At 40.7% G+C, this 72,089-nt stretch overlaps 1 long non-coding RNA gene and 2 pseudogenes across 1 annotated transcript; 2 read left to right on the top strand and 1 right to left on the bottom strand.

The window, feature by feature from the left end:
• Positions 1-19,494: 19,494 nt before the first annotated feature.
• Positions 19,495-20,477, top strand: LOC102921146 (olfactory receptor 6C6-like; annotated as a pseudogene).
• Positions 20,478-49,076: 28,599 nt separating this feature from the next.
• Positions 49,077-51,401, bottom strand: LOC102916822 (olfactory receptor 6C4-like; annotated as a pseudogene).
• A 10,493-nt stretch (positions 51,402-61,894) lies between these two features.
• LOC143268943 (uncharacterized) lies at positions 61,895-62,464 on the top strand. The gene is made up of 2 exons (XR_013045194.1): positions 61,895-61,955; positions 62,256-62,464. It is a non-coding gene; the product is annotated as an uncharacterized LOC143268943 (long non-coding RNA).
• The last annotated feature ends 9,625 nt before the right edge of the window (positions 62,465-72,089 follow it).

The raw sequence follows: 72,089 nt of genomic DNA, 5'->3' as shown, positions 1-72,089 counted from the left end.
ACCTGGGGATGGGAAGGAGAGAGATCCATATCAATAAAGCGAATATTTTAGTGGGAGGTACAAAGTGGCTCAAGACTGCTGTGTGACCTTGGGCAGACCATCTGGCCTTCTGTGCCTCTTTTTCCCCCCAACCACTAAAATGGGCACAATAAAAGCGCTTGTTGCCAGGCGGTGGTGGCACACGCCTTTAATCCCAGCACTCGGGAAGGCAGAGCCAGGAGGATCGCTGTGAGTTCGAGGCCAGCCTGGGCTAAAGTGAGTTCCAGGAAAGGCGTAAAATTACGCAGAGAAACCCTGTCTCGAAAAACAAAACAAGCAAACAAACAAACAAACAAACAAAAAAAGCCCTTGCTCCTCGGGTAGAAAAGCACTCTTCTCTGTAGGGTTCTTAACCCAGTTCTTAGCCCACAGTGCGAGCTGATGGTACGTGCCATGGCAGCTGCTATTTCCACTGTACAGTCTGAGAGTGGTTGGAGAAGGCTGGCATTTGGCCATCTGGGCACGGGGCACAGAGTGAGTGGGAGGTAGCAATAGCAATCAGGTTGGAGGGGACGGGTACTGCAGGAGGCCAGAGGGTACCGAGGATGAATGGCGTGCTCACAGAATGGCATGCTCACATGCTCATGCATGCTCTGTGTCCCTGGCAGCCATACCTCAGCTGGTTTCTCAGCTGCTTTGAAGGAAGGGAGCAGGGCATGCCCTGGGCACTCTTGTGACCAAGAAGCTGGTTCTGGAATGAGGTGACTCACTCAGGACACAGTACCCTCTCTGCTTCCCTCCTCCCCTGGGAGAAAGGCCAACTGAGCCAAGAGAGAGAACTGATATGACCCCAAGACATCAGGCCTGGGGAACTGGGCGGGGCAAGAGGTTGGGTTGGGCTGCAGGCATGCTGGACTACTGGCACTTCAGGTGCTAGGCATGGCCTTCTGGGATGCCCGCCCTGAGCTCTGTTGTCCCAACAGTCCGATTCATCAGTTCTAAGATGTGAAAGGACTTCTCTCTCCCTTCCAGGCTGGCAGGACAAAGCTACCTACAGACCCACCAATGTGTTCTTCTTCAGGGCTTTGTGGTCAGGTTCTGTCCCCATTCTTTTCTCTCCATTGCCAGTGTCTATTCCTTATGCTGGGCTTGAAACAAGACAACAACAACAACAACAACAACAACAACAACAAAAAGGGGGTGGGGGCTGGGGATTTTGCTCAGTGGTAGAGCACTTGCCTAGCAAGCACAAGGCCCTGGGTTTGATCCTCTGCTTCCAAAAAAAAAAATCGGTACGGTCCTTTCTCTAGCCTGATAAGACTCCTGTGGCATGCTCCTCAGCCCATGCCTTAGTCACATTTCCCTCATGTGTCCTGAGTGTTCCAGCCTCAAACATGAGGTGTCAGCCTGCCACACGAGCCAGCTTCACATGGCTCCCAGCCAAAAACAAGTATAGAGATGGTGGAATCGAGAAACTCCCCACACTCATTATTACAGAGTCTGTTGGGCCATGGTCTGTGGAGGGGACCATGGTCTAGAGAGGGGACCATTGTCTGGGGAGGTGGCCATCGTCTGTGGAGGGGGCCATCTTGGAGGTTTTGAAGCTAGAATGTGCAGTCTTCCTTGAAGCCACAGAGATGCAGGATGGAATGAAGGAGGTAGGGAGCAAGCAGAGGCCAGCCATGCCCTCACTCTCTCTGATCTGTGCTTGCAGCTGGCCGTTCTACTATGTGCAGACATGCCCAGCCAGTCTGGGTTTCAGTTGGTTCCAGATGTCGTCATCACTGGGGTGGAAAGAGGGTGGGGTGGCCAGTCAGGTACTGACTAGGATGGATTTGTTATGTGCTGGAATGGTGCTGGCACGGAAGAGGAAGTGTTAAATGTGGTGGGAGCTTGCTCGGATGGGAGGTCAGCACCGAAGAAGACAATCGGCCTATTCAACAGACACTTAGTGCTCAGGGGCCAGTCATGGCCAAGGAGGTGCCACAATGATCCCTCTTGTCATGAGTGTGTGCTCCGCTGTGGAAATGGACACGGGAGGCTGATGGCAACATGGAATGCAGCCTGCAGGGATGTACTCCCTGAAGGGGTCGAGCCTAAAGTCTTACCCCAAGACTAGACTTGGTGAGGGATGATCCTGGAACTGGGCTCCTCCATTCTGATCAAAATTCCAAGCAATTCCACACTCAGTCCTTCACTGAACCACCTCCGAAGTCCCCTAGGGTAAGCATTTTTGAAGCCAATTCCACAGCTCAGAGTGGCTGGGAGGGTGTGCTGGTGACTTTTCTGGTTGCTGTGACCAAATATTTTCAAAAAGCAACTTGGGGGATGATGTGTTTGTTCAACTGGCAAAGGGTTCAAGAGGATGCGGTCCATCATGGTGGGGGAGGCATGGCAGCTGGAAGGTGCAGAGGGGATGAATGTTGGTAGTTAGCGGTTCTCTGCTTTTTATGCAATCTACTTCAGTCGGTGGGATGGAACTGCCCATATTTGAGGTGGGTGGGTCTCCCCACTTCAATTAAATAGATAATCTCTCACAGATATACCCAGAGTCATATCTCTGGTGATTCTAGGACCTGTCAAATGGACAACCTACTGTCAATCACCACAGAGGGTCAATGCCAAATCTCTTCTGACAGAACTCCCTCCACATCTGGCCCACTGTCCCTCGATATGTGCTGATTCTTAGAATTTTGGCAGAAGGAATGTCACCACAACGGGTCTCCCCAGTGGGTACAGACAGATGACAAGGAGACAGACTGCTTTTCTGATCCCCGGCGGCAACTGTGAGTGCAGTTTGTCAGGGGCCTCAGAGTGGAGAAGAAGGTCAAGTCATTTGGGTCTAGGGAGAAATCATCAGCCAGCACTGTGACTCAGCGTGGAGACGGATGGCCCCTTCAAGTCTCAGGGTGAGCAGAAGTGGCCACCAGAAGACAGAAGGAGGAAGGAAAATTCCACCATGCACCGGGTTTTGTGGGAGGGAGAAAATGCAGGACAGAAAGCCACACTCCAAAGATGCAATTTCACCACACAAATACTCAGAACCGACTGTTCCCTGTGTTTGTCTCCAGCCATGAAAGGCAGCTCTGTTACTGGTGTTCATGTTCAAGATGTGGTTAATCCATTATCCATGCACTAGCTGTCAGAGCACAGCGGCTAAGGCCTGTCACTGTTCGGGGCTTAGATTCAGCTGATGCCTGCATCCAGGGATGTTACACAGAGAAACGCTGTCTCAAAAAACTAAAAAGAAGAAGGAGGAGGAAGAAGAGAAGGAGGAGGAGGAGGAAGGCAGCAGACATGTAAGGCACCTTCCTCAGGGGTCCCCAGGAATCCTGACCTAAGAGTTGGTGAGAAAACAGCCCTGACTTGGTCTCTATCAGCCTTGTCCCTGCTCACCCTGAGGGATGCCACCCACCTGTGTGAGTGGCCCTACAGAGAGGCCCAGGTAACAACAGCTTCCAGGGACCTGGGGCAGCCGGCCAGGCAGTGGCCACCTGAGAACACACAGAGAGGGAGCTGCCCTGGCTGCCACCCAGCACCTGGGCCAGCTGAGCTACAGCATTCCTGAGCCACGGAAAATGCCTCCCAGAGAGCAAAAGCTAACTCAGTTTATGGGAATAGAGCAGGAGAAAGGGTGCTCTCTGCAGGCAGGCCTGGAACCTAGGGGGATCTGTGGAGTGCTTCCAGAGGGATGTCCAGGCTAGTGACAGTCACTAGGAACTCACAGAGGGGGATGCTCTAGCACAGATACCACACATCACTGTTCAACAGAGTCATCAAGGTCATTTAAAACAGGAACACAGGCAGGAGGGAGGGATGGAGGCATGGCTCCGTGATTCAAAGCACTGGCTGCCCTTGCGGAGAACCCAGTTCGGTTCCCAGCCGCTCACAACTGCCCATTCCTCCAGTTTCAAGTGAGCTAACGCCCTGTTCCGGCCTCCAAGGGCACCTGCACTCATCTGGTATATATACATTTGAAGAACAGCACTGACACACATAAAATAAAATGAATAAATCTTTTTAAAAAACAAAGCAGAAGCCGGGCGTGGTGGCACACACCTTCGATCCCAGCACTGGCAGGGGCAGGTGGATCTCTGTGAGTTCAAGGCCAGCCTGGTCTACATATCAAGTTCTAGGACAGCCAGAGCTACATTATAGAGAGACTCTGTCTCCATTAAAAAAAAAGCACTGGGCATTTTCTATATGGAGTTGTTGAAGTAGGGAAAAGGGGACAGGCACGCCTAGTCCGTCCCATCCAGTTCCACACCACATCCCATGCTGATCTCCAGCACACACTGACCAGCAGCTAGTAGAGGGAGAACAGCCCAAAGAGTTGCTCTCAGCTCACACCACACAGGCCACACACCCTGTTCACACTGCACCCATGACACCACACACACACACACACACACACACACACACACACACACACACACACCTCAGAGCTCACCTCTCCAACTCTTCTGCCCACTTACCTATTCCAGGGCTGTCAGCAAAGGGGGCCCCCACCCTTCTGAGAGCTGGGATCAGTGGAGGTATTCACAGCCATCCCCTGTCCACCTGTTTTGTATGAGAAAAGCCTAACTTTTAGTCTCAGAAAGGATGGAGTGGCTGGGAGTACTCGGGGGTTTTCCATCCTGGCAGGGACTATGGGGAAGTCACCTCCCCAAGGGCCCCCTCCCCCGGGCTGGGAGAGGACCCTTAGGAAGCCTGGAACTTTATTTCCCCTGGACTTTGTCCCTGAGGCCCATTTGGATCCTAGGGAAGTCTATCTCAGAGTTCTCCTGCTTTAAAGGCTTTCTGATTTGTATGGGATCTCCTTTCTCATGGCATAGTATAGACCCCAATACATCACTATGAATTTGTCTTCTCTTCTCCAGGGAAGGGAAACTCTGAGGCCTTACAGACCTCACCGAGGGGAGGAGGCCTGTTCTGCTAGTCTGTGCTGTAGCAGGAATCTTAAAATTTCTTATTAATAAAATCAAACCCGAGGCCAGTTATTGGGGTCCATGCTGGTAGATCAGAGAGACAGAACAAGCCACAGCTATCTCACCTTGCCGGATCCTCTCATGGTCTTGTCTCCTCAGACTGGAGGCCTCTGAGTGCTCATCCGGAATAGGTCTCAGCTGAATTACTGCTCAAAAGCCTGAATGCTTAACCAGCCAAAATCTCCTTTTTGCTTTCTACCACCCCTCCCTGGGATTAAAGGCTGGCTTTCTGGGATTAAAAGCGTGTGTCACCATGCTTGCTATTTCCAATGTGGCCTTGAACTCACAGAGATCCAGAGGGATTTCTATCTCTGGAATGCTAGGATTAAAGGTGGGAGTGCCACCATTTTTTAGCCTTTGTATCTAGTGGCTGTCTGTTCTCTGACCCCAGATAAATTTATTAGAGTACACAATATTTTGGGGAACACAATACCACCACACTGTGCCATCCCAGACACCCCCAGCTCCGTCTTAGTCCTCAGAAGCAAACCTTTACTGAGTGCCATGTTGAAGGCTCTGTAGCAGTGACATTACATAAGACCACCCTATGGTGGTATTTTATTCGTACTGAAATGTGATTTTAATTGTATGTTAATAAATAAAGTTGCCCGGGGGTCAGAGCTATTAGAGCCATAAACAGAGCATGGTGGTGGTGGCGGCGGCGGCGGTGCACGCATTTAATCCCAGCGCTTGGTAGACAGAGCTAGGTAGATGTCTGTGTTCAGGGATACAGCCAGCATTGGAGACATATGCCTTTAAGACCTGGAGGGCTGTACTTACAGGCAGTGACGAGGCAGTCATGTGTTTGGGTTTACAACCAATGAGAAGGCAGAACAGAAAGACTATATTAAAGATACACACAGGAAGTAGCTCTCTTTCTGAGAGGTAGGAGCACCGCAGGAGGAAGGGTATGGTTTTAGCTCTGAGCTCTGACCTCTTGCCTTTCTCTTTTACATTGGTTCTGTGTTTCTTATTTAATAAGACAGTTGGCTACATCTACACCACCCTGTCAGGACAATTGCTATCTCCTTGTGTAGACGAGGACCCAGGAGCTTTAAATAGACTGGGACTCTCACGACAGACTCTCCCTGCCACCAAGACTGTGCTGTCCTCTGTCTGAGGAAGGCAGCAGGGTGGAGTCACACAGGAGCATGAGGACTATCTCCTGGGACAGCAGCATCTCCATGCATCCTCCTGGGACAGCAGCATCTCCATGCATCCTCCTGGGACAGCAGCATCTCCATGCATCCTCCTGGGACAGCAGCATATCCATGTATCCTCCTGGGACAGCAGCATCTCCATGTATCCTCCTGGCCCCTGCAGCTTTATGGCTTCATCATTGTTAAGAGTGTGTTTTAATGAATGGACTTCCTGCAGCGATTCATCAATTAGTTTAAAGTTGCACCCAATCCATTTTCCTGTGAGCTTGGGCTGAGGCCACTTCTAGGGAAAGAGCATTGGCCGTCTTCCACTGTCTGTCTCTACCTGCCTGTCAAAGACTAAAGAGGAACATAGCATCAACAGCCAGGGAGAAGAAATGCCTTCCATGTCACCAGTCTCGGTTCCTTCCATATTCCTTTTTATAGCGACAAATAAAATGTGTGTGTGTGTGTGTGTGTGTGTGTGTGTGTGTGTGTGTGTGTGTGTTTTAAATAGAATTAAAGTGAAACAATTTCATTCACCTCCCTCCCCCGGTACAACCAAAGCCAAGGCCTTTCATCTTTGGAGGCTTCTGTGGCTATAGTTTTTCTGTTTGAGCCACTCTTTTGTGGCTGAGAAAGAACCTTTCTTCCATGGTAACAAGACCCAGAAGTCGACAATCCAAGGCAGTAAGCTGTCTTTGTTGAGATCTTCTGGAAACAGCCAGGCCCTCTCCCACGGAACAAAGTGACACAGACCTAGGAAACCCCCAGCTCCTGCTTTCCCCACAAAGCGAGCTCAATGACATCTCCTGCATGGGAAGACAGAAGAGGAAGCGCCGTGAGTCTAGGCCAGAGGATGAAGCTGTTTCCTCGGCACACCCACGCAGCCTGGTGGGTACTGACACAGGGGCTGCTCCTTGGCCTGGGCCCAGGAGACCCAAGCCCCACAGGGGCTCCTCTGGCAGGCTGTGTGCAGATTGATACAGTTCAGTCCTGGGCAGGACGAAAGTGCCCATGGGAATTCAGAAGGGAACACTGTTATCACAGAGGTGGGTCCCATCCTTTCAAGGGAGCTGGGGACCATATTCAGGCAGGGCTGCCTCCGAAGAACAAACATATCATGCAGATTCATCAAGGAGAGATCTGACCCTGATAGTGTGAAAGAGGATGTTTGGGACAAGAAGAGGGGGCAGAGAAGGTTGTGGAGAGACAGGTAGATGGGACAGTACAGGAACACCAACAGCTGATGTGTCCTCCAGCAGCCAGGGCGTTCAGAGAGAGACAGGCTAGAAGAACAGGGGTGTGTGCCTGTGGGTCATGAAATACAAGCATGCTTGGGGCCTCTGAGGCTGCAGGGGTCACTCAGAAACCACTGATATGAACCCAGGTAGAGATGGAGGCTAGGTGGAAATCTAGAAGTCCTCATTTACAATAGATATTTCTGTGTTCTCCTCCCCCAGCAGCCCAAGAAAAGAACAAGCTCTTCAGACTCCAGCCTAGCATAAGCTATTGCTACAAATATGAAATGGTTTTTTGTTTGTTTGTTTGTTTGTTTGTTTGTTTTCTGAGACAGGGGTTCTCTGTGCAGTTGTGGTGCCTGTCCTGGATCTCCCTCTGTAGACCAGGCTGGCCTCCAACTCACAGAGATCCACCTGGCTCTGCCTTCCGAGTGCTGGGATTAAAGGCCTGGGCCACCACTGCCCGGTGAAATGGTTTATTTTTAAAGCAAAATCTCACTTTTAGTTAGGAAAATAAAGCCTATTTGGGCTGGGAATGCAACAAAGTTGGTCAAGGGCTTGCCTAACACTCATGAAGCCCTGGGTCAGGTCAGCAGTACTACCTAAGATTGGGTGTGGTGGCACATGTCTACAATCCCAGCACTCTCAGAACATGGAGGCAGGAGGATCATGAACTCAAGGTCATCCTCATCTATATAACAAGTACAAGGCCAGCTTGGGATATATGAGAGAGACTTTGTCCTGAAAATAAATAAACAAATAAATAGATCGTGTTTGTGAAAATTCCAGTAACATGAGTATGAAATTAAGAATTCACCTTAGATGGAATACATGCAAAGGAACGAGCAGGCAGACAAGATGGTTGAGAGGGCAAATGCACTTGCCAAACAAACCTAATGACCTGGGTTTGGTCCCCACAGCCCACACGGTGGAAGGAGAGACCAGACTCGTGAAGGCTGTCCTCAGAGCTAGCTCCATTTGCCCCCTGGGGCACAGAAGCAGGAGCGTGCAAATGTGTGCATATGCATGCACACACAGAAATATTAATAAACTATATGAAAAAAGAAATTCAAAGTAATGAGCAACCACTGGGCTTTTGCCCTTTCAAACACTTGCTATGCATACCAGGATGTTAGCGCACTCTGTGGAGGGTAACTTTGTGTGTGTGTGTTGGGGGGGGCTAGCTTACACTTTCAGAGGTTCATTCCATTATGATCATGAAGGGGAGCATGGCAGCATGTGGGCAGACGTGGTGCTGGAGCTGAGAGTGCTACATCTTACAGGCAACAGGAAGTTGACTGACTGTCACACTGAAGGAAGCTTGGGCAAAAGAGATCTCAAAGCCCGCCCCCAAAGTGACGCACTTCCTCCAACAAGGCCATACCTCCTAATAGGGCCAATCTGTTTGGGCAACATTTTCTTTCAAACTACCACCCATGAGTATACGACCACTGGTATAGTATAAAGTGACCATAGGAAAATGGTTAAATAAATTACACATGCCTTTAATCCCAACACTCAGGAGGCAGAGGCAGGTGGATCACTGTGAGTTCCAGTCCAATCTGGTCTTCATGGGGAGATCCAGGCTAGCCAGAACTACAAAGTGAGACCCTATCAAAAAAGATACATTTATTTTAAAAATGTGATTCCGCTAGAACAGTAATACCAATCAACAGGACCACTGTCTGTGCTCTCCTTGTTATGGTTTTAATTTAACTATTGTGATCTTCTGTTTATGAGTGTTTGCCTACATACATGTGTGCTCACCTGTGTGTGCAGAGCCTGCAAAGGGTGGCTGTGGGTGTCTGTCCTTATCTACTTCATTGTCCTCTGCTGTATGTACCAGGCTGCCTGGCTCAGGGAGCTTGCCGGGAGTGCCCGAACTCCACTGATCATCCCACGGCAGGAACATTGGGATTACAGGTATGTGTTACAATGACCAGCTTTATGTGGGTTCTCGAGGTCCAACTCAGATCCCTATGCTCAGTGCAGCAAGTACTTTAGCTGCTGACCCCTCACCCTAGCTCTAAAAAAATGTGATCCTGAGACATCTACAACAACGATAATCCGACTATTATTATCTATGAACCATATAGGCAACATTTCCATGTCAAAACCACAGTAGTCTAAGACTGTTGTGATAGATCATCAGTGAGATGCTCAAATTCCTCTGAATTCTATCCATAAACCTCCAAAAAGCCATATTCCGAGTCAAGAATGTGAGCAGGTTAAGAATTCGAAGCTTCCTCTTAGTTAGCTTTGCCTCCTAAGGAAGATGAAAGCAAGACACATCCTGTGTTGTGCTTGTGTTTGTGGTAACCCAAGAAAGGCTCCTGCACGTGGACAGTGTGGCCGAACCAGAGGGGAAGGCTTGTTCGTTGTGTAGATTTGTTTATTTTTTTTTAAGATTTATTTATTTATTATATATACAGTGTTCTGTCTGCATGTATGTCTGCAGGCCAGAAGAGGGCACCAGATCTCATTACAGATGGTTGTGAGCCACCATGTGGTTGCTGGGAATTGAACTCCGGACCTCTGGAAGAGCAGCCAGTGCTCTTAACCTCTGAGCCATCTCTCCGGCCCCAGATTTGTTTATTTTAATTTCTGTGTATGAGTGGGTTTGCCTGTACGTATCTGTATGCAGTTCACATATGTCTGGTGCCCATGGAGGTCAGAAGAGGGCACCAAACCCACAGAACCTGAGTTACCCATGATTGTGAGCCACTGCGTAGGTGCTAGGAATCAAACCTGGGTCCAGAAGTCAGCCCTTGGGTATTGTTCCTCAGGCACCATCATATCAACTTAACATGGCATAACAAGATGCAGTAAGATGAGGCATAACACTCAAATAAAGGCTGGACAATGAAAACAAATAGGAGGAAAGGGGTCTTGAGATCAGGCAAAAGAGTCAAAGACACCTGCCACTCCCACTATTAAGAGTCAAACAAAAATCCAAAGCTAAACAACCACAGCATGTGTGCAGAGGACCTAACACAAACCCATACAGGCTCTGTGATTGCCTATGTGCTCTGCCTACTTGATTCTGTGGGCTGTTTCTGCCTACTTGATTTCTGTGTTCTCCTGGTGTCATTGACAGTCCAGGCTACAAAAATCCATCCTCCCTCTCTTCCTGGTGTTCCATAAGCTCTGTCTCATGGTTGTGGGTCTCTGCACCTGCTCACATCAGTTGATGGAGGAAGCCTTTCTGAAGATGATTGGGCTAAGCACCGATCTATACCATCACATGGACAAAAAATGTACAACAAAAATTTTGATCTAACAAAAATGAGAATGTGCTAAATGTCACTAGCTGATTCTCCTGAACAAAAAAAGAGATTGAGTCATTAGAATACTGTGGGTATTTGTTATCTCCAAATCTATACTTCTGTGTCTACTGAGAGGCATTCACCACAATTTGGATGTTTTCTTTCTACTTTGCCAAACTGTATCTTCAATGTCCCAAGTAATCCCACATTTATTCTGGTATAAAATGGACAGGAATAAGAGCAGAAAATATAGTGTAGGGCAAGATAGAAGAATGAAAGCTTGCACCTCTGAGTAGAATGTGCTTTTATGTTGTTTACCTTAAGTAGTCTTTATAAACCCTCGTAAGTCACTGCAATTCATAGAGCAGAGAACTAAGATGGGGAAGTAGAAGAGAAGTAGGCATTCTATGTCCTTAAGTATCTCATGATTGTTCTATGGTTAATAATAATTGTCAACTTAACACCTAAGACAAAATCCTATAGGTACACTTGTGAGGAACTTTGGAGATAAGGTTAATTGATGCTGGAAAAACCCATCTTATTTGTGGGTGGGAACATTCCCTGAGCACTGGATCATGGACTATATAAATGAGTAGGGTAAGCTGAGCACTAGTAAGCATGCACCAATTCATAGCAATTCTTGACTGTAGATGTAGTGTGACTAGTTGTTTCAGTTACTTGCTGAGGTATTTTTCCCTACAATAAGGAGATGAAACTTAGAATTGTGAGCCAGACAATCTCTTTCTCCCTTAGTTTGCTTATGTTATGGTATTTTATCCACCAATGGTGAAAGGAACAAAGACAGTTTGTATACATGTATATGCTTTGGTAGGTTTTTAACTCTTGGGTCACTGTCTTTTGTTCAGTACCACAATTTCAAGGAAAAAATTTCATGATGTTAAGCAGGAAAAAATAAATAATTATTCTACCTATCACTTTAGTATGACTTAAGTTGAATCCTTTCTTCCTGAGAAGTGGTTCATTGCTAGGTGATTGACTTTCCCAACTGAATAATATCAGCTTCAGATAGAATCATGATCTCTTTATAATGTCTTTTCTTTCTCCTTCATAAATCAGTTCCTTATCATCTTTTCAAAAATTAGTTTATTGGACAGTCTCACACAATTATATAATATACACTGGTCATTTTCACCTCTATTACCTTCTCTTATCCTCCCAGTCCTTCTAGTGGAATCCCTTAAACTTGAGTGGGGAGTCATTTACCAGAGCATGAGAAGCATACCACTGGCAATAACACTGAAGAAAATATCTTGCTGTCCATCCATCAGCAGCCATTCACTGTTTTCATGGGAGAGAAGAAATGACTCAGGCTGGAATGTTGAGGGACTTACCCATGTGCAAGTGATTATAGGTGTTGTTAGATCATAAGTGCAACAACTATGTCATACACAGAAGATAGGGGTTCATAGCATGCCTCCTCTTCCTCTGACTCTTAAATTCTTTTACTCAACTCTTAGGCATTGTGCTGTTCCCTGAGTCCAAGAGGGGAAGACACATATACATACATTCATATATACATACATAAAATTATGTATTAGCATACATATCAATAGTCACTTATTTTTAAGCTGTTGACTAATTACAAGTCTTCACAGTTACATACATCTACTCTAATCAACACTAATCTACTCTTACCAATACTCATGATGACAAGTGCTAATCTATTGCCATAAACAAATACATTGAAGACATAAGGATAATCATAACATGCCCCAAAAATAGCTTATTCCCCAAGACCTAGAGCCTCACTAGTCATGAGCTTTTGATGAGGTTTACAATAAGCATGGACTTCCTTCTTTGAAGCAGCATTAAGTTAAATCAAAAAGTGATTAGTGACTGCCATAAGAATCATGCCACTTTTGGACCAGGGATGCAACAATTTGCCAGACCATTGAACTATTTCGTCTTCAGAGTCCACAGCTGGGTAAAATACAGCTTTTTCTCTTTCAAAAACCTGCATGGCAATTTCCTCCAATATGAAATCTAGCCATCAGGGCTTAAGCTTCTACCGTAGTTCCATCTTTATATCTGTGTGTATTACAGCTAAACAATGAGATATCTTCAACAATATAGTCATCACTTATCTACAGTGTGAAACCATAAGAAATGCCAATAGCATGTTTTGTTTGGGAGGCCCTAGGAGGCTCTCTCGCCAAATTCTAGAGAGGTATTATACTTTTGGCACTGATGTTTTCCTTTGGTAACATTTGGGACCAGTATTATTCATGCTGGCACTATACCCTAATTCAAATTCATTGACAAAAGTTAGATACAATATTAAATTAGCTTACACAGTAATTTGGTTTCCATGTGGCTTTTTCAAATGTCTTTAGTTTTGATCAACACCTCCTACTATTTTCACTGCTCTATAATTCTTACCTCCCACCCTCTCTTAACCCTTTTCACTCTCAGTATCCTCCAACTTTCATATCACACTTGTTCTCATACCCTCCATATCCTGCCCTCTTTCTCCTCCTCTTGTGGTTCTTTTCTAATTCTCTCACATGTACAAACATTAACTTCAACTTGAGCAGAGAAATCTAAAATTTTGAAGGTAGAATCCACATATGAGAGAAAAGAAGTGACATTTGACTTTCTGGGTTACCTCTTTTAGGTAAACTATTTAGAGTTACCTCTACATTTCAACCATTTCCAAACAAATTTCATAATTTTTGTCTTTTATTTCTTTTTTTTTTACTCCTGAATAAAATTCTATTGTGTGTATATTTCACAATTCCATTTTCATTCCATCAGTTGATGAGCAAATAGGATGACTCTAATTCCTAGCTATTATAAGTAGAGAAACTATGAATATTGATGTGCAAGAGTTTTTACGGTGGCCTATGGTAGCTCAAGAAGTGGGGTAGATGAGTCACACCATAGTTCTGTTTTAGCTGTTTAAGAAACTAAAACACTGAAGAGTTTTTAGTATTTAATATGACTTAAATTATGGTTATAGTTGTTATGATCTCCCCAGATTTCACCACACTCTTTCTATTTGTTTCTTTGATAATAGGCACTCTGACTGTGGTATGCTACATAGAATGCTCAACGTAATTTGATTTTCATGTCTGTGTTGTCTAAGAATATTTAACACCTTTAAAAATGTTAATAGATTTATATTCTTACTTTCAGGGCCTTATTTTATTTCCAGGGCCCATTTTTATTGAATAGTTGTTTTTCTTGATGTTTGCAGTTTGAGGGGTTATTTTATATTCTACATGAGACCTCTGTTAAATATGTACTTGACAAATATTGTTCCGTTTTGTGGACTCCCCTTTCATTCATATAGCATTTTTTATTGCTATACACAAGCTTTTAAATTTCATAGGATTCCATCTGTACACCTTACTTCCTAAGTAACATATTCAGAAAGGCCTTACCTATGCCAGTATTTTGCAATTTTTTCCCATTTTTTCCTCTTGCTGTTTCAGTTGTTCCATGTGATTATTTTGTCCTTTTCTTTTTCTCCTCACTCTATCATAAAATTATTATATCAACATGAAATAGAATCTAGTTTCTAAAAATAATGAATGCTAGTAAGGATGCAGGGCAAAAGAATCATGATATATTGCCAGTATGATTGCAGATTACTACACTCACTATATAGTATAAAGATGTCACAAAATAACTATAAATAAAATCCCAATGTTTAACAGATAAAACACTTCAAAGTATACACTCCTTGGTGTCAGTCACTATACAAGATATGAGTGAACAGCCATATCTATTGCAACACTTTTCACAATATCTATATCATGGAGTCAGCCTAAGTGACTGTCAATGGGGAGATATATTAAGAAACTAAAGTAGATAAACATAATTAGTAATTTTCAGCCCTCCAAAAGAACAAAATGATGTGAGTTTCAGGAAAAGGGATAGAACTGGAGCTCAACATATAAAACAATATGTCAGAATCCCAAAGATAAATGTCACATACTTTTTGTCATATGTGGAATAGAAAAAATGGTTTTATGAAAGTAGAGTGAAGGAGTTGCACAATTATTCTGAAAAATATGTACAACCTATAAAAATGCACTTTGAGTACATATATGTGTATGTCTCTGTGTGGGGTTGTGCATGTAAGTGCAGTGTCTATGGAGGCCATAAGAAGGTGTCAGATCGGAAGAGCTGTAGTTACTGGTGGTTGTGAGCTCTGCAACGTGGGTGCTGGGAGCAGAGTTCAAGTCCTCTGCAAGGGATGAACCAGCTTGTACCTGGTCTTAACCTCTCTTAACTATTGAACTCCCTCCAGCCCCCATGAATGCACCTTGAATGGAAATATAAAACCAAAACCCCACTCTGTGGTTGAGGATGTAAGAAACAAGGGTCCTGATACATTGCTGTTGGGAATTGCTTAATTCTCACAGAGAAATTTAGTTTAAATTCACTTATGGTTTACTTCTTATTCAATAAATTCCAATTTGAGGACTTCATCTGAATGCTAGAGACCATTGTTAAACATTATGGAATTTTGAAACATTCTGTCTATTCTTTGAAAATTTCATACATGTATAAAATGCATTTTGAGCATATTCACTGTCCAGCTTCTCCTGAATATCCCTCTAACCAAGTAGCTCCCAAGCTCATGTCCCTTTCTTTCTTTCTTTCTTTTTTATAATCCTCTGAGTCTAATTAGTGCTGCACATATGAGCATGGACTTAAGTCTTTAAAGTTCACTTTATAATGTGCACATGCACAATTTTAGACATTAGTGTACTGTTCTAATTGTTGAAATTGAAATTTTTCTCCTAGAAACTGACCTCTAAGAGAAGGATAATATTTTCTTAAAAAAACTATGCAGCTGTAGGCAAGATTGAAATCCCTCCAAGCACATTTATGTGATGAATTGTTAAAGAAATAAGGCAGATGAAGTGGGGTATTTGTAGAATAACATACTCAGATTAGAGTTAATTTGTCTATGACAGGTTATCTTTTCACATCTAAAATTATCAATTTTTATTGCCACTTGAAATATTCTTTATTTTCTCTGATTTTAAATCCAGGACTGTGTAACTATAATTTCAAAAGATAGACATGTGATATAAATCAAGCACAATTCTGGAACTAATTTTCTAGAGTCATAGCTTTAAAAAGTAAAAGTTTGTGCATATATTTTATTTCCATAAAAAGTACTTCTGTACCTAAATCTGTCAGTCCCTTAGGAAATGATGGTCTTGGTTTGCAGTCACCCTGAGAATTCATTGTTCTTAGATGATTTCCAATAGGACACAGAGGCACAGCTCTTCTATTACGTCAGAAACAGTGAATTTTCATATTGTTCTGTATGTCACACTTTGCCAGTTTATAATACTCCTGATAAGTGAGTTGTAGTAAGCAATATAAATGGTGATTTCATGTACCTTTCCACCAAGCAATAAATTAGTCAAAACTATTATCTCTAAGACAACGTGAAAATTGGTCATGTATTTTAAGTTAGGATGAAGTGAGCCAGAATGGTCCAACCATACTCTTTGTTTACAAGGATAATGGCTGAAAAATGCAAGGGCACATTTACCAGGAATCTACATATACAACTGAGGAAAGCCATTGAATCAATAAAAGGCTAGTACTTTAATATCTATTTATAGAGAAGTAATTGTAAATTATTACAAGTGAGATGTAGTAATGATGTAACAGCAGGAAATATTTTAATTTTTATGTAATATTTATAATATCCAACACAATTCAATGCAATTATATTTACTAGACTGTGATCACATCATCTCATAGTGCAATTGGTGTTGTTATCCCTTTCAGTATGTAGTGTGAGAATGTGTGGTTATGTAATTGTTGAGGCAGAACAAACCAATAATTTCAAGTGAGGAAATTCCACGGTAAGTGTTACAGTATTAATAATGTGATTTTATTATAGATGAATAAATTTGAGGATGCTGACTATTTTTTTCAAGCTGAAAATGGTTTGCTATATACTTTCTTTATCTAAGGCTGCTTCACATGCCTAGAGAACTCTGTCTCAAGTCTTCAATCCTTTAGAAACCATTCACAAGTCCAAATGCTCAAAAATCTCCTTCTGTAAATTCCTGTAACTGACAAAGGAAAGTACATTTATTTTCAATTATCATTTACTGCTTCATATGTTTATTTCATATTTGTACTGTTTTCAAATGAACAATTTATGCTTTACAGGTTGCAAATGATTCTATTATCATCATCAGTGCAAAACACATGGTATACCTAAAATACATTTTCTACTTGAAATGTCTTAAATCATTTTATTGTGATAATTTAAAAAGCACCTAGTAGGAAATTTTTCCCTAGAGATGTCACTAATTCTACATAGTAGCCATGCTCTACAGACTGACTTATAATTAGAATTTGAGTAGAGTGTTGCATAAAATCTTTTATAAAACAGAGTAATTTTTAAACTATGACATCTGAAAACAGCCTCTCTTAGTTTGTCCCCTAAAGTAAATTCAAATCTCAAATCTCAGTAGGTTTTTTTAATGTTTCATCTAACTCATTTAACTTCAAGTATATAAAATTGTAAAATAGTGATAGATATGTATGTGTACATATATCTACATATATACATATATATTTCTCAGTAGACAAAAGATTGTTGATATGTTTCAATATTCTAATGGTACTATGAATACTAACTAAAATGTGTGTTCATTTCATTCTTACTATGTACTTTGCATTAAATTACTAAGGACTTTCATTGTGTTTTTGTTTCCTTCTGATCATGCTCACTTGAAACATGCTCATGCCTTTGTTTGTACACTAGGAAATATGCAAGATGCACATTAGTAACATAACCATTCCCTGTTTAAAAAAGTCATCAATTGTACACTTATAATAAGAAATTATCTTCCACACTATTAAATTTATTTTCCTTCAGTTAGTTCACATGAGTAAAACAATATGAACTTTTAGGCTTTCATAACTCTTTATCATTCTCTTCATTCTATGATTTTCTTAACATGTGAAGATAGGTATATATTTCTCTATGTGTGCAGTAATATTCTGTGTATCTCACATCAGTAGATTCTGCCTATTTTAAAACCTCAGAAATATGAAAAACATAATATGTTGCTCTCCCTAGGAGCATCATCAAACTATTCCAAATGAAATTACATTGGAAAGCAACTTGCATCTGGAATAACACTAGAGATGCATACTTTGGATCCTTATAAGAAAAACAACTGAACTCACCTGTGTTTGTTATATGAAAAATCTAAAAAAAAGAAAAAGAAAAAAGGTATCTCTAGCCATAAAACAAAACCACTAAGAATGAATTAGTTTAAGTTTTATTGGATTGAATGAAGTAAACATAACACACCAATTCTAGCTACCAAACAGTAGATGGGTTCATGACATACAGACATACAGACGGCTGTTCATGTGTCATTTTAATCTACTAACAATTTAAAAGTTTAACTGGGAACTAATATGCCATCTTAATTCCTGTGTAGTATACAGAGCATATACACCTTAGAAATCTTAAGGATATTGTAATTACTAACATACAAATTTTACTTTTGACACTTATAGGACTATAAACATGATGGAATATACGAAGGATCATTATTGAATCAGATACTCTAGAAATACAAAGTATTTGTCTTATGTAACTAATAGATGAATGAACCTTGCATATGCACATGAAACACCAGTTTGCAATGTATAGGTTTGTAATTTTTTCATAAAGATCTTTTTTCCCCTTTGACACCCATCATGAGACCGAGGACAGTATTGGGAAAGCATACTATAAAGGATTTTATGGTAGCAGGTTTAAATGACAATTCTACTTAAAACTTTTAACATATTAGAATACATTTTACAATCACATTGTTTTACTCTTTGAAGTTTTTCCTTCTTAGGAATTTCCTATCTGTGTACGTAGCACTAATTTTTAAAGTTCTTGTAATAAAAACATGGGAACCTGATATTGGGGTAAATGCTGAAAGATCAGAGAGACAAAGGAATAAGCCACTGCCATGTCTCACCTCACTAACTCCAGGAATCCTCTGATTGAATGTCCCTGAGTCTTCCATCAAAGGGGGTCCAGCTGACAAAGCCTTTAGTTCCTGTCTTTTGATGCCTTACATACCTTTCTCTGCCCAGCCATGACTTCCTTCCTAGTGCTGGGATTAATGGCCTGTGTGCTTCCCAAAACTGGGATTAAAGGTTCGAGATCTCAAGTGCTGGGATTAAAGGAATGTGACTCCCAATTATTGGGATTAAAGGTATGTGCCAACTGCCTGACATCTATGTTTAATCTTGTGGCTTGTTTTGTTCTTCGATCCTCAAGCGAATTTGATTATGGTACACAATATATCACCACTTTGGCTTTTCAGGCTGAGGAGTCCTAGAGGTAAGACTGGACTGCTTGTTCCGTTATTTTCTGATCTTTCAGCATTTACCCCAATATCTGGCTCTAGGTGTTTTGTTATAAGGCCTTTTAAAATTTGTGTTACATATGTATTCTTAAATCATTAGTTTTATGACTCCTGGGAAAGCAAGAATCTCCTATAAACATTATATTACTCTTTAGGCATTTCATTTTTAAAAAGTATCACACCCTTGAACAATCCACTGGGGTAAAGTTTATAAAAGGACAGGCACCAATGGACATTAATGAATTTGAGGAGCTATATGTTGAATGACTGACATGCCTCCTGTACGGTTGTACAGACAGAAAATAAGAGTTCTAATAAACATGCTGAAAAGGCAAAGGACCTGCACAGGGGATGAACTCTAAGATGATATTTAAAAATATCACTGTTTAAACTTCTCAAACTAGAATATTCTAGGATGGAAAAGGAACAACTTTTAAATCTAGGGTTTTTTTGTTTTGTTTTGTTTTCCCCTGTAGACTTACTAGAAAAAGAGAGAAATGAAGAACCAATCTGTGGAGATAGTGTTCATTTTGCTTGGACTGACAGATGACCCTCAGCTACAAATTCCGATTTTCCTGTTTCTGTTTTTCAATTACATCTTGAGCCTGATGGGGAACTTAGTGATCATCCTCCTCACCCTGCTGGATCTCTGCCTCAAGACTCCAATGTATTTCTTCCTTCGGAATTTCTCCTTCCTGGAGAAATTGCATTCACATCTGCCTGTATTCCACGGTTCTTGATGAGTATTCTCACTGGAGACAAAACAATTTCCTACAGTGCTTGTGTAGCTCAATTCTTCTTCTTCTTTCTATTATTAATCACAGAGTTCTACCTCCTGGCTGCCATGTCCTATGATCGCTATGTTGCCATCTGCAGAACACTGCACTACCCCATCATCATGAACAGCAAAGTGTGTCACCTGCTGGTCATCAGCTCCTGGGTGACTGGGTTCTTATCCATCTTCCCCCCTTTGATGTTGGGACTCAAACTGGAATTCTGTGGTTCCAAAACCATAGACCACTTCCTATGTGACACTTCTCCTGTCCTCCAGCTGTCTTGCACTGACACACGTTTCATAGAATGGATGGCTTTCATCATAGCTGTGATGACACTGGTCATCACCTTGATCTTAGTGATCCTCTCCTACACACTCATCTTCAAAACCATCCTCAAGTTCCCTTCAGCTCAACAATGGAGAAAGGCCTTTTCCACCTGCTCCTCACACATGGTTGTTGTCTCCATTACTTATGGGAGTTGTATCTTCATGTACATGAAAACATCAGCCAAGGAAAGGGTGACTTTAAATAAAGGTGTAGCTGTGCTCAACACTTCTGTGGCCCCTTTGCTAAACCCTTTCATTTACACCTTAAGGAACCAGCAGGTGAAGGAAGCTTTCAAACAGGTATTTCATAGATTTTTTTCTGCTCAAAACAGTGACTTAAGATTTAGGCATAAACAGCATGCTGTTGTAATATGACTGAAAAAATGAAAATGATTGTCAAATATATCCACTGTGGCCTATGCTGTTTCTCTCCTTTACTACTTAGATCATAGTAAGCATTCTTACTGCTCTATGCTCATCTTTCAGAATAGATCTTCTGAATCATTGGGAGGAACCTGCTTCTTCAATCCATAATGTGTAATTCTATCTTTACTCAAAAAATCTCTCTTCTCATTAATGATAGATTTATTTACTAAATGAATTGTGTAACTGAATGGTGTTAGATATAATGGAATAATTATATATGTATGTTAATTGCTAAGCATTTCATTAGCACTTTAATATTTGATTAGCATTGCTAAACATAGAGGCAAGTATAGATTATGAAATTATAGTGGCGGAGGTTGTTATGGAAAATAACTAGAAAGTCTGAGTCAATTTAAAGATAAAATTACTCTTCTAGAAGGAAGCATCCACATAATGAACCTGATGAGATAAATGAAGGAAATAAAGCTTCAAGGGGACTGTAATGAGAAGTATAAAGCATGTAATAGAATGAATTGTTTCTCCTGTAGAATTATAATTAACAATTAGTTGATGTATTTCAATGGCTTCATAGGAAGAAATAATGTGACTTCATGCTTTGATGCTATTTTTCATATTTCTTCATGGTTCTGAATCTAGAAATGATACTAGTTGTGAAAAAAGTCAACATGTTTACATATTGTTTGAAGAAATTTCTATTTGTAAATTAAAATTTTCTAATGAATGTTCTTCAGTCATTTTTTACATAATCAATGATGTATCTCTTATACACTACAGTGTAAACTTATTTTAATCTAAATACATTGGAAAATTTGCATAACCATGGAACTATGCTGTGGCATGTCTTTCCACACCCTGTGAATATGTGTTGCTCTCATTGATTGATAAACAACAATGTTTGGCCAATGGTGAGGTAGAATAAATTTAGGCAGTAAAAAATCAAACTGAAGATGGACTTGAAGAAGGGTGGAGTTGGGGTAGACGCTGCAACCCGCCCAAGAAGCAAGATGTGAAAGAACTGGTAAACCATGGGCCATGTTGCAATACATAGATTAATAGAAATGTATTAATTTAAATGTAAGAGCAAGGCAGTAATAAGCCTGAGCCATTGGATAAGCATTTGTAATTATTATAAGGCTCTGAGTGATTATTTGGAAATGACTGTGGACGGGGCAGGACAGAGAAAAGCCTCCATTTACAGAACTACATAAAATGTGATATTGATGTTTTTTCTTCACCTTTTCTCTTATTTTTTCCTGGATATAAATAAAAATGAAAACAACACAACCTCTGAGACACATTTTTTATTATTATTTTTTAAAATCACCATACAAATCCACCGCATTCATTATGACATGCTCATACACAGGTCACGATTCTTTTCTCTAAATTTCTCCCCACTGCTCTCCTACAACCTCCCCCAGTTCCCTTCCTTCCTACAGTCTCCCCTCTGCTTTCAAGGCTCAAGTTCTCAACTATGCTTTCTTTCTCCACTCCTTCAGTGTCTCTACCTATCAGTCACTCTCCTGAAACCCCCCACATCTGTTTGCAATTAAATCTAGTGTCCACTTCATGGATTTCCTTGAGAAGGGAAAATAGAAGAGATCTCCTGGACAGTGGGTGATAGAAACTTGAGAGAGCAGGTTGGGAAGGCAGGTCATGGGGAGCAGGTTGGGGTGGGATGGAGTCGGGAGTAAAGACAGAGGCTGATGGGGGATGGGGCATTTCTGGATTTGGGGGAAACCTGGTGCCAGAGAAACTCCCAGGAATCCACAAGGATGACCCACCTGAAACTCCTAGCAATAGTGGAGAGGGTGCCTGAAGTGCCCATCTACTATAATCAGATTTGTAACTACCCTAATTGTCATCAGAGAGTCTTTATTCAGCAACTGATGGAAGTAGAGGCAGAGATCCACAGGCAAGTACTGGGCCAAGCTCCAGGAGTCCTCCTAAAGAAAGGGAGGAGGGAATGTACAAGCCAGGAGAATCAAGATTATGACAAAGGAATCCACAGAGACAGCCGACCTGAGCTCTTGGGAGCACATGGACTCTGAACCAATAGTTACAAAGCCTGTATGGGTCTGACCTAGGCCCTATGCGTGTGTGTGACAGTTGTGTAGCTTAGTCTCCAGGTAAGGCTCCTAGCAGTGAGATCAGGACCTGTCCTTGTCCCTGGAACTTAGCTGACTTTTGGTAGCCTGTTCTCCATGTTGGATTACCTAGCCTAGTCTTGATGCAGAGAAAAGAGCTCAACTTAATGTTCCATGCTTTGTTCAAGCCCAAGGGAGCCCTGCACCATTCTCAATAGAGCAGATAGAGAGGGGGTAGATGGGAGTCGGGAGGGGACAGGAGGAGAGGGAGGAGGGGAAACTGTGGTGGGCATGTGAAATAAATGAAAAATATTAATTAAAAAGATTAAATATAAAAAAGAATCTAGTAATCGTTCTGGCAACTTAGAGAATGATGTTCTCCTATCCACACAAAAGGGACTTTATGCTTTGTGTGTTTTCCTTTTTGTTTTGTTATTGTTTTATTTGTTATCTTTCCTTCTTCCTTTTTTTTTTAGTGAGAACATAAAGTTTGGTATTTAGGGAGGTGTTACATGAAAACAGGAGCACACCACTGTTGGGGAAAACCCTGGTTATTTCATTTGTAAGGAAAATAAAACAGTGGAATGAAGAATGGAACATCCTGTATTCTGATTAAAGAGTGGGGAATGTAATTATTTTAAAAATTAGCTGGATTTTAAGTCAGGTGGTGGTGGCACACACCTTTAATCTCAGCACTCGTGAGGCAGAGCCAGGTCTATGTGAGTTTGAGTCCAGCCTGGTCTGCAGAGTGAGTTCCAGCACAGGAACCAAAACTCCACAGAGAACCCTGTCTCAAAAACAAAACAAAACAAAACAAAACAAAAAACAAAAACAAAACAAAACAAAAACTGTTAACCATGAAGATGAAATATGTATAATAAAAATATACACTGGAGATAGGTAATGCAAGATACTAAAACATGCAAAATATCCCATGTTCATTATCTTGAACAAGCTATATTGTATCAGTGGCCATATTATCTGAAGCAATCCACAGATTCAGTACAGTCACAGTCACAACACACATGAGTTCTTCATAAGAGCAGAGAACAATGCCAAAATTTATACAAAATCACCATAGTTTCAACATACCCCCCCAAAAAAATCTTGACAAAAACAGAATAGGGCTGAGATTTCTCAATAGACAATTTAAATGTATGCTTCAAAACCATAGGGACAAATCATAGTGAATGGTATTGGAATGAAAACAAGAGAATGACTAATAGAACATAAATACATACAGCTACAGGCACATGACACTTGACAGGTGTCAAAAACAAATGGTAGAGAAGAGACAGACTCCTTAACAATTGATGGTGGTGCATCTAATTTAAATGATAAAATCTAGATTCATTTCTCTACTTCAGTGTAATATCAGCTTCAGAGAGAATCATGATCTCTTTAAATGTCTTTCCTTTCTCCTTCATAAATCAGTTCCTTATCATCTTTTCAAAAATTAGTTTATTGGACAATTTCACACAATTATATAATATACATTGGTTATTTTCACCTCTATTACCTTCTCTTATCCTGCCAGTCCTTCTAGTGGAATCCCTTAAACTTGAGTGGGGAGTCATTTACCAGAGCATGAGAAGCATACCACTGGCTATGACACTGAAGAAAATATCTTGCTATCCATCCATCAGCAGCCATTCACTGTTCTCATGGGAGAGGAGAGATGACTCAGGCTGGAATGTTGAGGGACTTACCCATGTGCAAGTGATTATAGGTGTTGTTAGATCATAAGTGCAACAACTATGTCATACACAGAAGATAGGGGTTCATAGCATGCCTCCTCTTCCTCTGACTCTTAAATTCTTTTACTCAACTCTTAGGCATTGTGCTGTTCCCTGAACCCAAGAGGGGAAGACATATATACATACATACATACATACATACATACATACATACATACATACATACAATTATGTATTAGAATACATATCAATAGTCACTTATTTTTTTTTTGAGTTTACAGGATCGTGTTTTCTTTATTTTTTTTATTTTTTTATTTTTTTTTATTTATTTATTTTTTTTTGATATATATTTTTTATTTTACAATACCATTCAGTTCTACATATCAGCCATGGGTTCCCCTATTCTCCCCTCTCCCACGCCCTCCCCTTACCCCCAGCCCACCCTCCATTCCCACCTCCTCCAGGACAAGTCCTCCCCCGAGGACTGTGATCGACTTGGTAGACTCAGTCCAGGGAGGTCCAGTCCCTTCCTCCCAGACTGAGCCAAGTGTCCCTGCATAAGTTCCTGGTTTCAAACAGCCAACTCATGGAATGAGCACAGGACTTGGTCCCACTGCCTAGATGCCTCCCAAACTGATCAAGCCAATCAACTGTCTCACCTATTCAGAGGGCTTGATCCAGCTGGGAGCCCCTCAGTCTTTGGTTCATAGTTCATGTGTTTCCATTCATTTGGCTATTTTTTTTTCAATAATTGAGTAAAACTGAAATTTATTATATGCCACAGTCGTCCTAGGGACCTCCATGCTATATATATAGCCTCTATGGTTCTATGGGTTGTGGTCTGATTGTTCATTTTATATCTAGAATCCACCAATGAGTGAGTACATACCATAACTGTCTTTCTGGGTTTGGGTTACCTCACTCAGGATGATTTTTTCTAGTTCCATCCATTTGCCTGCAAATTTCATGCTTTCATTGTTTTTCTCTGCTGAGTAGTACTCCATTGTGTATATGTACCACATTTTTTTCATCCATTCTTCCGTTGATGGGCATCTAGGTTGTTTCCAGGTTCTGGCTATTACAAATAATGCTGCTATGAACATAGCTGAGCATGTATCTTTATGGTATGTATCAGCATTCTTTGGGTATATGCCCAAGAGTGGGATGGCTGGGTCTTGAGGTAGTTTGATTCCTAATTTTCTGAGAAACCGCCATACTGATTTCCATAGTGGTTGTACAAGTTTACATTCCCACCAACAGTGGAGGAGTGTTCCCTTTGCTCCACATCCTCTCCAACATTGGTTGTCATTGGTGTTTTTGATCTTAGCCATTCTAACAGGTGTAAGGTGGTATCTCAGAGTCGTTTTGATTTGCATTTCTCTGATGATTAAGGATGTTGAGCATTTCTTTAAATGTCTTTCAGCCATTTGTAGTTCTTGTTTTGTGAATTCTCTGTTTAGCTCTTTAGCCCATTTTTTAATTGGACTGTTCAGTGCTTTGATGTCTAGTTTCTTGAGTTCTTTATATATTGTGGAGATCAATCCTCTGTCAGATGTGGGGTTGGTGAAGATCTTTTCCCAATCTGTTGGCTGTCTTTTTGTCTTATTGACTGTGTCTTTTGCCCTGCAAAAGCTTCTCAGTTTTGAGAGGTCCCATTTATTAATGGTTGTGCTCAGGGTCTGTGCTGTCGGTGTTTTATTTAGGAAATGGTCTCCAGTGCCAATGCGTTCAAGAGTGCTTCCTATCTTCTTTTCTATTAAGTTTAGTGTAACTGGATTTATGTTTAGGTCTTTGATCCACTTGGACTTGAGTTTTGTGCATGGTGACAGATATGGATCTATTTGTAATCTTTTACATATTGACATCCAGTTATGCCAGCACCATTTGTTGAAGATACTTTCTTTGTTCCATTGTATAGTTTTGGCTCCTTTGTCAAAAACCAGGTGTTCATATGTGCATGGATTAATGTCAGGGTCTTCAATTCGATTCCATTGGTCCGTATGTCGGTTTTTATACCAGTACCAAGCTGTTTTTATTACTATAGCTCTATAGTAGAGTTTGAGGTCCGGGATGGTGATGCCTCCAAGGGTTGCTTTATCGTATAGGATTCTTTTAGCTATCCTGGGTCTTTTGTTTTTCCATATAAAGTTGAGTATTTTTCTTTCCAAGTCTGTGAAGAATTGTGTTGGGATTTTGATGGGGATTGCATTGAATCTGTAGATTGCTTTTGGTAAGATTGCCATTTTTACTATGTTAATCCTACCTATCCATGAGCATGGGAGATCCTTCCATTTTCTGATATCTTCTTCAATTTCTTTCTTTAGAGATTTAAAGTTCTTATCAAAAAGGTCTTTCACTTGTTTAGTTAGTGTTATCCCAAGGTATTTTATATTATTTGTGGCTATTGTAAAGGGTGATGTTTCTCTGACTTCTTTCTCAGCCCTTTTATCATTTGTGTATAGGAGGGCTACTGATTTTTTTGAGTTGATCTTGTATCCTGCCACTTTACTGAAGGAGTTTATCAGCTGTAGAAGTTCCCTGGTAGAGTTTTTGGGGTCACTTATGTATACTATCATATCATCTGCAAATAGTGAAAGTTTGACTTCTTCCTTGCCAATTTGTATCCCTTTGATCTCCTTTTGTTGTCTTATTGCTCTAGCTAGAACTTCTAGTACTATATTGAATAAATATGGGGAGAGTGGACAGCCTTGTCTTGTTCCTGAATTTAGTGGTATCGCTTTGAGTTTCTCTCCATTTAATTTGATGTTTGCTGTTGGCTTGCTATAAATTGCTTTTATTATGTTTAGAAATGTTCCTTGTATTCCTATTCTTTCTAAGACCTTTATCATGAAGGGGTGTTGGATTTTGTCAAAGGCTTTTTCAGCATCTAGGGAGATGATCATGTGGTTTTTTTCTTTCAGTTTGTTTATATGGTGTATTACATTGACTGATTTCCGTATGTTGAACCATCCTTGCATCCCTGGGATGAATCCTACTTGGTCATGATGGATGATTGTTTTGATGTATTCTTGGATTCGGTTTGCCAATATTTTGTTGAGTATTTTGCATCGATGTTCATGAGGGAGATTGGTCTGTAGTTCTCTTTCTTTGTTGCATCTTTGTGTGGTTTGGGTATCAGGGTAATTGTAGCCTCATAAAAAGAGTTTGGTAGTGTTCCTTCTGTTTCTATTGTGTGGAACACTTTGAAGAGGATTGGTATTAGTTCTTCTTTGAAAGTCAGGTAGAATTCTGCACTGAAACCATCTGGTCCTGGGCTTTTTTTAGTTGGGAGACTTTTAATGACTGTTTCTATTTCTTTAGGGGTTATTGGTCTATTTAAATGGTTTATCTGGTCTTGATTTAATTTTGGTATTTGGTATTTATCCAGAAAATTGTCCATTTCTTCCTGGTTTTCCATTTTTGTGGAGTACAGGTTTTTGAAGTATGATCTGATGATTCTCTGGATTTCCTCATTGTCTGTTGTTATGTCTCCCTTTTCATTTCTGATTTTGTGAATTTGGGTGTTCTCTCTTTGCCTTTTGGTTAATTTGGCTAGTGGTTTGTCTATCTTGTTGATTTTTTCAAAGAACCAACTCTTTGTTTCATTGATTTTTTGTATTGTTCTCTTGTTTTCTATTTCGTTGATTTCAGCCCTCAATTTGATTATTTCCTGGCGTCTATTTCTCCTGGGTGAGTTTGTTTCTTTTCGTTCTAGAGCTTTCAGTTGTGCTGTTAATTCATTGGTATGGGATTGCTCCATCTTCTTTATGTGTGCATTTAGAGCTATGAATTTTCCTCTTAGCACTGCTTTCATAGTGTCCCATAAGTTTGGGTATGTTGTACTTTCATTTTCATTGAATTCTAGGAACTCTTTAATTTCTGTCTTTATTTCTTCCTTGACCCATTGATGTTTCAGGTGGGTATTATTCAGTTTCCATGAGTTTGTGGGTTTTCTATAATTTTTGTTGTTATTGAGTTCTAACTTTAAGGCTTGGTGGTCTGATAAAATACAGGGGGTTATTCCAATTTTTTTGTATCTGTTGAGATTTGTTTTGTGTCCAAGCATGTGGTCAATTTTTGAGAAGGTTCCATGGGGTGCTGAGAAGAAGGTATATTCTTTTGTGTTAGGATGGAATATTCTGTAGATATCTATTAGGTCCATTTGAGTCATAACATCTGTTAGGTCCTTTATTTCTTTGTTAAGTTTCAGTCTGGTAGATCTATCTTTTGGTGAGAGTGGTGTGTTAAAATCTCCCACTACTAATGTGTGGGGTTTGATGTGCGTTTTAAACTTTAGTAGTGTTTCTTTTATGAATGTGGGTGCTTTTGTATTTGGAGCATAAATGTTTAGAATCGAGACTTCATCTTGGTGGATTTTTCCTGTGATGAATATGTAATGTCCATCCTGGTCTCTTTTGATTGATTTTAGTTTGAATTTATTAGATATTAGGATAGCTACACCAGCTTGTTTCTTAGGTCCATTTGCTTGGAAAACCTTTTCCCAGCCCTTTACTCGGAGGTAGTGTCTGTCTTTGGAGTTAAGGTGTGTTTCTTGTATGCAGCATATGGATGGGTCCTGTTTTCTGATCCATTCTGTTAGCCTGTGTCTTTTTATAGGTGAGTTTAGACCATTGATATTGATGGATATTAATGACCAGTGATTGTTAATTCCTGTTATTTTTTTGGTTGTGTTGTGTTGTCCTTCTGTGGTGTATGTTGGTGTAGGATTATCTATTGCTTGATTTTTCATGGATGTGTTTAGCTTCTTTGGGTTGAATTTTCCCTTCTAGTGCTTTCTGTAGGGCTGGGTTTGTGGACAGGTATTGATTAAATCTGGTTTTATCCTGGAATATTTTGTTTACTCTGCCTATGGTGATTAAGAGTTTTGCTGGGTATAATAGTCTGGGTTGGCATCCATGGTCTCTTAGTGTCTGCATGAGGTTTGTCCATGATCTTCTATCTTTCATAGTCTCTATTGAGTAGTCTGGTGTTATTCTGATGGGTTTGCCTTTATATGTTACTTGGTCCTTTTCCTTTGCAGCTCTTAATATTTTTTCTTTATTCTGTGTGTTTAGTGTTTTGATTATTATGTGGCGAGGGGACTTTTTTTTTGGATCCAGCCTATTCGGTGTTCTGTAAGCTTCTTGTATCTTCATAGGTATTTCTTTCTTTAGGTTAGGAAAGTTTTCTTCTATGATTTTGTTGAATATATTTTCTGTGCCTTTGAGTTGGTATTCTTCTCCTTCTTCTATCCCTATTATTCTTAGGTTTGGTCTTTTCATGGTGTCCCAAATTTCCTGGACGTTTTGTGTTAGGACTTTTTTGTCTTTATTGTTTTCTTTGACTGACGAATCTATTTTCTCTATCGTGTCTTCAGTGTCAGAGATTCTCTGTTCCATCTCTTGCAATCGGTTGGTTATGCTTGTTTCTGTAGTTCCTGTTCGTTTTGTCAGGATTTCTATTTCCAGCATTCCCTCAGCATGTGTTTTCTTTATTGTCTCAAATTCATTTTTCAGATCTTGGAATGTTTCTTTCATCTGTTTAATTGCTTTTTCTTGGCTTTCTTTGATTTCTTCCCATTTTTTGTTCGTTTTTTCTTCCATTTCTTTAAGGGAGTTTTTTATTTCCTCTTTAATGGAGTTTTTCATTTCCTCTTTAAGGGAAGTTTTTATTTCCTCTTTAAGGGAGTTTTTTATTTCCTCTTTAAGGAAAGTTTTTATTTCCTCTTTAAGGTAGTTTTTCAATTCCTCTTTAAGGAAAGTTTTTATTTCCTCGTTGAGGGAATGTTTTATTTCTTCTTTAAGGGCCTCTATCATCTTCTTAATGTCATTTTTAGGGTTGATTTCTTCTGTTTCTTCTGTCATGGTATGTTTAGGTCTTGCAGGTGTAGAATCACTAGGTTCTGATGTTGCCATATAGGTCTTTATGTTGTTGCCTGTATTTTTGCACTGGCGCCTACTCATCTCTTCCTCTGTGAGGTGCAGGTGGTGTCTGTGTCTGAGAGTGCCTCTCTTGTTCTAATTTTTAGTCTTGGTTTAGTAGGGGTTCTTGGTTAAATTGGTGCTTTTGGGCTATTTCTTCAGGGGCAGCTGATTTCGATCGGTGAATTATATACTTATGATTCTGGTGATCTGGTTTGGTGTCTGGGTAGCGCCTTCTTCTGTGTTCTCAGGTCACTTTTTGTTCATTTGTCAACTCCTCAGCTGATCTTGTTTCTTCAGACTTTAAACTGTAGGCATCTGAATCCTCTCCCAGATGGGTTTCAGCTGAGCAGGGTAGTCTCACCAACACCTCCAAGTTGTTGGGTTTCACAGGATCAGCAGCTGGGCCCTGGGTTGTCCTCAGACGGAGTGTTCAGATTCGTTCTGGTTCTGACCCACGGAGATAGCTTCTTCCCCAGATGTTGGGGTTAGGTGCGTCCCTATTCCAAGCTGTGTCTGCTTGTCTCCGTCCCTGGGCCTGTTTACCTCTGCGGTCCGCCGCCGGGCCTGTATGTCCCTGTCAGCTGCCGCTGGGTCTGTCTGCCTCTGGGGGCCGCCACCGGGCCTGAATGTCCCTGTCGGCCGCTGCGCGTCTACCTCAGCGGGCTGCCGCTGGGCCCGTCTTCCTCCACAGGCCGCCGCCACAGGCCTACCTGTGTCTGCTTGTCTCCGCCGCCGGGCCTGTCTACCTCTGTGGACCGCCGCTGGGCCTGAATGTCTCTGCCGGCTGCCGCCGGGCCTGAATATCTCTGTCGGCTGCCGCCGCTGGGCCCGTCTACCTCAGCGGGCTGCTGCTGGGCCCGTCTACCTCCGCAGGCTGCCGCCGCAGGCCTACCTGCGTCTGCTTGTCTCTGCCGCCGGGCCTGTCTACCTCTGTGGGCCGCCGCTGGGCCTGAATGTCTCTGCCGGCTGCTGCTGGGCCTGAATGTCCCTGTCGGCCACTGCCGCCGGGCCCGTTTACCTCAGCGGGCCGCCGCTGGGCCCGTCTACTTCTGTGGGCTGCCGCTGGGCCTGAATGTCTCTGCCGGCTGCCGCTGGGTCTGAATATCCCTGTCGGCTGCCGCCGCTGGGCCCGTCTACCTCCACCGGCCCCCGCCGCAGACCTACCTGCGTCTGCTTGTCTCTGCCGCCGGGCCTGTCTCTAGTCACTTATTTTTAACCTGTTGACCAATTACAAGTCTTCACAGTAACATACATCTACTGTTGCTGCAGGGCTTCTCTCCAGGTTACACCGAGCCCCGCAGTCCCACAATCCACGTATAAAATAATCACTCAGACGCTTATATTACTTATAAACTGAATGGCCATGGCAGGCTTCTTGCTATCTGTTCTTATATCTTAAATTAACCCATTTCTATAAATCTATACCTTGCCATGTGGCTGGTGGCTTACTGGTGTCTTTACATGTTGCTTGTCCTGGCGGTGGCTGCAGTGTCTCTCCCAGGTTCTTCCTGTTTCCCCAATTCTCCCCTCTCTTTGTCCCGCCTATACTTCCTGTCTGGTCACTGGCCGTCTGTGTTTTATTTATATAGAGTGATATCCACAGCACTTCCCCTTTTTCTTCTTTTTTTTTTAAAAAGGACGGTTTTAACTTTACCATGGTAAAATTACATATAACAAAACAATTATCGAGCAATTATTTTATATGTGGAGTTTGGAACTGCAGGGCTTGGTGGAATCTGGAGAGAAGCTCTCCAGCAACAACCTACTCTAATCAACACTAATCTACTTTACCAATACTAATGTTGATAAGTGCTAATCTAATGCCATAAACAAATACATTGAAGACATAAGGATAACCATAACATGCCCCAATAATAGCTTATTCCCCAAGACCTAGAGCCTCACTAGTCATGAGCTTTTGATGAGGTTTACAATAAGCATGGACTTCCTTCTTTGAAGCAGCATTAAGTTAAATCAAAAAGTGATTAGTGACTGCCATAAAAATCATGCCACTTTTGTACCAGGGATGCAACAATTTGCCAGACCATTGAACTATTTGGTCTTCAGAGTCCACAGCTGGGTAAATTACAGCCTTTTCTCTCTCAAAAATCTCCATGGCAATTTCTTCCAATAGTAAATCTAGCCCTCAGGGCTTAAGCTTCTACCTTAGTTCCATCTTTATATCTGTGTGTATTACAGCAAAACAATGAGATATCTTCAACAATATAGTCATCATTTATCTACGGTGTGAAACCACAAAAATTGACATAGCCTCTTTTGTTTGGGAGGCCCTAGGAGGCTCTTTCACCAAATTCTAGAGAGGTATCATACTTTTGGCACTGATATTTTCCTTTTGTAAGAAATGGTTCTGGGACCAGTATTATTCATGCTGGCACTATACCCTAATTCAAATTCATTGACAAAAGTTAGATATGCTACTGAATTAGCTTACACCGTAATTTAGTTTCCATGTGGCTTTTTCAACTGTCTTTAGTTTTGATCAATACCTCCTACTGTTTTCTCTCCTCTATACTTCTTACCTCCCACCCTCTCTTAAAACTTTCCACTCTCATTATCCTCGTATTTTCATATCACACCTGTTCTCATACCCTCCATATCCTGCCTTCTTTCTCCTCCTCCTGTGTGGTTCTTTTCTAATTCTCTCACATGTACAATCATTAACTTCAACTTGAGCAGAGAAATCTAAAATTTTGAAGGTAGAATCCACATGTGAGAGAAAAGAAGTGACATTTGACTTTCTGGGTTACCTCTTTTAGGGAAACTCTTCATTTAAATTTACCTCTTCATTTCAACAATTTCCACACAAATTTCATAATGTTGGTCTTTTATTTTTTTACTCCTGAATAAAATTCCATTGTGTGTATATTTCACAATTCCATTTTGCATCCATCAGTTGATGAGCAAATAGGATGCCTCTAATTCCTAACTTTTATAAGTAGAGAAACTATGAATATTGATGTGCAAGAGTTTCTACGGTAGCCTATGGTAGCTCAAGGAGTGGGGTAGATGAGTCACACCATAGTTCTGTTTTAGCTGTTTAAGAAACTAAAACACTGAGGAGTTTTTAGTATTTAATATGACTTAAATTATGGTTATAGTTGTTACGATCTCCCCAGATTTCACAACACCCTTTCCATTTGTTTCTTTGATAATAGGCACTCTGACTGTGGTATGCTACATAGAATGCTCAAAGTAATTTGATTTTCATGTCTGTGTTGTCTAAGAATATTTAACACCTTTAAAAATGTTAATAGATTTATATTCTTACTTTCAGCGCCTTCTTTTAGTTCCAGGGTCCATTGTTATTGAATAGTTGTTTTTCTTGATGTTTGCAGTTTGAGGGGTTATTTTATATTCTACATGAGTTCTCTGTTAAATATGTACTTGACAAAGATCGTCTAATTTTGTGGACTTCCCCTTCGTTTATATAGCATTTTTTATTGCTATACACAAGCTTTTACATTTCATAGGATTCCATCTGTACACCTTATTTCCTAAGTATCATATTCAAAAAGTCCTTACCTATGCCAGTATTTTGTAATTTTTTCCTATTTTTTCTCTTTCTGTTTCAGTTGTTCAATGCGATTATTTTGTCCTTCTTTTCTTTTCCTCCTCAGTCTATCATAAAATTTTTGTATCAACATGAAATAGGATCTTCTTTCTAAAATAATGAATGCTGGTAAGCATGTAGGCAAAAGGAATTCTGATATATTGCCAGTATGAATGCAGATTACTATATTCACTATATGGTATAAAGACGTCACAAAATAACTGTAAATATAATCACAATGTTTAACAGATAAAACACTTCAAAGTACACACTCACAGGTGTCAGTCACTATACAAGATATGAGTGAATAGCCATATCTATTGCAACACTTTTCCCAATACCTATATCATGGAGTCAACCTAAGTGACTGTCAATATGGAGATATATTAAGAAACTAAAGTAGATAAATATAATTAGTAATTTTCAGGCCCCTAAAAGACCAAAATCATGTTAGTTGCAGCAAGAGATAGAACTGGAGCTCAACATATAAAACAATATGTCAGAATACCAAAGACAAATGTCAAGTGCTTTTTGTCATATGTAAAAAAACATGTTTTTATGAAGTTAGAGTGAAGGAGCTGCACAATTATTCTGAAAAATATGTACAATCTATAAAATGCACTTCGAGTACATATATGTGTATGTCTCTTGGTGGGGTTGTGCATGTAAGTGCAGTGTCTATGGAGGCCATAAGAAGGTGTCAGATCGGAAGAGCTGTAGTTACTTCTGGTTGTGAGCTCTGTAACGTGGGTGCTGGGAGCAGAGTTCAAGTCCTCTGCAAGGGAAGAACCAGCTTGTACCTGGCCTTAACTATTCTTAACTCTTGAGCCCTCCCTCAAGCTTCTATAAATGCACCTTGAGTAAAAATATAAAACCAAAACTCCACTCTGTGGTGGAGTATGTAAGAAACAAGGGTCCTGATACATTGCTGTTGGGAATTGCTTAAATCTCACAGAGGAATTTAGTTTAGATTCACTTATGTTTTACTTCTTATTCAAAAATTCTGATTTGAGGACTTCATCCAAATGCGAAAGACTGTTATTAAACATTACAGAATTTTGAAATATTTCTTCTATTCTTTGAGAATTTTATATATGAATAAAATGCATTTTGAGCATATTCACTGTCCAGTTCCTCCTGAATATCACTCTAACCAAGTATCTCCCAAGCTCAGGTCCTTTCTTTCTTTTTCTTTTATTATAATCCCCTGCATCTAATTAATGCTGCACATATGAGCATGGACTTAATTTTTTAAATTATACTTTATAATGTGCACATGCACTATTTTAGACATTACTGTACTGTTCTAATTGTTGTAATTGAAGAAAATTTTCCCCCTGAAACTGACCTCTAAGATAGGAATGGTATTTCCTTACAAAATAAATTATGCAGTTGTAGGCAAGATTGAAATCCCTCCAAGCACTTATGTGATGAATTGTTAAAGAAATGAGCCAGATGAAATGTGGTATTTGTAGAATAACACACTCAGATTAGAGTTAATTGGTCTATGACAGGTTATCTTTTCACAATTAAAATTATCAATTTTTATTGCCACTTGAAATATTCTTTATTTTCTCTGATTTTAAATCCAGAACTGTGTAACTATAATTTCAAAAGATAGACATGTGATATAAATCAAGCACAATTCTGGAACTAATTTTCTAGAGTCATAGCTTTAAAAAGTAAAAGTTTGTGCATATGTTTTTATTTCCATAAAAAGTACTTCTGTACCTAAATCTGTCAGTCCCTTAGGAAATGATGGTCTTGGTTTGCAGTCACCCTGAGAATTCATTGTTCTTAGATGATTTCCAATAGGACACAGGGGCACATCTCTTCCATTACATCAGTCACAGTGAATTTTCATATTGTTCTGTATGTCACACTTAGCCAGGTTTATAATACTCCTGATAAGTAAGTTGAAGTAAGCAAAATAAATGGTGATTTCATGTACCTTTCCACCAAGCAATAAATTAGTCAAAAATGTTATCTCTAAGACAACGTGAAAATCAGTCATGTATTATAAGTTAGGATGAAGTGAACCAGAATGGTCCAACCATACTCTTTGTTTACAAGGATAATGGCTGAAAAATGCAAGGGCACATTTACCAGGAATCTACATATACAATGGAGGAAAGCCACTGAATCAATAAAAGGCTAGTATTTTAATACCTTTTAATAGAGAAGTAATTATAAATTATTATAAATGAGATGTAGTAATGATGTAACAGCAGGAAATATTTTAATTTTTATGTAATATTTATAATATTCAACAAAATTCAATGCAATTGTATTTACTAGAGTGTGATCAGATCGTCTCTTAATGGATGTTGTTATCCTTTTCAGTATATAGTGTGACGATGTGTGGTATATGTAATTGTTGAAGCAGAACAAACCAATAGTTTCAAATGAGGAAATTCCATGGTAAGTGTTACAGTATTAATTATGTGATTTTATTATAGATGAATAAATTTGAGGATGCTGACTATTTTTTCAAACTGAAGCTGGTTTGGTATATACTTTCTATATCTAAGGCTGCTTCACCTGCCTAGAGAGCTCTGTCTGAAGTCTTCAATCCTTTAGAAACCATTTACAGGTCCAAATGCTCTGAAATCTCCTTCTGTAAATTCCTGTAACTGACAAAGGAAAGTACATTTATTTTCAATTATCATTTACTGCTTCATATGTTTATTTATTATTTGTACTGTTTTCAAATGAACAATTTGTACTTTACAGGTTGCAAATGATTCTATTATCATCACAATGCAAAACACATGGTGTACCTAAAATACATTTTCTACTTGAAATGTCTTAAATCATTTTATTGTGATAATTTAAAAAGCACCTAGTAGGAAATTTTTCCCTAGAAATGTCACTATTTTTCATAGTAGCCATGCTCTACAAAGTGACTTATAATTAGAATTTGATTAAAGTGTTGCATAAAATCTTTTATAGAACAGTAATTTAAAAACTATGACTTCTGAAAACAGCCTCTCTTAGTTGTCCCCTGCAGTAAATTCAAATCACAGTAGTTTTTTTTAATGGTTAATATAACTCATTTAATTTCAAGTATATAACAATGGGGAAATAGTGATACATATATATGTGTGTGTGTATACATACACACATACATACATACATACATATTTCTCAGTAGACAAAATATTGTTGATATGTTTCAATATTCTAATGGTACTATGAATACTATCTAAAATGTGTATCCATTTCATTCTTACTATGTACTGTGCTGTAGATGAAACCAACCATCTTATTAAATAAGAAACACAGAACCAATGTGAAAGAAAAAGCCAAGAGGTCAGAGCTCAGAGCTAAAAACTTACCCTTCCGCTTGTGGTGCTCCTACCACACCAAAAGAGACTTACTTCCTGTGTGTATGTCTTTACATAGTCTTTCTGTTCTGCCTTCTCATTGGTTGTAAACCCAAACACGTGACTGCCTCATCACTCCCTATATGTACAGCCCTCCAGGTCTTAAAGACGTATGTTTCCAATGCTGGCTGTATCCCTGAACACACAGAGATCTATCTAGCTCTTTCTACCAAGCGCTGAGATTAAAGGCGTGCGCCGCTGCCGCCGCTGTCACTGCCAACACCACCACCATGCTCTTGCTATGGCTCTAATAGCTCTGACCCCCGGGCAACTTTATTTATTAAAATACAATTAAAATCACATTTTAGTACAAATAGAATACCACCATATATCCCCTTTTCTATTTTAATAAAAAGAAAAAAGCCAAAAGGTTATAACTAACTAAAGGAAAACTATATACAAAAATACAATCACTATATACAATATATACAAGTAACAAATATCTAAACAATGTCTAGTCCATTTGTATTTGACAAATCAGAGAAAATAATTCCATCATCTATCCTATTTTGTTAAGTCCAAAATGTATCTAATTCACTTTCTATCCTACTTAATCTTCAACTATAACTAACTAATTTTCAACCATAACTAACTAATCTTCAAATCCCTCAGAGACCCAAGAAGGAAATAATATTAGCTAACAAAAATAAAAACAGGAAGTGCATGCAAGCAACTTCCAAAAAATTTGTGAGTTGACAGAAACAGCCAGCTGCCTGGACAGTCACCTGAGGTTTCTCCACAGTGTTGGGGCATCATCTTCAGCCTATAAGCTTAGCGTATCTGACAGATTCATTTGTGAAGTAGGATATACACAAGGTCAATAGTTTGACGTCACATTGGGTGAGAGCAGTCCATGTACCAGAAACACCTGAATTCTACTACTGTCCTGTCATGAATCAGGATTTTAAATTCTGGAAATTGTTGATTTTTTTTAATTCAGCTGTCCATTCTTCTTGGCTGTGTATATGTGGCTTCATCTCAGCATCCTGTTCTTTTTCACATCCCTCTATTAAATGCCAGTCTACTATTGAGAAGCGTGAGCTTAGTTACTCTTCAAGAATTACTGTTCAGCTGCTGTTCCATTGCACAACAGAAGCCATCAGCCCACTGCCTGTTCAGCTGCCTTTGAAGAAAAGGGCACTGTACCTTTTCCAAATTGCGAAGGTCACTTCAGGGATGGTGCCATATTGTCCTGGCCTCAGAAGATGCCTTTTGATAAAGCCATAACCACACTTGTTTTGGCAACAATCAGTAGTCCTTTGTTTCATGTCCTGTCTGTCCATTTTGTCCTGTTGATTCGAGGATACTTTGTTGTCCAGTGGCTAACTTTTGCCACATTGAAAGTTCACTCCATATGCAGCTTCTTCAATGCCCATATTTTCTCTGAAGTACATTGGTACTGCCAGGGGCCGACATGTCTCAAAAAAGAAAAATTTCTAAGTTATTAAAACATTTTAAATGTCATATTCTGTAGATCTCTGAAGGGTCTGAAGATGACCTGTCTAAAATATTTTTAAAACATATCTAATATGACTACAAGTTCTATTGTAATGTCTAACTACTAACTTTCATTTCCTTATATCCTAATAGTTGGTAATAATAATGTTCAAAGATCAGAAAATTGCATTACATTGTTAAATGAATGGTACAAATACAATTAGAAATATAAATATAGCATTTTCTAACAATATCAATTTCAAATTTGTATACAATATAAAACAATCCAATCCAATGTAAAGTATTTAAAACTAGTAATTGTCTTTTTCTTTTCTTTCTTTTTTTTTAAACAAGAACCTTAAATCTAATCCTCTTTGCTTAGCTCTTTTCCTTACCCTTGGCATCTTGTAACCAACCCCCGTAAACAATAAAATTATCCCAGACCCAAAACCCATTAAAAGACCAAAAAACCACCCGCCCTATACCACCTCTTTGGGAATGTAGGCACCATATTCTTAATTTTGCTTCCTGCTGGGTATGGGTGAAGGTATCTTTATTCTGAAAAGAAAAATTTTAGGTTAATTGTCAAATTCTATGAAAGGTAACTATGTTCTTCGTTATTCAGTCTGTGTATAATGCCAAAGTTCACGGTTTATCTGAAGTCCTTATTCAAGTAGTCTTTGAGACTGGATCATCTCAGCTAGCCCTCTCAAAATAGTTCTGATCACTTTGTAGTTCAAAGGTGATCTGTAGATGATGTTCGTTAGCTTAGTGATATTATTATTGTCCAAGTGGAATTGTTGTGGGGCCCCATCTTCTTCCTGGAGACTAGTTGATGTTAGGCCTGGCTATGATTTCCTGCAGAAAATGGATAAGAGACTCGAACACAAAGACATATATATGCAGTTAAGTGAAGCCTTTTTTCTAGAATTAGTTAGTACTCTATATGACCATTCATATCTTAACAAAGTTTAAAATGTTTATATATCTCTCTATATATTAATCTTGTAAATTTTGATATAAAATTTATACTTTAAGAAAAGTTTAATGAGTCAGAATAGAATCAAAAAGTTGAGATTAGTAATAGAATAGTCCCTTAATTAATTTGGTTTTTCTCCTGTTCCAAAGCAGAAGATGGTTCTTTTCTTCTGACATGATACAGGTAGTTTGCATTTTCCTTTTAACAACATGCTTGAATTTAAAGAAGGAGAGAGCCATTCTCCAACTCCAAAGTCAGCTTTAAATTTTAATTGAATTAGGACTATTAGAAGACCAATAGTGTTAAATTTCTTTAGAGAAGAGCAGAAACAAACATTTAGGAAGACTTATAAATTTTTTTAGATGTTATACCCATACCCCGTTTCACTCTGTTTCCTGGGATAGATGGTTTGTTCCTTCTCTTCAGTTGTCTCATTTGTCCTGTGTTCTTCAGATTCCTTAAACTTCATTCTCCTAAAAGACAAAAACAAAAACATCTCCCCAAGACTAATTTTGGGGATGCTCCTTTTTGGCAAGTTATTATCTGATTAAATGAAAAGGCATGTGTTAGTGGTATAAGTTAGTTTTAACTGGATGTTCATGCTGGTTGATGAACTATCACCTCCTCTAATTAAGAGGTCTCTCTTGTTTAAATCGAACCTTTATCAACTTTGATGGTACCCACAGCTTATCTTCTCCTGTAGAAACAAAAGCAAAACCTCATCCCCAATGTAATACATACCCTGGTTTCCATTCTGAGGTTAGCACATCCTTAATGTATATAGGCTGATTTAATTCTGTAGTTTTTTCTATTATCCAATGTTTCTCTGCAGCTGTTGTTCCTTTCTCATTGGCATTAAGAAAATTTAAAGTTAATAGAGCATTATGCAGTCTATTTCTGGGTTTTTTTTCTTACCCCTCTCTGTTTATTTAGCATATCCTTTAGAGTTCTGTTTGATCTTTCAATAACTGCTTGACCAGTAGGATTATGTGGTATTCCTGTAATATGCTTTATATTGTAATAAGCAAAAAACTGTTTCATTTTAACAGAGACATATGATGGAGCATTGTCAGTTTTGATTCGTGCAGGTATACCCATGATGGCCATAACTTCTAGCAAATGAGTGATTACAGAATCAGATTTTTCAGAACTCAAAGCAGTTGCCCATTGAAATCCTGAATAAGTATCGATGGTGTGGTGTACATATTTCAATTTTCCAAATTCTGCAAAATGAAACACGTCCATCTGCTGCCAGCTTTCATTTCTCTGAGTACCCTTTGGGTTACATCCTGCTGGTAATGGCATTTGATTGTAGAAGGAATGCTGTGGGATGGGTCTGTATGTCAAATTACTCTGATTGGTCAATAAATAAAACACTAATTGGCCAGTGGCTAGGCAGGAAGTATAGGCAGGCTAACAGGAAGGAGAAAAGAAAGAACAGGAAGGCAGAAGGAGACTGCCAGCCCCCCACTATGACAAGCAGCATGTGAAGATGTTGGTAAGCCACAAGCCACGTGGCAAGGTATAGATTTATAGAAATGGACTAATTTAAGATATAAGAACAGTTAGCAAGAAGCCTGCCACGGCCATACAGTTTGTAAACAATATAAGTCTGTGTTTACTTGGTTGGGTCTGAGCAGCTGTCTGAGTGACAAAGATTTGTCCTGACTGTGGGCACGGCAGGAAAGTCTAGCTACAAAGGAACAAGTAGGACATTTCTTTACTATTTCTTTGACTTGTTGCCAGGTTATGGAAAAATCCTTTTTTAAACCTCTACTATTGACATGATGTTTTTATGAAATTCTGATGCCTCCAGCATATTTCCTATCAATAATTTATCAATCTCATCATTGCCTTGTGCTAGAAGGCCTGGCAGACCAGTATGGGATCGAATGTGAGTTATATATAAAGGATGACTCCTTTTCCTGATTGTATCTTGTAATTGAATAAATAGTGAAGTTAATTCTGAAGTATCAGGGATAAATTCTGCAGTCTCAATATGTAATACTACTCTTTCAGCATACTGAGAGTCAGTTACTATGTTGAGAGGTTCTGAAAAATCCGTTAATACCAACAGAATAGCATACAATTCTGATTTTTGAACTGAATTATAAGGACTTTGAAACACTTTACTTAAATTTTCTGACTTGTAACCTGCCTTTCCTTGTTTATTGGCATCTGTATAATATGTACGAACTCCAGATGTGGGTTTTTCCCATACAATTTGAGGCAAGATCCAATCAGCTCTCTTTATAAGATCAACTCTATCGCTTTTTGGATATTTGCTGTTAATTTCTCCCAAAAAATTACTTCAAGCTCTTCGCCAAGGTTCATTTTCTGTCCATAATTTTTCAATGTCCTCCTTAGTTAAAGGTACAACAACTTCTGCTGGGTCTATTCCTGCTAATTGAAGAAGTCTCAATTTTTCTTTCCAAATCAAGTCAGATTTTTTTCCACATAAGTTTTTAATTTTTTATTTGGTTTATTTGGTAAAAATATCCATTCCAATATAATATCTTCCCTCTGCATGAATATTCCTGCAGGAGAATGTCTAGAAGGTAAAATAACCAAAATGCAATCTAGTTTTGGATCAATATGATCTACCTGCCCTTCATGTACTTTCTTTTCTACCAAGGCTAATTCTTTCTCAGCATCAGGTGATAATTCTCTTGGACTATTTAAGTCATTGTCACCTTCTAAGGTTTTGAACAAATTAGTCAGTTCATCAGTTATTACCCCAACAATAATTCATAGATAAGAAATGTCTCCACATAATCTTTGAAAGTCATTAAGAGTCTGTAGTATATCTCTCCAAATTTGCACCTTTTAGGGGTCTAATTTTTTGTAGCTCTATTTTATATCCTAAATAATTAAAAGAATCTTCTCTTTGTATCTTTTCAGAAGCAATTTGTAAGCCCCAGCAAGGCAAAAATTTCTTTACCTCTTCAAACATTCTTTCTAAAGTATCTGTATTTGAGTCAGCTAGAAAAATATCATCCATATTATGATAAATTATAGATTTAGGAAATTTTTACATACCACTTCCAATGGCTGTTGTACAAAATATTGGCACAGAGTTGGGCTATTCAACATTCCCTGTGGGAGGACCCTCCATTGAAATCTTTTAACTGGTTGAGAATTATTATAAGTAGGCACCGTGAAAGCAAATCTTTCTCTGTCTTTTTCTTGTAAGGGTATTGAAAAGAAACAGTCTTTTAAATCAATAACTATGAGAGGCCATCCTTTTGGTAACAGAGTAGGCAAAGGAATTCCAGATTGTAGAGAGCCCATTGATTAAATTACTTTATTAATTGCTCTAAGATCTGTTACCATTCTCCATTTACCAGATTTCTTTTTAATAACAAATACAGGAGAATTCCAAGGGCTGGTTGATTCTTCAGTATGATGGGCATTTAACTGTTCTTCTACAAGCTCTTCTAAAGCCTGGAGTTTCTCTGTTGTTAAAAGCCATTGCTGAACCCATGCAGTCTTTTCTGTTAACCATTTTAAAGGTAGAGATGTTGGTATCTTAGGGAGATCATCAGTTGTTGTGCCATGTTCTTGTATAATATGGATGACTGGTGACCACTCATTAGAATAATATCTTCTAATATTTCTCTCAAAAACATGTGTTAGTTTATGATTTGTTTCTGAGATTGGAGGGATGTTAATCTGAATATTCCATTGTTGCAACAAGTCTCGACCCCACAGGTTCATAGCTATGTTAGACACATATGGTTTTAATTTTCCTCTCTGTTCTTCTGGACCTATACATTCGAGCCACCTTGCACTCTGTTTCACCTGAGATAATGTCCCAATTCCTAACAGTTGAACATTTACCTCCTGAAGAGGCCAAGTTGGATGCCAAAATTCTGGTGCAATTATGGTAATGTCCACACCTGTGTCTACCAGACCAGACAACAAAACATTTATTTTTATTGTTAATTTGGTCTTTGTTCATTAATTGATGTTTGCCAAAAAATTTCTTTATGTTTTTTTCTGAATTTTCTATCCTGTTTCATCATCCTGACCAGCATGATTTATTCCAATAGGCATTTGGTTATTTAATTGCTCTAAATAGGGGTTTCCTCTACAACTGCAGGAAAGGTTTGAACTGGATTTACTGTGGGGGCCTGCATGAGGCCCCTCTGGGAGTTTCCTGAAGTCCGAGGCAAAGGATTACCTTGTCAGTCCCTTGTTGATCTACATTCATTGGTTCAGTGTGTTCCCTTACCACACCTTTTGCATACTCCAGAAGGAAGGGGCATTCTGTTACCAGTGTTCCTTGAAGAAACATTGTTTCTAGGAATTACCTGTCTACAGTCACTTTTCAAATTCCTTGCTTTCCACATCCAAAACATCTAACATTCCTCAAACCTTTTGAAATGGCTTCTCCTATCCACATATCATCATGCTCATGAGCTTTAACATTAACTGTGTCTCTAATCCAACTTTCCAAAGGTGCAGATCTTGCCTTTAACGGCCTGATTATTCTTTTACATGCTGCATTTGCATTCTCAAAGGCCAGAGATTTAATTATTATCTGACTAGCTTCTGAATCCGGGACCATTCTTTTTACTGCTGAAGCCAGTCTTTGTAAAAAAAAAAAATCTGTGAAAGATTCTTTTGGGCCTTGTATAACCTTTGTAAATGACTCAATTTTTTTCCTGGTCTCTCAACTCTGTCCCATGCATTCAAGGCTGCTCTTTGACATAGAATTAGGGTTTGGACATCATATAAACATCATGTTTGTACTGAAGCATATTGGCCTTCTCCAATAAGCTGATCCTGGCAGACTTGCATTGTTTTTCTATATTTTTAGCCTCATCTTTGAACCACATTTTCCACTGGAGGTTTTGTCCAGGGTCTAGAAAGGCCTGAGCCAGCTCCCGCCAGTCCTGTGGTACAATCCTATTAAAAGTTGACTAGGAGTTTAACATTTGCTTTACATATGGGGAATGCATGCCATAAGATGCTATTGCCTCCTTAAATCTTTGTAAGTCTATCATTTCAATTAGAATCCAAGTATTTTGTGAATTCTCTTCACTAGGTAGCTGCTCTATGGCTACTGGATAAATTAAGGGTGACTGTGTGAAAACAGGCTTTCTTTCCTTATGATCCAATTTTGAAACAACTTCACTGTTTATTTCTTCTGTCTGAATTTGAATTTCTCCAGAATTCATTTTTACAGGTTTAACAGGTTTTTCTAAGACTGTTATCCTGGCACTTAAATTGACTATCTTTTTAAGTAGTAAAATGATGATAAGCATAGTAATAAACTGCATAATTCAATCAATATTAATCTTCTCATATAGTTGTTCCATTGTCAGAGTGCCTAAAATTTCAAACAAAACCCATTCTTCCAATGTACACATAAAACCCATTTTTTAAATGTGGAAAAAATTCTCTTTTAAATAGTTTTCTTTAAAATATTTGATATGTTATTTGACTTACCAAGTCTGTGTGGAACATTAGAAATCTGGGGGAATTTCAAAACAGCCACCTAGTGTCTGAGGTGTGAATCCAGAGAGAGAGACAGAGACAGAGAGAGAGAGAGAGAGAGAGAGAGAGAGAGAGAGCAAGAAAGCATAGCCACAAGTTCTGGCTAAGAGCTTAAATCCAGCCACATGTTCCCACTTGAGCCCAGTCAAGCCTGGCTTCCTTAAGTTCTGACCACGTGCGGTGTGTTGGCTTCATAGGCAGGGGTCCTGTTTGGCAGGGCAGGCCTGAGTTGTTTGTAGCATCAGCTTTTAAGCAAGTAGCTCTGGCTGCATGCAACCGCTTGGGGCTACAGTCAGTCTGGCCTGAGACCAAGCTGACCTAGGCCTGAGCTAGGGAGCTGGACCGCTCAGGCCGGAAACCGGACCTGCCGCCAAGCCAAGCCAAGCCAAGTGGTTTTTAATGGATTCTTGTCACGTTGGGTGCCAAATGTAGATGTAACCAACTGTCTTATTAAATAAGAAACAGAACCAATGCAAAGAAGAATGCCAAGAGATCACAGCTAAAAGCCTTACCAATCTGCTGCAGCTAGTCTCTTCAGCCAAGAGACCTCTCCAAAAGAGACCTACTTCCTGTCTGTTTGTCTTTATATAGACATTCTGTTCTGCCTTCTCATTGGTTGTAAACCCAACCACATGTCTGCCTTGTCACTGCCTGCTTGTACAGACCTCCAGGTCTTCTATGGTTGGTATTGAGATTAAAGTCGTGTGTCTCCAATGCTGGCTGTATCCTTGACCACACAGAGATTTACCTAGCTCTGCCTACCAAGTGTTGAGATTAAAGGCATGCACCACCACCACCGGCTTTTGCTATGGCTCTAATAGCTCTGACCCCCGGGCAACTTTATTTATTAACATACAAATAAAATCACATTTCAGGAAGCTGCTATACTGTACTAAAAATCAGCATCTCCTTCAAGAAGTTATTCATTTACTTATTTTACTAACATTCATGTTTCACATTTTTTGTTCAACCTGTTACTCCACAGCAATGGCAGTTTATGAGTTCCTTATTTTGATTGATTGCTATTTATGTGGGTAGTAAAATGTGAGAGATTAGTATCTTCCTTTAAGAGACCATAATTATATAGACACACTCAAATAAGGTAGTGTTACTGGAAAAATTTTGATAATATAGTGCAAGCCCTCCTTTGTAGTTCCTATTTGGACTTTGCACTGGAATTGCTGTCACAGTATAAGAGTTTTGGAATGGATTTTGCTAGGTACTAGTGCTGTGTATGTCCAAACTGAGACCATAGAGTGTCACAAACAGCACTTGTTCAACCCAGCTCACCAATTGTGTTGCTGGGTTTGGCAAAAAGGAAAAGATGTTAAAAAGAGAGTGAGAATGAGAAACAGACAGAGATGGAGAGAGGGAGGGAGACAGAGGCAGATGGGGCAGCTCTGGTCTCCCCTCCTGTGGAGCATTTTCTTCATTTTAGGGTTTTATAGTCCCTGTGAAAGATGTCCAGGAATTCCTGTCAGAGGCTCTGGACACTTCTGAGTGATTTTCAAGTTTTATTTAATATAGAAAAGTGTAGATTAAGAAATGGAATAAAGGGAGCAGTGACCTCAGGACCAGATCCCACACTGCTACATTTCCAACTTGTGAAAAGGAATTAACAAAAGGCTCATAGACAGGTGTGGTGGTGCATGCCTTTAATCCCTGCACTCCAGAGGTAGAGACTGGTAGAGAGCAAGTTCCAGGACAGACAAGCTTAGGCAGTGAAGGAAACCACGGAAAACAGAAAGTTGTTGAAGATGTAGCTGAATAAGGGGGCCATGTTCTAGCTCCAGTAAGCATCAGAATTTGGCAGCTTTGGCCACATAGTTTGGACTAAAATATTTGTCCCTTATGAGGCCCAACATCTACCCAGGATGTGAGGTTGATATGTTTGAGAAGGCACCAGAACCACCAAGATTCAGTGATGGTTTTCATTTACAAAGGATAATGGTAGGAAGAGTGTTCATGGAGACAATGGGAACTGACTTATTAGAACCCAGATGGCTCTGTGTGTACAGGAACTCAGGCTGCTATGACTACAATGATTGGCAAGGTCAAAGGAGCATTCAAGAGTCTTTGAATGCAGGGTATTGTGGATATAGTAGAACATGGCAACGCACCCTAAATACTCATCCTAGTCTCTCCAGAAATCATCTTTTATGTGTTCTTCAAATCTCAGGCATGACTTCATGGTCACTTAGTAGATTTCTATTACGGCCAAGAGTGCGGGTAATTTTCTTTTTCTGAGTCTTCCTTTAAAAAGAGTCTAGATAATTCCATCTTAACAGTTTTCATTTTGTTCTCAGGAAACAGTTAGAAATGTTCTTGGGAGTACTCATGAAATCCAGTGCTGTGTAATAGGAAATGACTTTGCAATATTTGAAGAGATTTCTTAAAAAATTGGGCTCTCTGTCTCTGTCTCTGTCTGTCTCTGTCTCTGTCTGTCTCTGTCTCTGTCTCTGTCTCTGTCTCTCTCTCTCTCTCTCTCTGTGTGTGTGTGTGTGTGTGTGTGTGTGTGTATACTTGCCAATATGTGAGGGTGTGGAGGCCAGATGTTGACATCTGGTGTCTTTCCTCAATGGCTTGTCAACTTCTTATTTGAGACAGGATTTCTCACTGAACCTGTGGCTTACATTTTAGGCCATTGACCAGTGAATATTTGGAATCAGCTTGCCTTTGGCCCTTTCTTGCATGTTAGGGTTACAGTGTAAGCCATTATGCCCAGCTAGTACAGAAGTGCTGGGATCTGAAAACAGGTTCAAATTTTCAAAGCAAGCATTTTATCTGCGGAGCAATCGCCTTAGCCAGAGAGGCAATCTTAAGAATTATCAGAGTAAGAAACTCTAGAAAGCAATTGTTTAAAGCCCAAGGAAAAGTGATCTAGAAAAGAATATTCCGCATAGTTTAATAATCTCTTCTGAGAAAGAGGTAGCAATTTCTGACACAGTGCATTTGCATTTTTGATAATTATCAATTGATGAGTTAAGAGATGATGATTGAAATAATAGAGGTGCAGTCATTAGGCTGATCCTCCAATTTATGACAAGCAAAAGAATTTTAGCTAATTGTATTCTGTATACAGTTTGCCAAGATATTTTTTCTGCCCCTTTTGTAGCATGAATCTTAAAAGTTCTTATTAAAAAATCAAACCTGAGGCCAGTTATTGGGGTGAACACTGGAAGATCAGAGAGCCAGAACAAGCCACAGCTACCTCACCTCGCTGGATCCTCAGCTTGTCTTGTTTCCTCAGACTGGAGGCCTCTGAGTCGTCATCCAGAATGGGTCTCAGCTGAATTGCTGCTCAAAAGTCTGAATGCTTAACCAGCCAAATGCTTAAGCAGGCCAAAATGCTTAACCAGGCCAAATGCTTAACCAGCCAAATGCTTCTAGTTTCTGGTCCTCACACCTTATATACCTTTCTGATTTCTACCACCACTCCCTGGGATTAAAGGCTTGCTTTCTGGGATTAAAGGCGTGATGAATGACCATGCCTGTCTGTATCCTTGAACACATGGATTTCTGCCTCTGAAATGCTAGGATTAAAGGTGCTACCACTGTCTATCCTTTATGTTTAATATTGTGGCTACTCTGTCTCTGACCCCAGATAAATTTATTCGCATGCACAATATTTTGGGGAATACAATACCATCATTCCTTTTTTTTTAAAGATTTATTTATTTATTTATTATGTAGACAGTGTTCTGCCTGCATGTATACCTGCAGCCAGAAGAGGGAACTAGATCTCATTACAGGTGGTACTGAGCCACCATGTGGTTGCTGGGCATTGAACTCAGGACCTCTGTAAGAGCAGCCAGTGCTCTTAACCTCTGGAACATCTCTCCAGCCCCCCTCTTTCATACTTTAAAGGTAGATAACAGAAGTTCTTGAACTGGTTTGAAACAGACTGTGGAAACACAGTCACACCAAGCTTCCCTGAAATTCACTTCAACAAAGTAGAGGCATAGATTGAATGTCACCAAACATTTCCATTTATTTTGAGGCCACTAAAAAGAATAAAGATGCATTATTTTTCTGACCACATCATTGAAAGCTTGTTTTACTTGCTTATTCCTTAGAGTGTAAATGAACGGGTTCAGTAAAGGGGCAACTGAGGTATTGAGCACAGCCACACCCTTATTGAAGGCAACTCCTTCTGTTGCTGAAGGCTTTATATACATGAAGATGCAGCTTCCATAAGAGAGGGAAATGATAACCATGTGGGAGGAACATGTGGAAAAGGCCTTCTTCCTCTGCTGTGCAGAAGGGATCTTCAGAATGGTCCTGATGATGCGAGTGTAGGAGAGAATCACCAGCACCAGGGTGACTATCAAGGTCACCACTGCTAAGAGAAAGTCAAAGCATTCCAGCAGCCTTGTGTCAGAACAAGCTATTTCTATGAGGGGCCCATAATTACAGTAATAATGATTGAGCACATTGGATGCACAGAAGTCCAGCTGACTGGTCAAGATGATTGGGAATAAGATGACTAGGAAGCCACTCAGCCAAGAGCAGAGGACCAGCAGGGTGAGGACCCTCTTGCTCATGATGGTGGTGTAGTTCAGGGGTTTGCAGATGGCCACATAGCGGTCATAGGACATGGCAGTGAGAAGGCAGAATTCAGTGGCTCCTAAAAAGATGGCAAAGAAGTACTGAGTGAAGCAGCCAGCAAAGCTGATGGTCTTAATTCTTGTAGAGATGCTGACAAGCATTTGAAGAGTAAAAGTGGATGTAAAGGAGATTTCTAGGAAGGAGTATTTCCTAAGGAAATAAGGAAGAAGTACATGGGTGTCTGGAGGTGGGAATCCAGCAGTGTGAGGATGATGATGGTGAGATTTCCCATAATGCTGAGAATGTATGTGAGGAGGAGGAATAGGAAAACACAGATTTGAAGCTCCGGTGCATCTGTGAGTCCCAGGAGAATGAATGCATTGAAAGTGTGATTTTTCATCATCTGCTTTGATTCCCTGTGAAGCTGAGAAAGAGAGAAATGGGTGATGAAGGTGAACTGAGCTTAGCAGTACAGAGAGGAAGTCTTAGAGTTATAGGGGGCTGGAAAAGTGAGACAAGGTTGACCTCAGAAGAATAACTATTAATAAGCTTCTGTATAGACAATGTGGAAAATGTGAGGGAGGAAAAAGAAAGAAAATCACTCATAATTCTGCTCCCCCACATGACCTCAGCTAACATTTTCGTAGATGGTTTGCACTTCTCTTGCAATGGGGAGTCTTAAACTAAGGCTTTGTTCTTACATAGTTTTCTATCGTATTTTATGTGTCTCTGCATGAATATTTGCAAATCACATCACAAAAGGACTGTTGTAGAATATTATTTTAAGTAGGCAAAGATGTATTTCCATTTGTTGAGGCTGTAGACTGTTACTTTTAACTGTAAAAGCATGTTACCTTTGTTGATGCTGCATTTGCGTAATGATGCCAGGATGTGTGTTTAATTACTTAAAGATGTGCTACATCTGCTTGGCTCTGCCGGCCTAAGCACCTAATGGGTGAAGAGCTGAAGGGCCAATAGCTGGGCAGAGAAAGGATGGGTGTGTCTGTCAGGCAGAGAGAATCAATAGGAGAAACCTGAGCTGAAGAGAAAAGAGCAAAAAAAGACTAAGGAGAAGAGCAGGAGGAGAAATAGCTCAGGGGTTAGGAGTACTGAGTGCTCTTGCGGAGGTCCTAGGTTCGGTTCGAGAGGGGAGGGGGGAGAGGGGAGGGGGGAGAGGGGAGGGGGGAGGGGGGTAGAGAGAGGAGGGAGGAGAGAGAGGAGGGGGAGAGAGAGGAGGGGGAGAGAGAGGGGGGAGAGAGGGGAGGGGAGAGGAGAGAGGGGAGGGGAGAGGGGAGGGGAGAGGAGAGAGGGGAGGAGAGAGGGGAGAGGGGAGAGAGAGGAGGGGGAGAGAGAGGGGGGAGAGAGGGGAGGGGAGAGAGAGGAGAGGAGGGGAGGGGAGGGGTGAGGAGGGAGGAGAGAGGGGAGGGAAGGGGGGAGAGGGAGGGGAGGGGAGAGAAGAGGGGAGGGGAGGGGAGGGGGGAGAGGAGAGAGGATGAACAAACTCTATATGAGAGTAAATAATTGATAAGGTGAAGTTTGAGTTAATTGACAAATTTCAAGCATCCAATTAAGAATTACAGGAATTACATTATGCATACTTTGAGGCCATGTGAAGTGATAGAGGCAGTTTCTGCCAAGGATTGCCATTCATCATCAAAAAGAATCTCCACAGGAACAGGAGGCGGGGATGGAATCATTTGCTGAGAATCTGAGTGTGAAACTGAGTCCAAATCTAGTTCTAACTCCAAGATGAGGAAAAATGCAAATGCAGAAGAACGCATTAGGGTAATTCAAGGGTTCTAATTGGCACTGCCTTGGATGTGGCAAACTGCAGAAAACGTTGCCCACTTTAACAAAACCAGTGACTATATGAAAAAAAAAAGAGAAATGAAAGGAGACTTCAGAATCCTTTCAACTGATTCTATCTAGTGCATGGGTTTTGCTTACTTCTGATTGTAGTCAGTGGTAAAAAAAATAAGGGCATAACTGAAAAACTCGAGGAATGTGAACATACCTGATTATACGAAAGTTCTATTAATTTCACGTGTAATTACAGGGATAGTACATCTTTCACAATTTTACTATTTTAAGATGACTTATCTTCTTTATCTGTATGTGTGCTTGTGTGTCTGTGGTAGTTTTATGTATGTGTATGGTGTATGTGTGGGTTTTCCTGTCTCCTCCTTTCAGTGTTGGGATAACAGGCTTCCATCACCAAACCTGGATGTTTTTTGTTTGTTTGTTTGTTTGTTTGGAGGGTAGGGGATGGTGATTCTGTACATCAAACTTGGGCTGTCACACACGCACAACAAGCACTTCATGCACTTAGTCAGCTGTCTTCCCCACTCTCCCCAGGAGTTATTTTAAACACACGTGTACTCTAGTAGTTAGCTGTACATACATGTATATGCATATAACAGCAACTGAGCAAAACAAAAGAGACCATGAATTTGAAACAGAGCAAAGAGTAGGGGACACATGGAAGGCTTTGCGTGGAGGGAAGGGAAGGGGAAATGATATAATTATAATCTTAAAACATATTTTAAAATATTTCCTTCAGTGATCTTTGCTTCTGAGTAGTCATATTTCTGTGCAACCCTTCACAACCCTGTGTAACCCTTGCTACAGTGAGTTATGGTTGGTGCCATGGAAATAATTTTGTGTGACTTCTAAAGTTGTAATAATTTGTGTGACTTCTGAAGTTGTAATAAAAAACAAAACAAACTGCAGTTTCTACTTTGGCTTTCCATATCTCAATTTATGGCAAAAGCTAGAAGCATGCCATCCACTATTCAATTGACTCAATACACTTCCTCTTGTTTAGGTGAGATGAGGACTCCTGCCAATAGCCACTGCTAATTTATCATTCATGATACCTAGACATCATGAATGGAGCAGATCTATTCCAAAGCACTTTAGAAAAGAGAAACCCAGAGAGGTCCAGATCTATCCAGCCAAGTGTTTTCCAAATCCTTGCTCTACAAAAATGTGAGTCCAGAAGTCTTGCTAATTTGAAGTTACCAATCTAAGCATCCAGCTTTATAGTAACTGATGATCCAGTGCTTATCTAGAAATGCTTATGAATTAAATCATATGATGCTAGGGTTTCCTTTAAAATAATCAAAAGAATAAAAATGGTCCAGGGTAGAATAAATAGCCATGTTATTATTAGTTATTGAAACTGGGTATTGGACAGATGAAGACTCACTGGGCCATTTACCCTATTTATGAATGCTAGAAAATTTTAAAAATAAAATAGCATATTGATCCAAAGTCTATAAAATATGATTTTATTTTCAATAGTGAGTATAGATTTCACCCAAGCAATTATGATGTGAATTATTTACAGTCCCTAAAATTATCAGTAGAAACTACAGTTGTAAACTATGGCTGAGGAATGGATACATGCATCAAACCATCTCAATACCTGACTGAGTTGAGAATCCCATGGCCTTCTGGTCTAAACCTGGACAATTCTTACAGGATATATATTATACATATTCTTTTAGTTTATCCATTTCCCTGATATTGTTGGGCCTATAACAGCTTATCTTCTATCCATACTGTTCCCCCATCTTCTTCCTTTAAGAAATGTTGATCCTTGAACAGCATCTCACTCCAGATGTTTTGGTATCTACTATTAGAGAGCTTAACAGAGAGTACTGTGCATGTAGAGGGTGGTTTACTGCGCTCTGGCTTTGTTTGTTCTTCAATTGAATTAAATTAATCTTAAATTTAATAAAACATAAAACCACGCAGTACTTTGTTAGCATTTCAAGGATTGTGTCCTTTATGTGCTTGGCACAGACATTTGAGATTCAGTGGAAAGAGCGTCTGCCCAGCGTCATGTATCTTCACTTACTAGAAGCATAAGGTAAGCATTGAGACCATTTATTGTACACTGAGCTGGATACAAAGTGTGAATTTTGGATGATTCTGATTGTCAAGTCCAACCTTACTTAACATTTTATACTGAATCTGGAGGAAAGAATATAATGTGAGCTGTAGTGCTAATTGATAAAACTCTTGTCCAAAAATACAAAATAAAATGAAATGTAACACACAGTGGCTGGAGAGACTGCTCAGTGATTACATACACCTACTTTCCCAGAGGACCAGAGTTGGTTCCAAGTACCTGTTACTCTAGCTCCAGGGGATATGAATGCCCTCTTCTGACCTTGTGACACTTCAGGATTCACTCACAGAGACATGCACCTGTACACATAAATAATAATAATAATAATAATAATAATAATAATAATAATAGATAATATGTAGGGGGATTCCAGGTGGGTAAGTGTAAGGACAGTGAGAATTTCCACAGACCAAGCAGGATAATGAAGCTGGACAAGAAAACCTCTAGTACTTCAGCTCAGTCTAGAAGGATCTTATTCAAATGAGATTCAAATTTCAGCATCCTGAAATTTGGCCATCCTTAACTCCTTCAGTGGCTCCCCATAGCATACACAAAAAAGTCCTTAGAGACATATTACAGGTATCTATTCATCCTTGAGTACTCTGCAGGTTTTAGTGACATTTAAGGCATGGTAGGGTACTGTTAAAATTCCTAATAATATTTATTGTCAAGTTCTTAGCATAAGCACTCTTTCTGAAGTTTATTTTCTTATCAATAAGTACATATGTTGGAGAATGGGGCAATTTAATCCCCTCATTGTAACTATTGGGCAATTGCCTGCCTTCAAAATAATGCTAGTCAAGCAGCTGGCTCAACTACCCTTAGATCAGTGCTAGCCAATTTGTACATTCCACCAATGCCTTGTGGGAGCCATGAGACAAAGGCAATGACAAGTGTTTGCTCTGATTCCTGACACGAAGATTCCTGGGTGTAGCTCTGTCCACAGCTTTCCAAAGAGGTAGACCAGATGTTCCCTACAATCATTTCTGCCAAGGTCAGGTAGGAGGACTTGGCCTGAGAGCTGAAGCAGAGAGGCTATTGTGATGGCTGTAGAAGGAACAACCCAATGAACCCATAAGCATCTGAGAAGAGATTCTGCAATCCGCATCCTAATCTTGCCAGGTGCATCTCTTTTCCCCACACAGAGGGTGTAGCACCTGCAGGTTGGCTGTTTCTAATGTATGAACTGTTCACTGCAATAGATGCATTCTGGCTTAATAAATTCTTCAACATAATTTTTGCCAACACTGAGCTGCGTGAAGGATGTCTAGAAAAGTAGGGCATTCACTCAGCTAGATATTTTAAAGGTATTCTAGAATCTTCCAGGTCAGCAGGGACTGATCACCTAATAGAGTTGGGCGGCCTCTCTTTCCCTCACATCTCACCCTTTACTACAACCCTCTCTGAAGGATACTTAGAAAAACATCATTATGGACCTTCTGTGGATTTGAAGGAAGTTGTATTCTCTCTGACACCCAGAATAGATGTTCCTGGGCAACTGGTGTCTTTCATTTTATGTGTCCTAGCCCATCGGGCTTTCTCTGACATAGCAGGGAAAGCTGTTTGGATAAGCACATCCTTAGGATTGTCAGAGTGAAAGAACATGTGTCATTGTGGGGACTCTTATAGACTTTGAGACAGTGAATTGATGGTTTGCACTGTTAATGGTAGGCTTAGGAAACAAAGCCATTAGAATCTGGTGGCATCCAGGGGGACACTAGGGGACATGCATAAATCTCAGCTCTCCCTGAGGGATCTAGTCCTGACTGGGTTCGGAGGAAGATACTTCTTCTCTGCCACCAAATGGCATTAATAATGTCTCATCTTCAACCTTCTGCATCTGGCATAAGTTGAGCCTTATAGGGAAAGGCACAGCGGGCGCTCCCAGCAGACATTAAGCTGCGAATGACTCCAGGTTCTAGGTGACTGGTGAATGATCACCCTAGTCAAGCCCTCATGGTCACCAATGTTCACCAAGTCCTGAACAGGATTAGAGTGCTAGCAGGTTGCTCCGCTCTGCTGTGTGAGGGTTTTACCACCACTCATGCAACTAGGATGTCATCAGAGTGTTTGCATGACCTTATTCTTCAATGTTTTGACTTATTTTTGGAATTTTAAAATTGTCAAGCTGGACAATCCATAGACCCAGAGAGACTAGGTAACAGGGAGGGTTCATGGGGGGACACCCAGATCTCTCTGGGAGGGGGAAATGGGAGGAGATTTTATGGGTAGATTGGGGGCGGGTGGGGATGGGAACATGGATGATCAGGTTGTGAGGAGGACAGAGAGGGAGGATACTGAGAAAGGCTACTGGAAGGGGGTGCATTTGGGAGTGAGATAAAAACCTGGGGGATCTCCCAGGAACCTACAAAGAGGAACCCAGCTTAGACTCTTACAATAGCAGATATGTAGTCTGAACTGGGCGTCTCCCGTGACCAGATTGGTGCCTGGCCTAGTTGTCATCAGAGAGGCGTCATTCAGCAACAGATGGGAACAGATGCAGACCCACAGCCAAACATTAGGTGGAGCTTGGGGAAACCTGCGGAAGAACTGGGGAAAGGATTATAAGAGCCAGAGGGTTCAAGGACCCCAAGGGGAGACTCACAGAGACAACTAGCCTAGGCTCATTCGGGCTCACAGAAACTGAGCCAACAGCCAGGGAGCCTTCAGGAGACTGACCTAGGCACTCTATACAAATTGTAGTTGTGTGACTTGGCTCCCCTTTGGGACTCCTGAAGGTGGGAACAGGGGTTGTCTCTGACTCTTTTGCTGTTTTTTTTGGGGGGGACTCTATTCCTCATGCTGGGTTGCCTTGCCCAGCCTTGATGCATGGGGAGGTGCTTAGTCTTGCTGTGGCTTGATCTGCCATGGTTTGTTGATAGTCATGGGAGACCTGCCCTTTCCTGAACAGAAATGGAAGAGGAGTGGATTGGGGGATGGAAACATCCAGTGGGTTTGTGTGTGTGGAGAGAGAATGGGTAGAGAGGAGTGGGGGGGTAAGCCGTGGATGGGATGTAAAACAAACAAACAAACAAGCAAGCAAGCAAACAAACAAATAAATAAATGAGTTAATTAATTTTAAGAAGTGTCTAGCTGGCACATAAGTGAATATTTGTATGTGGCCAAGAGCTGAGGATGATCTTTAACATTCTAGGCCTTTCTATTCTCAGCACTATACTGCACGATTCTATTTTTTCTTCCTTTCTTTCTTTTTTGGTTTTTGAGACAGGGTTTCTCTCTGTAGCTTTGGCACCTTTCCTGGAACTCACTCTGTAGCCCAGGCTGGCCTCGAACTCACAGAGATCTGCCTGCCTCTCCCTCCTGCGTGCTGGGATCAAAGGCGAGCGCCGCCGCCGCCGCCGCCACCACCACCACCACCTGGTATGCACATTTCTGAATTGAGAGCAATATGTGACATGTTTTGCAATCTAGCACTGTTCAGATGGAGTTTGTCTCCCACAGTTTCATGTGAAGGCCCCTTGGTCCTTAGTCTGCTGAAAGGTAGCAAGGAGGGCTCTTTAAGAGGTGGGACATAGTGGAAGGGCCATAGTTCATTGTTGTAGCTTCCCTCAAAAGGGTAATTCAGAGAATCCCAAGATTTTCTACAGAGAGAGCAAGTCCAATCTCTGAGTTGCTCCCTGCTTCCCATACGCCCCCCTCTGGAATCACAATACCCTTCACCCTGAGGCTCTCATTAGAACTCAGTTGATTCTGGCACAATACTCCTGAACTTCCATAAATGTGAAAAATAAAAACTTATTTTTGTTTATAATGTTAGTTCTACTTCCAGTATTTTGTTATAACAATTAACATAAACTAAGGTGTCTAGTAAAAATGCATGTTCCCGCTAAAGGCTTTTTTTTTTTTTTTTTTTTTTTTTAGTATCTGCCGGAATATGGTTTTCTTTGACTGAGTAGAAAACAATAGGATGTTAGATCAAGAGAAATGAATATTAATAACCATCTTTTCAATTAAAAGTTGAAGCCAATATTGTGGCGTATGTGCAGCAGAGATTACCATATTCTCTAGCCAATCATATAAGCCTGCCATTTCATTTCTAAAATGAGTCTATGCTTTCCTATCCTTTCAAGTTTGGAAAATCTCCAAATACGTTGAAAATAAATGGGATTATTTTTTAAGCAATTTGCTTTTTAGAAGATCCTTTCAAATTAAACTACTGTGAGAAGAGGAAAGATGCTCTCTCACTTTCTCCCTTTTTCCTGAGTCGGACATTACTTCACCACCATCTGGTTAGGCGTGAAAGTCCACACTGACCTTTAGCAGCATATTTATTATTAGCTCTCTCTTAAAGTGGCAATGGAGTGATTAGGGTGCTGGCTTTGCCTTCATGCTGAGGGCTTTGCTGAAGCGCAGGGTTTTACGCACCCTTTGGGAAGCAAGGAGAGGGACACCAAGAACTGAGTGGCTTCTCGAGTGAATGTCAATAGGGACCCTCGTGACGACAAGCACTGGCGTGATGGGCGGGCGGAGTGAGAAAACCACCTTGGTTTTTTTTTTTTTTTGTCAGAAGTTGTCTGGTCCCTTTATCATTTTTTTCTCGGCCCATTTGTATGCTGTGGAGTCACAACAGACTCCATTGCAGAGAAAATAGATGTCCCTGTGATGCCCTAGTCAGAGAATTCTGACCAGGATCAAAGTACTATGAAAAAGGCCTGCCACTAATAGCAACTACTTTGAATTCTAACCGAGTCTCCCTCCTTGTGGCAGTGGGCAGATGACCCAGCCTGAGGAACCAAGTGCCCTTTCTAAAATGAATTAAATTTCACATCCTAGTAAGTAATATATTATAAACCCCTAACTCACAGACCTCTTAGGAAGTTTAAATAAGGCAAGGCACCCCGTGAGAGTTGGAATCTGCGGACTGGTTCATACGTCCTTTGCCCGAATAAGCGACCTGACTAGAAGGCAGAAAAAGACTCAGAGACTGGGCAGAAAAGGCTCTGAGAAGCCACTGCATGCATCCTTGAATCGAAGAAAGGAAAGGGCTGTTTACAGGGCTCCAAAGACAAAGCCATCCAACCAGAATACAAGCACACAATCCCATTAACACACCTGCCGAGGCATTCCAACCAAAATAGATACCAATATACAACAGTGTTAGCGCCACCTGCCGCGGCACAGCTGAACGCAGCAGGCTGGCAATCATGGACTGTTAACATTCTCATGCCCTTCCTAATTTATTGGATTGGTTTAATAAGTCTTGCGTTTGTAGGCATATTACAATTAAGTTTAATTGGTGTTCACGAGCAAGTCACAAAAGAAATCCTTTTAGTGTTCTGACTACCTGGATCCTTCCCCAAATGTTAATAAAATGAATGCCTATTTGTTTGTTTGCCAAGACTTGTTTATATGTGGATAGGTAAGCGGGCAGGCAAGTAGAGAAATGGCTGGGTAGTTTACTGTTCTCCATACAGTAGGCAATAGTACTGCCAGCAATGTCCTCATTTTATTCGTGGAAAACACCGTTTTGCAGTCATTTCATAGTGTAAGGCCATGTTGGTGGAGGCAGTGGAAAGCTTATCATTTTGCCAGATCTTATTTTTACCTCTTGGACCTGGAATTGTGGTGCCCAAACTCAGAATACCGAGCTAGGGCACAGAGTTTCTTTGTCCTGGAAAGTCACCCAGGCCCCTAGTAGGCCCCATGAGCAAGTGGTAGATGTAAGTTAAGTCAAATTAATGTAAATTAAATCAAAAAAGATTTGGGAATGACTTTAACAAAGTCTAGCCTACCTAGATGATGGATTCATGGTGTGCATATGACTTATCTAAGTAGAATTAGATTATTTTCTTGTTTTCAGCTAAGAAGCCTGACAACCATGCTTCTGTGCCAAAGACCTCCGCTACTCAGGATGTGCAGATGTGTGAGTGTGCAGATGTGTGAGTGTGCAGATGTGTGAGTGTGCAGAAGTGTGATTGTGTGTGTGAGTGTACGTGTGTGAGTGTGTAGATGTGTGAGTGTGCATGTGTGTGAGTGTGCAGATGTGTGAGTGTGCAGATGTGTGAGTGTGCAGATGTGTGAGTGCTCACAGAGACCAGAGGAATACCTCAGATGTCACATGTCAGTCTTGAGGTGTCATCCAGCCTTCCTCCACCCTTCCCTTCCCTTCTTTTCTCCCTTACATTTCTTCCCCTCTCATCACTCCCTGCCTCCCTCCCTACCTCCCTCGTTCCTTCCCTTCCTTTCTCTCTTCTCTCAGGGTCTCTTGCTGGCCTATAAGTCACCAAGTAGGCTAGTCACAATGGCCCCCAGGCTCCAGGGATGCGCCTGTCACTACCTCTCAGTGCAGGGATTACAAGTGGAAGACACACTGCTGCTGCTGCCAATCCCCTTCTCCCCATCTCCCCACCTTTTCCTCTCTCTCCTCCCCATCCTCCATTCCTCTTCTGCCTTCCGTCCTCCCCTTCTCCTCCTCCCCCTCAACTTTGTCCTCCCCTTCCTTCTCCCCCTCCTCCTGTACCTATGTACAGTATATGATTAAAGCTTAGCACCCAGACACAGACCTTTTTTTGGAGGGGGCTGGAAAGGTGAGACAAGGCTGACCTCAGAACAATAACTATTAATAAGCTTGTGTATAGACAATGTGGAAAATGTGAGGGGGGGGAGAAAGAAAATTACTCACAATTCTTTTCCCCCACATGACCTCTGCTAACATTTTGGTAGATGGTTTGCACTTCTATTGCAATGGAGCGTCGGAAATTACTGCTTTGGTTTTACATAATTTTCAATCGTACTTTATGTGTCTCTGCATGTATATTTGCAAATGACATCACAAAATGATTGTTGTAGAACATTATTTTACCTAGGCAAAGATGTATTTCCATTTGTTTATGCTGTAGATGGATACTTTTAACTGTGTAAAAGCATGTTACCTTTGTTGATGCTGCATTTGCTTAATGATGACAGGATGTGTGTATAATTACATAAAGATGAGCAGCATCTGTTTGGCTCTGCCGGCCTAAGCACCTAATGAGTGAAGAGGTAAAGGGCCAATAAGTAGGCAGAGAAGGAAGGGTGTGTCTGTCAGGCAGAGAGAATCAATAGGAGACTTCTGGGCTGAAGAGAGAAAAGCAAAAAAGACTAAGGAAAAGAGCAGGAGGAGAAATAGCTCAGGGGTTAAGAGCAGTGAGTGTAATTGTGGAGGTCCTAGGTTCGGTTCCTTATGTATGTGGATGAGAGGGTAGAGGTGTATATATATATTTAAAAATAAAACTCACAGTGGCCCCTTATTTCTGTTTTTTTTTTAATTTAAAAAGGAGGTTGACCAGTTGGCCTTTTCCTGTATTATGGCCTGTTTTCCTGTATGTATGTATGAATGTATGTACCTATGCAGTGAGGTTGAGATTAGTCAGCTTATTTATTTATTTATTTATTTATTTATTTATTTATTTATTTATTTATTTATATCTATTTATCTATCTATCTATCTATGCTGGACTTTTTTTAATAAAAATTTATTGCAGATAGATGCATAGATGGATAGATAGATAGATATTTAAAAAGAAAATTTTTTCTTTTTCTTTCTTTCTTTTTTTTTTAAATTTATTTAAAAAGGAGGTTGACCAGTTGGCCTTTCCTGTTTTTCCTTATGTATGTATGTATGTATGTACGTACGTACGTATGTGCCAACCATTCCTACGCAGTGACAGTGAGGTTGATTGAAGTCGGCAATTTATTTTACGTTTTTTTCTTTTCTTTTCTTTCTTTCTTTCTTTTTTTTATTTTTTATTTTTTTATATATATTTTATTATTTATGAGGTTGACCGGTTGGACAGTTGTGTAGTGATTGTGAATTTAGTTTTATTTATTTATTTTTTTAAAGATTTCTTTCTTATGTATGACTTCAGGCCATAAGAGGGCGCCAGATCTCCTTACAGATGGCTGTGAGCCACCAGGACCTTTGGAAGAACAGTCAGTGCTCTTAACCTCTGAGCCATCTCTCCAGCCCCGATTTTTTTTTTAATTGTTTAAAAGGAGGTTGACCAGTTGGCCTTTCCGAAAATTATATCTTCCACATATTTATATATTATGCTTATGTATATATAGTATCTATGCATTCAATTTTTTCATTATTTTATTTTATTTATTTACTTTTCAATTGTTTTTTACTTTATTGTTTATTTACTTTATTTTATTGTGTATTTACTTTTCAATTTGTAACAAGTCAAACAGCCTTCCACTGCCTTTATTTTTTCGTGTGTGTGTGTGTGTGTGTGTGTGTGTGTGTGTGTGTTCGCGTGTGTGCATGCGCGCGCGCCTCTCTTGCGCACACACATTCCTCAGCTGTCCGATTTTTATATTATCTTATTTTATGTTATCTAGCCCTGTCCTGGAAACACATAACTCGCAAAGAACAGGCTGGCCTCCAAATCACTCACTCAATCTTGCTGGATTAAAGGTGAGTGTCAACACATCTAGCTGCAGCTGCAAAGCATCTTCTGACTTTCTATTTGATGTATCGTTCAGGCTGGCTGGCTGGCTGGCTGGCTGGCGGGCGGGCGGGCTGGCAGGATGCATGGATGCATGGATGCATGGATGAATGGACGGAAGCGCGCGCACACACACACACACACACACACACACAACAGATGGGGTGGTGGGAGAGTGGAGCATTGTGGTGAGGATGGTGAGGAGGGTACTGGATGTTTGTTCGAATAAAACAATTCACTTCATTTATGTTCTTCTGCCCTATATCCAGGCTGGATCCACCATCCACCTGCCAGTCTGGATTGACTGCAACTGCCGTCCTTCCCCAAGTCACGAATCCCACACCTACAAAAGAAGAAATTTAGGAAGACATCTTTTCCCCTCCAACCCATGCCCTCTTCCACGGTATACTTAAATAAATAAATAAATAAATAAATAAATAAATAAATAAATAAATAAATAAATAAATAAATAAATCAACGAATGAAAAGAGTTCCCGGTTGTTTGTTGACTTTTAATTTCATTGGAGTGGAGACAGTCTCTCCGAGACTGGTTATGAAATGCCTACAGACATAGAGAGGTTCGGTTGCTCCCACCGGTTTGGTTTTTCATCTCCTCCTCCTCCTCCTCCTCCTCCTCCTCCTCCCCAAGGAAATGCTTGGCCAGGCAGAGATGAAGTGCTTTAAAATCCCATAACCATATCAGCTGTGAAGCCCCCTCTTCCTAATCCTAACATTGATATGATATGTGGAAGGAGCTGCTGACCACCAGATGAGTTACATAGTTGAGCGTGTGTCTTTGTATGATTGAGTATTCCTTGGGTATATGCTCAAGAGTGGTATGGCTGGATCTTGAGGTAGATCTATTCCCAATTTTCTGAAATATCATCATACTGATTTCCAGGGCGGTTGTACAAGTTTGCATCCCCACCAGCAGTGGAGGAGGAGGAGTGTTCCCTTGGCTCCGCATCCTCTCCAACATTGACGTTGGTGTAAGGTGGTATCTCAGAGTCTCTCTATTAAGTTTAGTGTCCCTGGATTTATGTTAACCCCCTTGGACTTGACCTCCAGATGAGTTACTTTCATACCATACCAGTGTACCTACCGATACACGTCAAAAGGGAGTGGGTGCTGGGCGGTGGCGGTGCACGCCTTTAATCCCAGCACTTGGGAGGCAGAGCCAGGTGGATCTCTGTGAGTTCAAGGCCAGCCTGGGCTACCAAGTGAGTTCCAGGAGAGGCGCAAAGCTACACAGACAAACCCTATCTCGAAAAACCAAAAAAAAAAAAAAAAAAAAAAAAAGGAGCGGGCATGTTTTCCCATATTCACAAACAAGCTTTTTTTTTTCTCCCATCATCCGACGTTAACCTCCACTTGAAACAAGTATGTCAGGTATGCTTCTTTCCCAACTTTTACATCAAGACAAAACAACGATGATCATTTTGTGAGCTTGGCCAAATATCGAGCTGGCATCTCCAGACAAGACACCTGAGAAACCTTCCAAAAGAATGTTGGGGTTATTTTTGTTTTGTCTCCCCCGGCCCAGGAATGATCATATCTGTGTCGTGTCCCCCACCCCTTTCTTTCTTTCTTTCTTTCTTTCTTTCTTTCTTTCTTTCTTTCTTTCTTTCTTTCTTTCTTTCTTTCTTTCTTTCCTATGACTCCCCTGCACATGTGCATGTGGGTGGGCTTACACAGCGCACAGATGATATTAAGGCCCCCTTGCTTGCGGTCACGTAGCTGGAGGAGTGGCTGGAATCCTAACATTTACAGTCACAAAACTTCAGCTGTGTTCTTTTTTGTTTTTTGTTTTATTTTACATTAATCTTGTTTTTGTTGTTTGCTTTTTGTGTGTAAGATAGATTACACCTTCCTTGGAATTACTGGACAGTTTGTAGTCCAATCGGCTTAATAGCATCATTATGAACCAGGTATAGTTTTCAATTAATTAATTTTTTATTTTTTTTATCTTTTTATTTTCCGGGCATAGCTGAGGACTTGTGCTTGGTAGACGAGCGCTCTACCACTGAGCTAATAAATCCCCAACCCAAACCAGGTAGAATTTTTGTTTTGGGTGGGGCCCCATCTTCCTTCAGAAATTGCTGTTAGGAAAACTTAATCATTATTAATATCAAAACAGAAGGTTTAAACTTTGGGATAGCCTGCGGGGGGGTGGGGGGGGTGGGTGGGGGGTGGTGGTGGTGGTGGTGGTGGAGGTGGTGGTGGTGATCTACAGAGTGAATTCCAGGAAAGGAGCCAAAACTACACAGGGGAAGCCCTCTGTAAAAAAACCAAACGGAAAGAGGGGTGTGTGGTTCATATACTCAGTAGTGAGACTCTGTTGCAGAGAAAAACAACATTTCCTTCACCAGTGGTTATCAGTTGGAGATTAAAAAAAAACACAAAACAAAATTAAACAAATCATCTTTAGTCTAATTTTAAAAAGAGAGAGAGAGAGATACTACTATGATCATTAGACAAGTCAGTGTGCACACAGAGTATAATATGATACTCTTCCTGTCATTCTGATTTATCTTCCTTGATGCTACACATGGCTGCTTCCATCTTGGTGAGACAATTTGAACTCTGCTAGCAAGTGTCTGGATCATAACTTCATCTCTCTCACTCTCTCTCTCTCTCTCTCTCTCTCTCTCTCTCTCTCTCTCTCTCACACACACACACACACACACACACACACACACACACACACAGACCCAGGACAGCTTCTAAGACTACACAGAGAAATCCTGTCCGTGTCCCCCCCCCCCCCCCCCCGCCACCCCCCGCCCGCCCTAGTGCTGGGATGCCCCACCAACATCCGGCTGGCGATATATATAGATATAAAGCCTCATCTTCTCTCTCATGACTTGGCCTGCTCTGCCTTCACAGGCTCCTCTTGCCTCCTACTGCCCAGACAGCCCTCTTCCTTTGGGATTGCCAAAGTTCAGCCAGCCATCAGACACACACAGTGAGCTAGAAAATTGGGCCGCTCTCAGCCTTTTTTTTAAAGTGGGAAGTTAGAGCTCTAAGGGTACTCATAGGACTGATTTTACTGTGTGCCAGAGGTTGTGTAGTGCCATGTTTTCATTTCATTTTCTTCCCCCCCCACCCCACTCCCAACCCCCGTCTCTTTTATTCCAGATTTCTGTTTTCTCCCATTCCTCCCTCATGCAGTGATAAATGACTGGTGAGAAATGTCCCATGGGCCCTGATGTCCACATCTATCCTCTGGGGGCATCAGGCAGGAGTGTTATACACAGAATTTTGTTTTCTTTTGTTTTTCAAGACAGGTTTTCTCCGACCGAGTAATTTTGGTGCCTGTCCTGTAGACCAGGCTGGCCTAAAGGCGTGCTGGAATTAAAGGCATGTGCCACCGCCGCCTCCCTGCATTGATGCACAGCCCAACAGGCAAGAAAAGTTCAAGGTTACCATGTAACCTCTTGACCTTGTGCCAGAAACTTTAGGGAAGAAAGGCTCAAGGGTGAGGCCACAGCTCCACTTCTCTACTTAGATATGCATATCTGTTGCCTTCCAGTTAAGCATTACCTTCTTGTTGGAGTTGGGGAAAACCTTCGTTGTTAATTTGAATTCAGTCATTTTTAGGTTTCTGAGTGTCTCTCTATCTGTGCTCCTGACAAATTATCCCACTGCATACCCCAGGGCTTCTTTCTGAACACTGCCGTGAAAGTAGTGAGCTAGTGAGCTACTCCAAATTATTTTAAATATGCTGCTGCTGCGATTACATACCACAAACGGAGACAAGCACAAAAAACGCTGCTTTCTCAAAGAGCAAAGGGGACTTCTCTGGTGGGGAATGGGAGTGGGGGCGCTTTAACCCTCTCAAGCCACCTACCTCCCCAACAACTTACTGGATCTCTGAGTTTAAAAAAAGAAAGAAAGAAAGAAAGAAAGAAAGAAAGAAAGAAAGAAAGAAAGAAAGAAAGAAAGAAAGAAAGAAAGAAAAAAAAAAAGAGGCCTGAATGGCATGAAGTTGCCTGGAGCCCGGGGATTACCCTTCCCCTCATAAATCAGTTCCCCAGCACTACTATCTGTTGTTTGTTTGATCCCTAGTGATGTATTTGTGTTTATGTCTATTTATTTAATTTTGTCTGTCTGCCTGCCTGCCTGCATACAGGAGTATAGTAAGTTCCTAAGTTGAGTTCTGTCATCATGAAATAAAAAAACACCGAGGACACAGGAAATGAGCAGAGGATCATATTTAGCCACAGCTTGCAAGACTCTTTTAGTAGCTGGAAAACTGCTGGTGGGTGGGAGTGAGGCTGATCTCCATCTTTTCAGCTCCTTAGGGTCTCTGGATCTTCTTTGTTTGTGTGTGTGTGTGTGTGTGTGTGTGTGTGTCTGTGTCTGTGTCTGTGTCCGTGTCTGTGTGTTGTTGTTTTCCCTGGTCTGTAAATACGCATTTCTTGCCTGCAGGGAGGTGTTGGTGAATGCCTTTCATCCCAGCATTCAGGAGGCAGAGAGAGGGGCTTTGTGACCTTTTGTTTTCAGTTCTGGCCATCTAGAGGCTAGGAAACAAAGAGAACAAAAAGGACTACCTTGCCTAGCATGTCACATGGTAGCTTCCATCTTGGTGAGGTCCCCGGCCAAGATGGCTGACATCATCGTGAATGCTTCCATGTTGGTGAGGTCAATAGCCAAGAAAAGAGCAGTGTACCTGAAAAGTTTAGAGCTATGACTACCCCCCCGCCCCCCCCCCCCCGCCCCCGCCCCAGGCATGCATGCACACACACACAGAGGCACACCCAGAGACACATAAACACATTTTGAAATTAAACTAAATGTAAAATGTTAAAAAGTTAACAGGAGAAGAAAATAAAAACAGACAGAGAGAAAAAATGTTGCTCCTGGAGTTTTATTTTATTTTTTGAGTTCTTGATTGAGTTTTTTGGGTTTTTTGAGACAGGGTTTCTCTGTAGCTTTGGAGCCTGTCCCGGACTAGCTCTGTAGACCAGGCTGGCCTCGAACTCACAGAGATCCACCTAAGGATCTTGAGCATTTCTTTCAAAGTCTTCCAGCCATTTCTGATTCTTCTTTTGAGAATTCTCTGTTTAGCTCTTCAGCCCATTTTTTTTTAAATTGGATTGTTCAGTATTTTGAGTTCTTTATATACTTTGGAGATCAGTCCTCTCTCAGATGTGAGGTTGGTGAAGGTCTTTTCCCATTCTGTAGGCTGTCTTTTTGTCTTACTGACCGTGTCTTTTGCCCTGCAAAAGCTTCTCAGTTTCAAGAGGTCCCGTTTATCAATTGTTGTGCTCGGTGTCTGCCTGTGCTGATGGTGTGCCGATGCGTTCCAGAGTACTTCCTATTTGCTCTTCTATTAAGTTTAGTGTCCCTGGATTTATGTCGAACCCCTTGGACTTGAGTTTTGTGCTTGGTGACAGATCTTTTACAGATTGACATCCAGTTATGAAATCTTTATTTTTTTAAATAAAAGAATCAAACAAATCGGAGGGCAGTGACCTGTCGTTTCCATGTAAAGATGTGCATTTTGTCATCCAGTTCTAAGAGAGTTCAGTGATCATGAAAGACAGAGACAGGACCCTGAGGGCAGGTACATGCAATGAACAGAGAATCACACTTTACCATAGTTTGCAGGAGCTTTTCATTAGGAAATCGGCCATGCTTGCAAGCTAAGAGCATTTACCAAAAAGTTTAGAACTGTGATCCCCCCACACACACACACACTTTGTGTGCACACGTAGGCATACCCAGAGACAAATAAATACATTTTTGAGATTAAAATAAATGTACAGTAAAATAATGGAATAAATAAGAAATTAAAAACAGGCACAGAGAAAAACATTCCCAGAGTTACAGAAATAAAAGGAAGCCTGGTGTGGTGAGACATGCCTTTAATCCCAGCACTTGGATCTCCGAGTTAAAAAAAAAAGTAAAATATGAAAGAGGCATGCCTGCCTGAGCCTGGTGGTGGTGGTGGTGGTGAAGCAGCCCTTAATCTTGGCACTCAGAAGGCAGAGGCAGGTGGATCTCTGTCCTTTCCAGGTCAGCCTGCTCTACAGAGTGAGTTCTAGGATAGGCTCCAAAACTACACAGAGAAACCCTGTGTTGAAAAACCAAAGGGTGGCGTGGGGGGGTAGAGTGGGGGAGGGTGGGAGATAAAAAAGGAAGAGGCATTGGGGTTTCCTGGAGCCCGGGGCTTACCCTTACCCTCATAAATCAGTTTGCCCAGCACTGCTGGCTGTTGTTTGTTTGATGCCAAGTGAATTATATTTGTGTTTATGTCTATTTATTTAATTTTAACTTTTTTATTATTTTTTGAGAGACAGGGTCTATCTGTGTCATCCTGATTCTCGTGTGTGTGTGTGTGTGTGTGTGTGTGTGTGTGTGTGTGTTGTTGTTGTTGTTGTTGTTGTCGTCAAAGAGCAAAGGAGACTTCTCTGGCGCTCAGGGGTGGGGATGTCTTTATATATTTGGGCACTGAGTCTCTTGTGTGTGTAATGTTGGGCTCATCGTGCATTTTTTAAAAACTATAGATGGTGGTGAGCCACCGTATTGTTGCTGGGAATTGAACTCGAGAAAGACCTCTGGGAAAGCAGCCAGGTGCTCTTCACTGCTGAACCTCACCTCTCCAGCCACTTACTGTGCATTTTTGAAGAACTGTTATTACAAAAAGCCCGGGCAGTGGTGGCGCACTCCTTTAGTCCCAGCACTCGGGAGGCAGAGCCAGGTGGATCTGTGAGTTCGAGGCCAGCCTGGTCTATAGAGCGAGATTCAGGAAAGGCGCAAAGCTGCACAGAGAAACCCTGTCTCAAAAAAAAAATTAAAAAACAAAAACCTGTTATTACAAGCAGTGGCTTGTCACAGAGATCTGAACCCCCAGTCCCCGGGTGTGTGCCGTGACTGACACTGAGTCTGCCCTTAGCTCTCTCCTCTCCCTCCCTTCTTCTCTCCCTCTCTCTCTCCCTCTCCCTCTCCCTCCTCCCCCATTCTCTCTCTCTCTCTCCAGCCTCATGCTGAACTTTTGTTCCTGTTTGTTTGTTTTTGACTGTATTATTTCATTTGTGTGTGGGTGTTTCGCCTGCTGGGCTGCCTGCATGCTCACTGTTTCAGCGTCAATTTTGGAGTTCATTGTCATGATTTGTTTAGGTATTGCACCAGTTGAGACAAGAGACTGAGACTTTCTTCCTAAGCCCCGAGGGAGGGTCTAACTTGCTCCAAGCAAGCGGCAAACCCTGGTGAAAGGTGGGGGGAGGGGACACCAGGCAACCCAGAAGCATTTTGTCCCCATCTGTCAAGTGAAAAAGAGATTGTGTGTGTGTGTGTGTGTGTGTATGTGTGTGTGTGTGTATGCATGTAGTGCCTTTCCAGTGACCTCTGAGGTCACTGCACTGGTATAATGACTGGGTCCCTGTACTTTCACTGCTCTGGCCATTTTGTTCAAGGCTCTCCTTGTAAGGTTGAGATAAGGTTTCTCAATCTAGTGCTGTAGGCTGTCTTTTATATCAAATAGTTGTAGGGTTTGTTCGTTTGTTTGTTTTTAAATCCCTAATCAAATAACAGATAAATAAATAAAGAAATTAAAAATGAAAAAGAACTAGAGGAATCAGAAAAACTGCTGCTACAACTACCTTGTCTCAAAGAAAGAAGACATCATATTAAAACATTATTGAATTAACCGAGATTTAAAAAGAAGTTCTATCTGGCGAATCCCTGTGAGTTTGAGACCAGCGAGTTCCAAGATAGGCTCCAAAGTGACACAGAGAAACCCTGTCTCGAAACCCCACCCACCCACCCCCAAAGTACATTTAATGTAACTAATGAATATCATAAATATAGTTATTGAATGAAAAAAAATTTAATCACACAATGTTTTAAGTATGTTTACTATTTTGTGTTGGGCCACTTCATAGCTATTCTGGCGGGCCCCCAGCTGGATTCTCCTGAATCTGGAAATTTCTCTAGAAAATTAAATGCTGAAGATGAGAATAGAAAAAAAAAGAAAGAAAAAAAAAAGAATACTAATTTTTGTTTTTGTTTTTGTTTTTTTTTTTTGTTTTTCGAGACAGGGTTTCTCTGTGTAGATTTGCACCTTTCCTGGGACTCGCTTTGTAGCCCAGGCTGGCCTTGAACTCACAGAGATCCACCTGGCTCTGCTAAAGGCGTGCGCCACCACCGCCCGGCCAGGAATACTAATTTTTTAAGTATAATAAGAGGAGAAATCCTTAACCATTTAAATAAATGTAATCAACTTATTGATGAAGGAAAGGTGTATAGAATGCAAACAAATGGAGTTTAGCAAAATAAAATGTACAGTGTGTCAAAAAAAGGGGGGGGACACATAAAAGAGGCCAGAGCCAGGTGGTGGTGGTAGGGCAATCATTTATCTCGGCACTCAGGAGGCAGAGGGAGGCAGGAGGATTCCAGCCTGGTCTAAAGTGAATTCCTGGATAGGCTCCAAAGCTACACAGAGAAACCCTGTCTCGCAGCAAAAAAAAAAAAAAAAAAACCAAACCAACCCCCCCAAAAAAAAGAAAGAAAGAAAAAAAAGTTCTTTTTCATTTTATTATGTGTTTGTTTGTCTGTCAGTCTGTCTATTTGTTTACTATCTGTTTATATGTACTTGGAACAGGGTCTCTCGATATAGCCTTGGAATTCAAAAAAATAAAATGTTAACACATAACTGTAGTGGTATTGTATTGCCCAAAATATTGTGTACTCTAATAAATTTATCTGGGGTCAGAGAACAGACAGCCACTAGATACAAAGGCTAGAAAATGGCGGCACTCACACCTTTAATCCTAGCATTCCAGAGATAGAAATCCCTCTGGATCTCTGTGAGTTCAAGGCCACATTGGAAACAGCCAAGCATGGTGACACGCCTTTAATCCCAGAAAGCCAGCCTTTAATCCCAGGGTGTGGTGGTAGAAAGTAGAAAGATATATAAGGTGTGAGGACCAGAAACTAGAGGCTTTTTGGCTGGTTAGGCATTTGGCTGGTTAAGCATGTGGCCTGGTTAAGCTTTCAGGCTTTTAAGCAGCAGTTCAGCTGAGAGCCATTGGGATGAGGACACAGAAGCTTCCAGTCTGAGGAAACAGGACCAGCAGAGGAACTGGCAAGGTGAGATGTCTGTGGCTTGTTCTGTCTCTCTGATCTACCAGCGTGGACCCCAATAACTGGCCTCGGGTTTGATTTTATTAATAAGAACTTTTAAGATTCATGCTACATCTGGCGCCCAACGTTCGTGTTACGAATTCATGAAAAAGCTGTTTGCCAGTGGCCTTGTGAGCCCCAGCTCAGGCCCAAGCTACACTCAGCCGGTTGTGGTGGCACACGCCAGTTGGATTTGCTGAAGGAGGCAGAGGCAGTAGGATCCGGAGTTTGAGGCCGGCCTAGGAGGCTTGGGAGAAGCTTTGGCCCGGACTGAACCACAAACAGTGGTGGGACCATGGAAGCAGTGGCTACTGCTCCACGTTGCCAGCTCCTTCTCATCATGTTGGTGACTGCGGTGATGCTGCTACCTGGGACGAAGGATTTACTGCTGCTGGTTCAGAGAAGAATTGCCAGGACCATCGTGTTACAAGAAAGCATCGGCAAAGGTCAGTTTGGAAAAGTTTGGCAAGACAAATGGTGGGGAGAAATTGTTGTGAAGATTTTCTGTTCTAGGGAAGAATGTTCATGGTTCCGAGAGACAGACATTTATCAGACTGTGATTGCTCCAAACCACAGAGGAGGCAAAAAAAAAAAAAAAAAAAAAAAAGTCTGCAGGAAACCATGACCATGCCTAACAGTGACTTTGAAATCTTCAAAAAGATGACAGGATCCTACAACGATGATTCCACATGGACTATGATAAAGCCATTAAGCTGATTAACACCATGGAAAAATCGACTTTGGACTACAAACTGGTCAGGACAATTTCTAGAGGACTAGCTGAGATGATCCAGCCTGACAGACTACTTGAACAAGGACTTGAAACAAGCCCTGAACTTTCCTATTATGCAGAGCCTAGACAAATGATACAGGACTTGATGATTAACCCAAAAATTTTCTTTTCAAGATTCCCTAAAGATATCTTCACCCCTAGAAAGCAAAAAGAAAAAGAGAATATAGATATGAGATAGATC

Source organism: Peromyscus maniculatus, chromosome 16, assembly GCF_049852395.1.
Source record: "Peromyscus maniculatus bairdii isolate BWxNUB_F1_BW_parent chromosome 16, HU_Pman_BW_mat_3.1, whole genome shotgun sequence".
In the NCBI taxonomy this organism is placed as follows: Eukaryota; Metazoa; Chordata; class Mammalia; order Rodentia; family Cricetidae; genus Peromyscus; species Peromyscus maniculatus.
The sequence above is the reverse complement of the archived record's forward strand: the minus strand, read 5'-3'. Positions and strand labels throughout refer to the sequence as shown.